This window comes from Nerophis ophidion, linkage group LG09, assembly GCF_033978795.1.
Source record: "Nerophis ophidion isolate RoL-2023_Sa linkage group LG09, RoL_Noph_v1.0, whole genome shotgun sequence".
Classification (NCBI taxonomy): Eukaryota; Metazoa; Chordata; class Actinopteri; order Syngnathiformes; family Syngnathidae; genus Nerophis; species Nerophis ophidion.
Window position 1 is genome coordinate 43,578,613 of NC_084619.1, and position 72,089 is coordinate 43,650,701.

Below are 72,089 nucleotides of genomic sequence, written 5' to 3' on the forward strand. Positions count from 1 at the left end.
GGATTAGAATGTGACTGTGTACATGGACCCTGAACATGATCTTATTACTAGCATTTTCATGCATCACACCTTAAATCAGAATACTTTACTTTGACATGCACAAAACTTAACATTAACAGAAAGGTGTGTTGTTTTTTTATACCATGGTGCCATCCTTTGGACGAGTTTGCTCACTGCAGATGCTAAAGAAGCCTAAGACTTCCACCGTTATCAAACATGGCTTTGAGCGTTCCTGTTTGTCCGACGTTATCACGGTCAGAAAATTCTGAAGGATGTGTTTACAATAAACATATTTATTCCGGTTAGGATTTAAATCCAATTAAATGTGTCCATGTGCACATAGCTATTTATGTTGAGATCTTGGCTATATATCTGTATTGGCTGTCTATGAGTGTTCCACTTTTATTTCTGAATTCGTCCAATCTGTTGTTGAACACATTTTCAGTAATTTTAGAACATTTTGAAAGTAAGGAAACTTGTTTATAGTTCGTAAACTGGTATTTGGCTACAGTTTTATACTGTGAGTTGGTAAAACTACTGCTATGCAAGTGCTGGAATAAAAGTATAATGTACATGAGATAAAGATTATTAATAATAATCTAGTGAATTCCTCCATCCATCCATCCATTTTTCTTTCGCTTATCCAAGGGGAGAAGCCCAGACTTCCCTCTCCCCAGCAACTTCATCCTGCTCTTCTCAGGGGATCTAGAGGTGGTCCCAGCTGAGAGACATGAGCTGTGTCTTAATTCGGGGTCTGCATCCTTCCAAGGACCCAGCCAATGGAGTCGACAAAGTGTGGGTCCTGGCAAGAGTACTCCAGCAGCGGCCGGAGTGGTATTAATTTGGACAGTCTAGCCTACGGGACACTTCTGGTTAAGTCAGTTGTCCCCGCCCTTATATTTATGTCACGTAACTGCTGCTCAGTTTCCCGAGGTTTACTAATGACAAACTTAAGAGAAGAATGTCGAATATTTTTTTTTTTAGTTCTCTTGGTCCTTTACCTTATCCCAGAAGTGGCTATGAGCTCCCGGCACCGCCGGCATCTGATTTCCTTGATCATGGGAGATGGCTGTCAAGGAAATAAGTCACTTGTTGACAAGCGTTCTAAAGCTGTTATTCCTAATTATTAGTTAATGATAGATTTTTATGTTTGTGAATGCTTGTTGGAGTGGGACATGTACCTTTAAAAACATGCAGACATTCCATAAAATGTCCTAGAAAGAGTCCTCACGGTCTATCCCTACCACAATCTCTTATTTAGCAGTTACTTTATTAATGTGATTCAGAATTGATGTCCTTTTCTAATTGTCACATTGCTTTCATTATAGCAAGTAACTGTAAATATTGGAATAGTATTATGTTACTATTATCATATAATTATTTGCAACGAAGGCAGAGGAAATGTATCACAACAACTACAGTTTCAGTACAGAAACTAATTTATGGAGGGACACAGTAAATTGAGAGCTTTACCTTTCGACTTAGCTCATTCTTCACCAGGACGGGTCAATACAGGATTCGTGAGGGATTGGTTGCTGGTGGGGCGGGGGAGTCTCTGGGCCCCTCGAGGCAGGGCGTCCCACCTTTCTGCGTGCGTGGGGTGTGGTCTCTCACTGGCTTGGGGGATGGCTGTCTTCTGCCTCTCTCGTGCCTTGTCCCCTGCCAGGCACCTGTGTCTATTGGCTGCTGCTGGCCCTTCCAGGCGGAAAGGTAAGCCAGGTTCTGGAGTTTGTGGCGCCGGCCAGTCTGGCTGCGTAGGGTCAGTGGTCTCTTGTTCCCTGGGCGCCGCACGTCTTTATGCATTTATGTATTTATTGACTTTTTATTCATTGTAAGCCATGTAAGCTTTGTGAACCACAACAACCTGCTGCTCAAAATGAATTGCCTCTTGAGGGATTAATAAAGTTGTTTGAATTGAATTGTTTTGGGTTGGGTGACTGGGGCTGTACTCTCGTTCCTGCACATACTGTATACATGTATACATATGTGCACACATAGGTACCTACGCTCCCACATACATACACACATACAGTACATACATACACACTTAAAGTTCTTACATACACACACAGATTCACTGTACAGACATATATGCAGTATAATCATACTGCTCATATACAAGCACATATGCACACATAGTCCATCCATCCATTCATTTTCTACTGCTTGTCCCTTTTGGGGTCGTGGGGGGGGGGGGGGGGTGCGCTGGTGCCTATTTTAGCTACAAACGGACGGAAGGCTTGTACACCCTGGACAAGTTGCATACATAGTCCCGCATATAATCATGTTTCATCAAACATAAATTAATGTTGTTCCCCTAGGGGAAACTGGGTATCACACGGCACACTGACAAAGCTTAAGCTATTGGTACTGTAACAATCTACAAGGTTAATACAGTTAATATTTTCTTGCCCTCCATTTATCTACTTTCTTTTGTATTTCAAGTTTTCATTACATACGTATTGTTGCATTTGAAACAATTGTATTGTTGATAATAGAGGTGTGGAAGTTTTTGTAATGTGGGATCCCCCTGGGACCGACAGAATGCCCGTGAGCCCAAGTCCAGTGTTCAATAATTATTTTATTTTCTATCTCTACTGAGTGTCTCGGTCGCGGCCTCCTGCTCGCTCGTGTATGTCCGCTCCTCTCTCCCTCTTATGGCCTCAGATGCTGCTGATAAAGGAGACCAGTGATTAGATAACCAGCCTCAGCTGGGCAATCCACTCACCTGTCAGGTGCTTTGAAGCCAGTCCATACACACGCCCTTCCCGCAGGAGGCGCACCGACAACCCCCCCTCCACATGCCTCCACCGCCAGACTCAGGCCGGGAAGCCGTCCAGCCACAACCACTCCCCCACCCCTCTGTAGAAGAGTGGCAGAGGAAGTCGTCCACGGCCATCTGCGGCCCCGGTCTGTGGATCACACGAAAGTTGTAGGGTTGTAACACGAGATACCAACGGGTGATCCGCGCGTTGGCATCCTTCATGCGGTGGAGCCAGCCACTTGAAGGGTTTGTGGTCCGGGCAGAGGCTGAAAGAGCGCTCCAGCAGGTATACCGGAGGGACCTGACCACCCACCGGATGGCCTGCTCCACCACACCGTGCTGTATCTCGCCTCCCGGTCAGAGAGCTTCAGGCTAATGAACAGTACGGTCAGGTTGATGCCCCTCACATGCTGAGACAACACAGCCCTTTGCCTGTCCTGTCTGCCTGACGCATCCGCCTGTGAACAGTAAGGGATGGACAAGTTAGGCATGTGCAGGACCGGCTCCTCGCAGAGGACCGTTTTCACCTTCTTGAACACCTGCTGGCACTGCTCCCTCCACCGGACCAGATCTGGAGCACCCTTTCAAGTCAGGTCAGTCAGTGGGCTGGTCAGGTCCATAAACCGGGTTATGAACCTCTTGTAATCGCCTGCCAGTCTCAAAATCTGCCTCACCTCTTTTTTCGTCTTCGTGGGTGGGCAAGCCGGTAATGGCTGCTGTCTTGTCTACTTGCGGGCGCACCTGCCCTCTTCCCAAGTGGTACCCCAGATACCGTACTTACCCCCGGTCAACTGCACACTTCCCCGGGTTGGCGGTGAGCCCCGCCTGCCTCGGGGACTGTAGCACCGCCCCCACCCGCTGCATGTGTTCTATCATCCTGATAGGGGGCCGCTTATGCAGCGTGATGGCGCAGCACCCAGTCCATGAGGCGCTGGAAAGTGGCGGGCGTACAGAACAAGCCGAACGGAAGTGTCAAGAATTGGTACACACCTTCCAAAGTGGAAAATGCAATTTTTTCCTTGGACTCTGGCAACAAGGGAATCTGCCAGTTGCCCTTGGTCAAATCCAGTGTCGTGAAAAAACAAGCAGAGCCTAACCAATCCAGGAGCTCGTGGACTCGGGGCATCGGGTTGGCGTCAAAATGTGACACTTAATTCACCTTGCCGTAATCCACACAGAACTGTACAGACCCATCCTTCTTCCCTACTAGAACGATGGGGCTGCACCATGCACTGTGGGATTCTGCTATTACCCTTAACTCAAGCATAGATTTGAATTATTCCTGAACCACTTTGCGTTTGTGTTCGGGCAACCTGTAGGGCCGAGACCGCACTGGTCTCAGTGTGATGTTGGATGACGTTTGTGCGGCAGGGCCGAGGGAAGAACACATCAGACTAGTGCTAATGCAGCCTGGCAACATCTGTTTTCTGTGCTAACGTGAGCTGATTATCACAGAGTAGAAGGAAGGGCTGGGAGGGGCGCGGGATCTCCTGCCCAAACTCCTCTTTCTCCTCGACCACCGTCAACTTGAAAACAGGCTACGCCTCCTTCCATGCTTTTAAGGAGGTTGAGATGGTAAATTTGGGTGTCTCAGCCCCGGTCCGAATGCCGGGCCTCATAATCCACATCACTCACTCGCCGTGTGACCACAAAGGGTCCTTGCCACTTGGCAAGTAATTTGGAGCTGGACGCCGGGTGTAATACAAGCACTATTTCTCCCGGTTAAAATTTCCTTGGCTGCGTCCCCGTTATACAGGCGCTGCTGACATTCCTGGGCCCAGAGCAAATTCTCACGTGATAAGTGAGCCAATGTGTGGAGTTTTGTTCTCAGGTCCATGACAGATTGAATTTCATTTTTGCTGGGGCTTGGACCTTCCTCCCAGCTTTCCTTAACTATGTCCAAATCTCCACGAAGCTTCTTGTCGAACAACAATTCAAAAGGGGTAGCCCACGCACTGCAAACAGCAGTGGATCCAACCATTTATCTCAATTAGGTTTGTTCTCGTGCTTAAACTTATGGATCATGGTTTTCAGCGTCCTATTCAGCTGCTCCAACAGCCATCGGTTTGCGTTTGGTAGATGCTAGTCCGAATAGCCTTAATTCCCAATAGTCCGTATTGTTCCTTTATCGTGCGTGACATAAGTGACGTGCCCTGGTCAGTCAGAATCTCTTTCGGGATTCCGACTCGGGAGATGACCTGGAACAGTGCTTGCGCCAAACTCTTTGCAGAGATGGACCGCAGCGGCACTGCTTTGGGATATCGGGTTGCGTAATCCACCAGAACTAACACAAAACGATATCCCCGGGTGCTCGGGTAGAATGGTCTGATGAGGTCCATGCCAATCCTTTTAAACAGGACCTCCATGAGTGGTAATGGGCGCAAGGGCGCCCTGGGGGTGGCCGCGGAATTGACTAACTGGCAGTCCTGGCAGGCCTGGCACCAACGGCCCACGTCTGCCCGAATGCCCGGCCAATAGAAATGGACCATTACCCGGTGGAGTGTTTTATCATACCCCATGTGGCCAGCCATGGGGTTAAAGTGCGTCGCCTCGAAAACCATTTCCCCACGCCGTTTCGGCACCATAACCAGGCTGATTGTCTCTCCTGTGTGAGTGTCACAACTCACTCTGTACAATCTGTCCCTGATTAATGCGAAGTGAGGGAATACCTGCGCTATTCCCGGGAGCACCAGCTGACCATCAATTGATAACACTTGATCCCAGGCCGAGCATAGAGTCTCATCGACTGCTCAAGAGGAAAGTCCTCCACGGGGTGCCATTGGGGGGCTGGGGAGGGTTCCCCCTCGGCAGCGTCCAATGACCTCGCGTCATCGCTGAGAACAGCAAAGATGCGACCTACCTGTCCTGAAAGCACCCCTGCGCACAGTTTCAGTAAGTCATGACACCTGCCCAATTGGTTGCCAGGATTAAGTGGTGATTGAGGTGTGCGCTTACAGCAACCTCAACACTATATTTTCTTCTGTTACACTGAATTTCTACTCGTGCACAGCCCCATGAACATGTTTAATTTTCACCCGTGCTGCCTGCCTCAAAGCCACGCATCAAAGCAGGTTCTGGTGGATCATGGACTGCTCACAGCCGGAATCCACCATTGTGTACTCCCTTGTGCACTTACGGGGACGCAATACATCTCTCCAGGTCCGGAGGAGGGCGCCGAAGGGCCGACAACCCGGATCACCTGTCCCACCTCGATGAGCGGGCACTCTTGCTGCATTTGACCGGGCTGCCCGGACCTCCCGCACGCCTGCCCAGGTGTTCAAGGGGCCGTCTGCAGTAACCGGAACCTGGGCAAAAGCAGAAGAAAAGTCAGTTGTGCGGCGCCGCCAGTTCTCCTCCCGCTGCATGCATGGTCTGCGTGGGGCTGGCCTCAGTGGTCCTCTCCTCCCTCCGCGCCTCGCGCTGCACCGCTAGGTGGTCTACCGCCAGTGTCACCGCTGCTGCCAGGTCACGTGGGCGGAGGTACCGTATCCCGACTGATGTCCACGCCAGGATGGCCTCCAGGAATTGTTCAAGGACGACGAGTTCCACCACCCGGTTGTCGCCGTCTCTTGGCTGCAGCCAACGTGTCACCGCGTTCCGAGCTGCTGCCCAAGCACGAACGGGCGGGCCTCCTTCCCCAGACGCAGCGCCCGGCACTGGCCTCGGTTGTCCTCGGAGGTGCAACCGGTCCGGTCCAGCACCGCCCTCCTCAGGTCCGGGAAGTGCTCGCGGGAGGCCGTCAGTAGGCTAAGCGCCACTAGCTGGACCTGCGCCGCCAGCTGGACCTCCCCCGCCTGCAGCAGTAGTAGGCGCACCACCCATTCTTCTTCAGGCCACCCGCATGCTACCGTCGTGGCCTCAAAAATGGCAATAAATGTCTGGGGGTCTTCGGTCTCCGCCACCTGTTGCACAGAGACGGCGAATGACGTTGGTGGTGCCGCTCCCACTCGGCCTGTTAGCGCCTGCAAGATTTGGCTCTGCAGGGCCTCTTATTGGCGGACCGCCTCCAGCAGGTGCTGGCTTGCTGCTGCCACATCCGCAACCATTTTCCCCAGTGCCATTTGGTTATTTGATGCCGACACTTCCGGTCCATGGTTTGATTGGGCGCCAGTTGTTGAAGTCTTTGTGATGTGGGTTGCCCTGGGACCGACAGAATGCCCATGAGCCCAAGTCCAGGGTTCAATAATTATTTTATTTTCAATCCCTACAGAGTGTCTCTCACTCATTTCTGTCCGCTCCTCTCTCCCTCTCATGGCCTCAGACGCTGCTGATAAAAGATAACCAGCTTCAGCTGGGTAATCCACTTACCTGTCAGCTGCTTCGAAGCCGATCCATATACACGCCCTTCCCGCAGGAGGCGCGCCGACCACCCCCTCTCCACAAGAGGTAATTATTAATATTCATTTTCAATAGTGCATTTGTATTAGTGTTTGTATTGCTTTGTAGTATAAAAATGTTCATTGTCATTTCTGTTTTATTTTATGATTATGTTCCGTTTATGTTTTATTAATATTTACTTCAACTATCACTTTTACTTTCATATTTGTACATATTGTAGTTGCCGATGTGTTTCTGTTGTTGTTGATGTTAGTGTTGTGTTTGTTGTTGTTGCCTCCTGCTCCGGCCCGTCAAATACAAATGAGGCAACAAGAGAAGTATCCCACACTTCTCTTTCGTAAAGTACATACAGTACCTGTGCAGACTTGCACAGGTACTGTATGTAGATATGGGCATCGACATCAACAATATGATTTGCCCGAGTAGCTGGATAGTACAAAAAACAAAAACAAAAAAAAACAAAAAGAAATTCTGTCCATTAAAGTTATAAACAGAATTGGTGACAAAAGGAAGCCCTGGCGGAGTACAATCCTCACTGGAAACGGGTCCAACTTATTGCCGGCAATGCGGAACAAGCTCGACACTGATCATACAGGGATCGGACTGCCACAATCAGGCGGTCGGATAACCCATACTCTCTGAGCACTCACCACAGGACTTCCCGAGGGACACGGTCAAATGCCTTCTCCAAGTCCACAAAACACCTGCAGACTGGTTGGGCAAACTCCAACTTCAAGGATACTGCCAAGAGCAGTGAGTTGGCCCACAGTTCCACAACCATGATGAGAACCACACTACCCCTCCTGAATCTGAGGATTTGACTATCGGACATAGCCTCCTCTCCAGTACACCTGAACAGACCTTCCGGGGAATGCTGAGTAATGTGATGATGCCACAATCATTTTAATACACCCTCCGGTTCCGGTGAATTATTATAACAACTATAATGACAAGGAAGCAAGATATTTAATTTGATTTGAGTAAATAAGTTAAATTTATTCCCAATCCTTTTGAGATATGAAAAATCTAATCATTTGTTATTGTTTGTTTTATTTACGTGTTATTATGAAGTATTTGTTTTCTATGTCAGTACATATTGTTTTTTTTGTTATTATAATTTCATAAAAAACTAAACTAATCTAAATGGTTGTTGTCTAGTACGGAACATTTATAAATGGCAATGAAGAATCTTCTAAATCATTTAAATGATATCAACTCACCAGTGGAAAGTCAAGATTTTACAAATCGGTGTGAATACCTAAAATGTGTTAGTTTATACAACTGTACAAAACACTGCAAGTCCAATCAAATAAAATGTTCTGTCTGCAATTTTTCATAAAATTGTTGACTAACGACACGTGAGCCGATCCATTAAAGTTTCTCCGGACAATTCTGATAACAAAATGTACTACAGTCAAGGTTAAAGTGCTTCATGTATGCAGCACATGGTGTAGATTTACCCACTATCAGCTGCTTGTTTCCCACGAGCACATGACTAACGGGCAGTTAGTTACACTATTTAAAGGAGTCAAGTCATAGCCTTCTACACATCTTTGCGCCAAACCTCATGGTAAATGCAACCAATTATCGTGTGTGTCTTTTTTAAATGTATTTCTGCGAATGCATAATTTCTTGTCATGTTACTCCAAACAGATGTCACCCATGAAGTATTTAGTCGTGCTCTGCTTACTTGCTGGTGCATCATATGGTGAGTCATCTATGGATTTTAAATGAAGATTAGATTTTGAGTTTTTCTGCTCTAACATCTGCTTTAATGAAATGTGTTTGAAACATGACACATTTTTAAACAGCTCAACAAGCAAAGGACGAACATTATTTAATGACAATTAAAAAAAAAAAGGCCTGTTGTGTGTTGGTTTCTTACCAGATTTTGTAGAAATACTGAATTTGTATTCCTGCTTTAGGAGCACTTGCATTACTTGTTGTAAAAGGTAATGTAATGGTCTTCATATTGCAGCATTACAACAGTTCAACCTTCTCTACTAATTTATAAAAATGAATATTCAGTTCTCTAACCCACCCCCACATTCCTCAACTGATGTATTAGCATTTCTTTATGTGCAATTATCACACAATAACAATACAAAACATATCCGACAAAGCGTGATCGTAACGCAAGACATTTCTATTTTGTTAATGTAGTTAAACCAGATGTAATGCGTTGCACTTTTATTTTGAACCCTGAAAACTGTGTGACTGGTTTGCGAAAGCGTCTTGACATAATTTGATAATGGATCGACTGTTCGCTATAAAAACTGTTTCCTTTCGACTTCCTGCCGACTGTCTTTCATTTCTGTTGAGCATTTATGTATATACACACACACACACATATATATATATATATATATATATATATATATATATATATAAATATATACACACACACATATATATATATATATATATATATATACATATATATATATATATATATATATATATATATTTATATATATATATATATACATATATATACAAACCCCGTTTCCATATGAGTTGGGAAATCGTGTTAGATGTAAATATAAACAGAATACAATGATTTGCAAATCCTTTTCACCCCATATTCAATTGAATACACTATAAAGACAAGATATTTGATGTTCAAACTCATAAACTTTTTTTTTTTTTTTTTTGCAAATAATTAACTTAAAATTTCATGGCTGCAACATGTGCCAAAGTAGTTGGGAAAGGGCATGTTCACCACTGTGTTACAACACCTTTTCTTTTAACAACACTCAATAGATGTTTGGGAACTGAGGAAACTAATCGTTGAAGCTTTGAAAGTGGAATTCTTTCCCATTCTCGTTTTATATAGCGCTTCAGCCGTTCAACAGTCCGGAGTCTCCGAGGTCGTATTTTACGCTTCATAATGCTCCAAACATTTTTGATGGGAGACAGGTCTGGACTGCAGGCAGCCCAGGAAAGTACCTACACTCTGTTTTTACGAACCCACGTTTTTGTAACACGTGCTTAATGTGGCTTGGCATTGTCTTGCTGAAATAAGCAGGGGCGTCCAAAGTTAGATAGATAAATAGATAGATAGATAGATAGATAGATAGATGGATGGATAGATAGATAGATAGATAGATAGATAGATAGATAGATAGATAGATAGATAGATAGATAGATAGATAGATAGATAGATAGATAGATAGATAGATAGATAGATAGATAGATTTACCTTTCAGCATTAATGGTGCCTTCACAGATGTGTAAGTTACCCATGCCTTGGGCGCTAATGCACCCCCATACCATCACAGATGCTGGCTTTTGAACTTTGCGTCGATAACAGTCTTGATGGTTTGCGTCCCCTTTGATGACACAATGTCGAATATTTCCAAAAACAATTTGAAATGTGGACTCGTCAGACCACAGAACACTTTTCCAATTTGTATCAGTCCATCTTAAATTATCTCTGGCCCAGAGAAACCGGCGGCGATTCTGGATGTTGTTGATGAATGGCTTTGCATAGTAGAGCTTTAACTTGCACTTACAGATGTAGCGACAAACTGTATTTAGTGACAGTGGTTTTCTGAAGTGTTCCTGAGCCCATGTGGTGCTATCCTTTAGAGATTGATGTCGGTTTTTGATACAGTGCCGTCTGAGGGATTGAAAGTCCTGTCATTCAATGTTGGTTTCCGGCCATGCCGCTTACGTGGAGTGATTTCTCCACATTCTCTGAACCTTTAGATGATATTATGGACCATAGATGTTCAAATCCCAAAATTTCTTGCAATTGCACTTTGAGAAACGTTGTCGTATCCCCTTAGCAGATAAACAGCCCCAAAGCATGATGTTTCTATCAAACTGGTTTTCTGAAGTGTTCCTGAGCCCATATGGTGATATCTTTTAGAGATTGATGTCGGTTTTTGATACAGTGCCGTCTGAGGGATCAAAGGTCACGGTCATTCAATGTTGGTTTCCGGCCATGCCGCTTACGTGTAGTGATTTCTCCAGATTCTCTGAACATTTTGATATTATTAGGGACTGTAGTTGTTGAAATCCCCAAATTTCTTGCAATTGCACTTTGAGAAACGTTGTTCTTAAACTGTTTGACCATTTGCTCACGCAGTTGTGGACAAAGGGGTGTACCTCGCCCCATCCATTCTTGCGTAAGACTGAGCATTTTTGGGAAGCTGTTTTTATACCCAATCATGGCACCCACCTGTTCCCAATTAGACTGCACACCTGTGGGATGTTCCGAATAAGTGTTTGATGAGCATTCCTCAATTTTATCAGTATTTATTGCCACCTTTCCCGACTTCTTTGTCATGTGTCGCTGGCATCAAATTTTAAAGTTAATGATTATTTACAAAAAAAATAATTATCAGTTTGAACATCAAATATGTTGTCCTTGTAGCATATTCAACAGAATATGGGTTGAAAAGGATTTGCAAATCATTGTATTCCGTTTATATTTACATCCAACACAATTTCCCAACCCATAGGGAAACAGGGTTTTGAATATATATATATATATATATATATATATATATATATATATATATATATATATATATATATATACATATATATATACATTAATACCTATATATATATATATACATACATATATGTATTCTATATACATATATCTATTGTATATATGTACACACAGTATATATCATATGTACAGTATATATAATTATCTCTCTTTCTTTTTAAATGATATATATATATATGTATATATGTTAATAAATACATATATATGTATATATATACAAATAAATATGAGTATATTTATATATATATATATATATATATATATATATGTATAGTACTTTATTGATTCCTTCAGCAGAGTTCATTCAGGAAAAATAAAATACATATATATATATATATATATATATATATATGTATATGTTAATATATACATATATATGTATATATATACATATATATATATATGTGTATATATATCGATATATATATTTATATATATATATATATATGTATATATATATATATATATATATATATATATTATTATTATTATTTATTTTTTCTTTTTTGTCACTCCGCGGTTAGCGATGGTTCCTTGGTTTCTTTTGTCTTGTGAATTGCATGTTTTATTTTGAAAAGTACCTCCTCTTGTTTCAGATCACTTGCCCTTCCTCTTGTGTCATCGGTTTGACATCATCACTGACCCCTGATTTTTCTCACCTGTTTCCCATTACCCTTATGCATTGATAACAAAAAAAGCACCTGAGACAGTAACCCTCTTTCTTACAGCAAATGTTTTCCATGTTTTTAGCTGCTGAGGTCTGTTTAGGGGAGCTTGGCTGCTTTAACGACCTGCCTCCATGGGGGGGCACTTCGCAGAGACCGGCCAGTGTCCTGCCATGGCACGCTGAACAGATGGGCACTCGTTTTCTTCTATTCACCCAGAGGAATCGCTACTACCAGGCAAGAAAGCTCTGTTTTTTGTTTATACAAATACCTTCATGGTGCAGTTTTCTTGGTAAACCCATAGCTGCTTACACCTCCAGGAGCTCAAGATCGACAAAACCATCCACGCTTCTAACTACGCTGGTACGAGAAAGACTCGAGTCGTCATTCCTGGTTATCTGCAAAACGGAGAGGAGGATTGGCCCCAAGAGCTGTGTAAGGTTGGAAACACTATTTATTTCATATTTCAAATAAACGTTAGTGTACTGTAACATTAGAAACAACTAGTTAGTGGTTGTTTGTGGTTACTTTACAAAATTACAATTTTAATTCATGTTTTTGCATTGGAATAATATTTTTTGTGAAGTGAAACTCTTTCATTGACCTGGGGCGACCACATTCACACGATATTTTGAAGGTCATACATGTCACACAAATTGATAGTTGGTAATAAAATAAAACCCTGTTTTGTAGTTAATCGTACGTGCAAGATTTTGTGTGATCATCAGTAAAACAAGACAATTTCATATACATCACCTTCAAGCACTGGTTGCAGGTTGCAGTCAGCATTTTAAGAGTAAGTGCAGGCAAAATTTCCAGTGCTTTTGAATATTTTTGGCAGATGCTCACCGAAAAACTAAGTCCTAGTGTAACACCAGTAACTCTGCCTAATTTCATTAAACCCAACTTGAACCTTATTCTAAACTCTAACCCTGTTCAAAATGGTCCCAAATAATGAAATACATATATATCTAAATGAATAGGGACGCACAATATTTTTTTCTTCAATCCAATAACGTCCTGCTCTTCATGAAACATACAGAGACTGATAACCAATCACTTATTTTATCTATCATTTTTTCAAATGTAGATCTAACTGTAGTTTGTGCGCACCTTTCTTTCCAAACACATTCAGGTGGCTGATAAGGTGTTGAATCACAATGTTGTTCTTTTACACCTCGCAAAATGTTTGCGCAACATGTGGTTCAGATATAACGGAAAAAGCATTCCTCTGAAACAGTAAGAAATGTCACACGATTGACGCCGTGTTTACAATGCTCCCGTCCAAAGGCAAAACCTGGTAACTCCCTTCTAGCTGATTTTGAGAAAACAAAAGAAAACCAATCTATCTTGATGCTGTCTTACAAAGATCTACAAAGTCATCAAACATATAGATGTTTTCATGAGCTTTAATTTTCTTGCCGATTGAGCCATGGATTGAATATGCTCTCATGAACGTGTGCCCTTTCTCCAGATATTTTATCACAATATCGGGTGGGCCCCATTCTGCGTTTGCACATTGGGCAAGAGCCGTGTACAGCGTCCAGTTTTTATTTTGACCTCCACAGTTATCTGCACAAAAGAGTATGCAAGGGGAAGAATCAAGAACAATACATTTAATGAAGGTGCTTGCAACGTCCTGGGCCAATCTTCCAAATATCCCCTCGTGCCATAATATTACATAATCAGGTTGACCGTCGGCCACCATTCGTGCAAATGTCTCATTAAAGACAAAAAAGCGACTGACAAAGAAGCTCCGATTGTTCCCTTGAGATACTAGGTTTTTCTGTTGTATCTACGCTTTTATGTGGTAGTTGCTAGAACCTGCCATGCGCGTAACAGCTTACTTACGGAACAAATTACAATATCGCATACACTAATGTAAAGCATATCACCTAGGAACTCCAAAATTATTATCAGCTCAGTTTTGACCGAAATTGGGTTACTCGGTTTTGCCTTTGGACGGGAGAATGAGTTTAGGCAAGTTTACTGCAAGTCGAAACGAGCGCTTAATTTGCTCACCTGCTGCCACCTACAGCTAGTGTAACTTCATCGGAGCGTTTTCAAACATGTTTTATGAAAATATATATTTTTTAATTCTAGCCGATTTATCGTAATGACGCTATAATTCCTCAGTGCAGTCTGACAATTATCTTAAACCCTTTGTGCACCTCTAGATAGAGATATACAAAATTAATGGTAATCTATACTGTAAGATGATATCATGTATAATGATTTTGGGATGATAGTCCAGGTATGTCATATTGATATCCAGCGCATGTTTGAATTTTTATTCTTTTTTTTTTTCAAGAAAACTTTTTTTTCACAGAAAACACATCTCATGCACTCCAAATGGGTAATAATATATGTGATAAAAGTAAGTACTATGTACCGTATAATAACATCATGACTCGGAATCCATCTGTTTAATTTTCCAACTTTTATTATTTTTAATTAGTGTTTAGAACATATATATTTTATCATTTAAAAAAAGTGCATGTGTGAGGCATATTAAGGGTTAAAACGGAATCATGTTTCAATGCATTTTTCTTAGCTTCCTTCTTTGAGAGTGAACAATGGCAATTAAGAGACCAGGGGTGTTTATGTTAGGGGTGACTTTATCACTTCAAATACAATACCGATATTTGACTATTAAGTACTGCTATTAATCTGATTCAACAATCAGCATGAATAATTTTATTATTTTGCAGTGTGCAGTGTTGAAAGTTTGATCAAGTGGTAGGTATGAAAACCACCAACCTATTTATTACTAACCGTCTGTAATGGACTTATACTTTCTTTAAATTGAAGTAGGGGTGATAGTTCTTTTTTTTGGCAACACTTAGTGATTACAATAATTCATTAAATCAAGCTCATGACCCAGTATGATGTGGACATGTCCGTTACTGGATCCTTTCTAATAAGCTTCTGCCTTGGAGACTTTGTATGTGTAAGTAATATGCAATGTATTATTTGTTACTTTTTTATATTGACAAATATATTTTAGAATGCAAAATTGTTTAACAAATGAAACATTATTACGTATGTACTGTATAGCTTGCATGCTGTTGTGTGCACCTGCTATCTCCTAGTAGCCTATACCCTACCGTGTTTCCATCCATTTTTTTTTCTACACCTTTTGTAAAAGAGTTCACTAAAATAGAAGCAAAGACCAACCTTGTATGCTTATTGAAGGACATGTAGATGCTAATTGGCTGTCCAGCATTGCACAAGTATTTTTTATAAATAAATATAGATTTTCCATTTTACATTCAAGCACATGTAATGTTTTTTTTTTTTTTGATGACATCAGCACAATGGAAGAGGGGTTAGTGCATCTGCCTCACAAGACGAAGGTCCTGAGTAGTCCTGGGTTCAATCCCGGGCTTGGGATCTTTCTGTGTGGAGTTTGCATGTTCTCCCAGTGACTGAGTGGGTTCCCTCCGGGTACTCCGGCTTCCTCCCACCTCCAAAGACATACAGCTGGAGATAGGTTGATTGGCAACACTAAATTGGCCCTAGTGTGTGAATGTGAGCGTGAATGTTGTCTGTCTATCTGTGTTGGCCCCTGCGATGAGGTGGCGAGTTGTCCAGGGTGTACGCCGCCTTCCGTCTGAATGCAGCTGAGATAGGTTCCAGCGACCCCAAAAGGGACAAGAGGTAGAAAATGGATGGATGGATGGACATCAGACCGATGATCCAATCACAATTGGCTCGTGACACCGCTCGTTATTGCGTTACAATTATCAAGAAGGTTTGAGGAGCAGGTTTTCATATCGCATGGAGGTGCCTCAATGCAGCATCGTAGACATATTTAACGACATGTAAATTATTCACTTTGATGGGTGGTCCCGGAACATAATCCTAGTAGCCTGAATATACTGTACTGTGTTATTTATTTCAGTGAGCAACCCTGTATTGTTTAGTAAAGTTGACAATTCCTTTGCTGTTTGCAGGACATGATGAAGTGGGAGAATATCAACTGCATCGCTGTGGAGTGGAAGAAAGGAATAAAGTGTCAGTACGCACAAGCAGCCAATAACGGCAGGGTTTTGGCTGCCCAGGTGGCATCCATGCTGACATTTCTCATGGTAAACAAAACCCGGAACACTCTTCCAGTTCAAGTAAAAAAGAAAAGCAGGTGTACAGGGACAGCATACAGTACATTCTAATGGATGACAAAGTATTCAAATAAATGTTAGTGATATTGATTTTACTTCAAACTTAACAAAGAATACATGTATTAGATATTTCTATTAACCTTTTTATGAAATATTACGATTCAGGTGTCTTTATTGTCCAAGACACAGAAAGAATCAAAATTATATTGTACTCTCTAAGCAGTGTGATTACAATAGTTTATCTTATACTGTGACAATAAGAATATAAGTGTAAATAGTATACATTAGAGATAATTTTATGAAATGTAAAAAAGGAACATAAACGGATAAAGAAGCAACTGTGAAAACACTTTCAAATGTGCTCAGAATATGTGGAAGAAAAATGTGATGTATCAATAACAGCAAAATAATACAATTATTCCCTTTTATTGGATACAATTGTTTGATTCAAATAAAGTTAATAGTAAAAAATAAGTAAAAAAAGAAAAACTATTATTGGCTATTTCACTGGCTTTATACATTAAATAACATTATTACAACAATATCAACAACGAACAACCACAAAATAGATGAGAAAACAAAACAACTGAAAAATGTTGATCCCATCACACTAGTATCAATACGATACAGAAACTACCCATATCAATACAATCGTCCTTCACCACATTGCACTTCAAAAATTCACCACATCATTTTTTTTGGGGTGGAGAGTGTTTGGTGTGTAAGCATTTTTGGCTTCAAATCAAAGAATTTACAAGAAAAAAATGGCTAAATTAATGAAACTATCTATAATACAGTAGTGTTGGCCACTAGATGGGACTTGGCAGATCAGAGCGTGCATTACTGTATTGGATTAAAGAGTGTAAAGGTGACTAAAGGGTGTTATTTTATGTTAAAGGGCTCTCTTTATGTTAAAAATGTTTTTTTATCCTCCAGCAATGGAAATATTTAAGTTATAATTAATCATTTGTAATTTGCCAAAATTAATCTATTGCGGTCATATCCGGATTAATTTACTAGCGATAAATGAGGGATTACTGCAAATTACTGCACTATTTTCCATGAAGACTCATAACATTGCATTGAGTTGTTTAGTACTATTTTGTTTTCATAATAATCATGCAAACAAATCAACAAAGATGCATACGGAAAGACTGAAGGATAGTGTCGTTATCGCAGTGCATTCAAACATACCTGTACCCGTTTGCTGCGCAGGGGAACTACAAGCAGACAGCTGAGAAGTTCTACATCATCGGTCACAGCCTTGGTGCTCACATTGCTGGAGAAATTGGTAGCAAGATCAGCGGCCTTGCTCGTATCACAGGTAAACTTTTCAACTGTTGGTTGACATGTATACTTACATAATTTCACCCAATCACTGGCATCTACATCCCCAGAAAATTTAGACCCATATCTAATAAGTACTAAATACAAACTAGAAAGTATACAATTATGTGTACAATTAGTGGGTGGTATCCTAAGTCTTTGTGTACAATTGATAAGTACAAAAGTGATCGCCATATTTAAATGATTGTGTGTGTACTACTTGCTGTCACCATGGAGACACTTATGACATCAAGCGTATGTGTTGGTTTGTTTTGTTGTTGAACATGCAGCAGACAAAAATAATCTGCAATCTTCCTGTAGTAAAGTGACTTACTCCTAATAATGCTCAACTCGAACTTTTAATGAAGATCAGCACACAGATACATTATACACAGCCATTAGCTCTACTGCTGTCAAAACACTACTCGCCCCGTTGCCTAGGAACCCGCCTGAACCCCCTAGTGGTGGTCCTGGTGCAGCCTGATCAAAAATGGCACATTAACATTACAACATTCCCTCCACCCATAGTCCAGTCAAATATTCATAGTCCCCTCTTAGTGTAATACACAACCCCCAGAAATCCCTGAGTCTGTGTGAAAACATAGTCCTTGAGATATGATGGAGGTTTCCTTTGGCGAGCGGTGCCCCTGACTCCCACTTCTGCATCCTGTGCTTGATCACCTGGTTCAGGCTCATCTGGTTCCTAATCAACTAGTTCCTGATCAACTGGTTCCTGATCAACTGCTCCTGGTGGTGCTGAATGGAAATCCTCTGGAAAACTGTCCTCGGATGTGTCACGAAGAGTTTCATTCTGATCATAACGTGGACGGATCTGATCTTGATGTCTTCTCACCAGCTTGCCATCTTGAGTTTTTGCTGTCCAAGACACTGGACCAGTCCTCTCCACGAGTCTTGCCTGAATCCATTTCTGGCCCGCATATCCTCGTATGTATACGGCTTCACAGTCTGTGAACACTCGGTCCCTGTCCCTTTTGTCATGGTTCTGTTTTTGTTTTTCCTGGTTTGAGCTCACTTTGTCTGACAGTGCTGGCCTGACCATGTCCAGCTGCGTTCGCAATCTCCTGTTCATTAGCAGCTCCGCAGGTGTGGTGCCGGTTGTAGTCTGAGGAGTTGATCTGTATTCAAACAGGAACCTCGACACCTTTGTTTCCACACTTCCCTCCCCCATCTTCCTGATGGCTTCCTTGAAGAGCCGTACAGTGCGAGGACGGGTGGTATGGGGCTGTTGTTACATGTTTTATGCCATTTTTTCTGAGGAAATGTTGAAACTCTGAACTGACCAGACTTGGCCCATTGTCTGTAACCAGACTTGCTGGGATGCCATGAGTGGCAAATATGCTTCTCAATAGTTATTGAAGAGGGTATGGACTGCATTGGGATGATCTCCATCCACTTGGAGTAAGCATCGATGACAATCAGAAACATTTTTCCTAGAATGGGCCCGCAAAAATCCAAATGTAGTCTCATCCATGGCTGATTTGGCCACTCCCAGGGATGTAGCGGCGCGGCCGGAGGTGTGGCCCGGTTAGCTTGACATGTATGGCATCTGCGCACTGCTGCCTCCAACTCCTCATCCATGTTGGGCCGCCACACGTAACTCCGGGCTAAGGATTTCATCCTTGAGACCCCTGGATGAGCTTCATGTAGCTCTTCCGTCATTACCTGCCGACCTGGAGACCACAGAAGGCAGCCATCTTCCACACTCAGCTCATGATGTCTTTTCATATACGGCTTCACTCATGGATCAGTATATACCTTGGGCCAAGAACCATGTAACAGCCATTGTTGCACTCTGGACAAAATTGGATCTCGTCTGGTCCAGTCCCGGATCCGCTTTGCTTGCAATGGTGTGCCATTCATGTGTTCCATCATTATTATTACCTCTTCCTCGCGTGGTGTACTGCTGGGCATGACTGGTAATGGGAGTCGGCTCAAAGCATCAGCGTTGCCATGTTTCGAGCCTTCCTTGTATTCTAAGGTGTATTCATAAGCCGCCAAAAGCAAGGCCCACCTCTGCATTCTGGCTGCCGCCAACTGTGGAATGCTTTTGCTCTCATCCAAAAGACCCAGTAGGGGTTTGTGATCTGTGACAATGGTGCAGTGCTTGCCAAAAAGGTATTGATTAATTTTTTTTAGGCCAAACATGATGGCTAGTGCCTCCTTTTCCAATTGAGAGTAACCCCTCTCAGCCACTGTTAGTGAACGTGACATGTATCCAATGGGCTTCTCTGAACCATCTGGGAAACGGTGAGATAGAACGGATCCCACACTATATGGTGAAGCATCACAGGCCAGATAAAGGAGACACTTTTTTGCTGCCTCGAATGCTCGACTCTGATTTGTCGTCCATTTCCACGCATTTCCCTTTCTCAACAGTTCGTGTAAAGGCTCCAAGATGGTGGATATGTTTGGCAAGAATCTGTGATAGTAATTTAGCATTCCAAGGAACGATTTCAACTGTGTCTGGTTAGTTGGCTGGATGGATGCTGTTGCAGTTGATTTTGTAACCGAGATACACTACCTCGGGTGCCATAAACACACATTTTTGTCGTCGCAAGCGAAGGCCTGCAGCTGCAATTCTCTCAAGCACCGCTCCGAGATTTTTTAAGTGGCTAGCATCATCCTTCCCTGTTACTAAAATGTCATCCACTCTCACCACTACTTGAGGCAGTCCCAGCAATAGACCATCCATGGTGCGCTGGAAAATGCCTGGTGCCGAAGACACCCCATACAGCAATCTTGTGTACTGGTACAGTCCTCGATGTGTGTTTATTGTGGTGAACTTCTTTGAGTCCTCATCTAACCTGAGTTAGATGAGTTAGACATGTCCAGTTTTGTAAAAATGTTTCCACCTCCTAATACTGCTAACAAGTCCTCTGTTTTCGGGATTGGGTAGTTATCTAATTTTGACACTGGGTTTACAGTGACTTATAGTCCCCACAGATTCTAGTTGTTTTGTCCGGTTTTATGATGGGCACAATGGGGGCGGCCCACTCCGAAAAGTTCACAGGTTCAATAATGCCTTCCTTCTCCAGCCTCACTAATTCAGCCTCAACTTTGTCTTTTAGTGCAAATGGCAGTGGTCGAGCTTTGAAATATCTTGGCTTGGCATCTCGCTCAACATAGATTTTTGCTGAGGCCCCGACTAATGTACCCAGTTCCTTCTTAAAAGCATCTTCATGTCTCGTGAGTAGCTCATCTAAGTCCTGCTGTATACTTAACCTTAGGCTAAGACAAAATGAAGAAATGGACTGACCTTGTTGTCTCAATTTGGAATTAAATTTGAATCGTTCCACAATCAAACTGGGTTTTGGCGCGAAGTGATCCGTTAATTTCTGAAGCATCTCCGTCAATGTCATGTCTATATCCGCCGGCTTACCGGCTGGCACAAATCTCGCAACACTGCATATACTTTGGCCCCACACGAACTCAGGAAAATTGCCTTCTTTTGTCCTTCGTCTGTGATTTTGTTAGCCACGAAGTAAAAGTCCAGTCGTTCGCCAATCATCCGTAGCTTGGTCAAACTTTAAATTTCCAAACAACGCCATTGATGTCTTGATTTTTTTTCCCTCGTCGCCAATGTAGTAAAGTGACTTACTCCTTATAATGCTCAACTCAAACTTTTAATGAAGATCAGCACACAGATACATTATACACAGTCATTAGCTCTACTGCTGTCAAAACACTGGGAGGAAGTGGACCCCATTGGCTGCAACTGAGCAGGCTAAAATAGCACAGAGATATTCTGGGACAAGTACAGCAGGGGAGGAGTGGTCTTGGCCTTGGGACCAGTACGCCAGCCTGGAGCAAGGTCACTCCATCTCAGAGACGCAAGCTGGTGGTCCAGGATGTATGTCGGAAAGAGGAAGCAAGTAGGTGCGCACAAGATGTGGCGCAGGCAAAACAAGGGCAGTGGATGACATGGGAAGGATTGGAGAGGAGGAAGATCTTCTGGAAAGAGCCGTAGGAGATGGAGGTATTCAGGGCAAGCTTTACCATCAGGGCTGCCTATGATGTCCTGCCTTCTCCAAAAAACTTCAGCCAGTGGTATGGTAAAGACCACACATGCCCTCAATGTCTGAGTCCAGCAACACTGGAAGCACATCCTGGTGGGCTGCAAGGCCAGCCTCACACAAGGCCGTTACACCTGGCGGCACAACCAGGTGCTAAAGTGTCTTGCAGCAGTGCTGGAAAGTCGACGAACAAGTGTCAATGCCCTTCCTCCCCCGTCATCCTGTTGGCAAGCAACTATATTTGTCAGGGAGGGTGAGGGTCAAGCCAACCTCACCCCCACAAGACAAGACACTGGACAGCTAGGCGGGGCACGGGACTGGAAACTGCTGGCAGACCTGGGCCAGAGGCTCTGCTTCCCAGTTGAGATCGTGTCCACCAACCTCCGGCCAGATCTTGTTCTGTGGTCAGCTTCGCTCAGGCTCGTGTACATCTTAGAGCTCACGGTGCCCTGGGAGAGTGCAATGGAGGAGGCCTACAAGCGCAAGAAGTTGAGGTACACTGAACTTGCAGCTAATGTGCAACAACAAGGCTGGAAGGCGAGGGTACACCCAGTGGAAGTAGGCTGCAGGGTGTCCGTGGCCACCTCAACATCCAGGCTCCTCAGGGAAATGGGAGTGCAAGGGAAGGCCTACAGTAAAAGTAGGCAGTAAAGGACCTCTCCAAAGCCGCTGAAAAGGGGAGTCAGTGGCTGTGGGTCAAGCGAAGGGACTCCACTTGGGCTTTCAAGTGAGTTGATGGCATCTAGGGAGTGATCCTGGGACGCTGGGACTCACTGTTGAACCCTCTGGGGGTGTCGTGGGCCTATCAGCGAAACACTGAGGAAGGGGGGCGCCCACTTGATAACCCAGAGGATGCCTTCACTTACTTGACCATCCCACAAAGTCGCATAGGTGTCTCAAGTATGCAATAGGGGATTGTAACATCTAGTCCTACCCAACAGATCTACCTACGTAATGAATCAAAAAATTACTTTGATTCAATTAAGTGATTCTTTGGCTACCGCTAGATGGAGCGCGCATACCACTAGTGGTACAGGTACAATAGAATCACGGTAGTGGTATATATACACACAGTATAATATATATATATATACTGTATATAGTCTTATACATGTATGTACAGTACATCTTGCATTTCAGGATCGTTGTTGTGTTTTGCTTTGCAGGACTTGACCCAACCGAACCTTATTTCAGTGACACAAATGCGGCCGTCCGTCTGGACACGACTGATGCCACCTTTGTCGACGTCATTCACACTGACGGATCTCCGTTTAACACCAAACTGGGTACACATTTTTATTGCTGATAATATTTCACAGTTTAAATGTGTTTATCAAAACACAAATAATGCAGCAGTATGTTACACCTCTACACGAGTATTTATTAAAAACCTAGCCAAAACATGGCTCGTTAAGATTTTCAATCCGGCCCAGTAGACGTCCATTTTTTTTTTTTTTAAACCATTAACATAGAAACTGTAGCCACCGTTATGATGCGCAATGCTCTTTTAAAATGACCGCAAGTCTTGAACTTTGAAAGAACTTCAATGGTTGGAATTTGCACTTTTGAGTGATACAATTATTACGTCACAGCCACTCCAGGCAGACGTGGCACAAAGAAGCGTGGGCGGGGTCTACACAACAAAATGGCCATCCACATAACCTTTCTGCTCTTTTATAGGGCTTCCCATACTATGTGGAATGCGCCACTGTTGCCCATAGGTTAGCTTACCAACACAATCTACTGTTTCTACACAGCAAAACAGTCGGCCTACAGTCGTGTGTCGTCATAGTGTTAAAATAAAATAATTCAAATATACTGATGCTATCTAACCCTCGTATCTCTCCAACCTAAACTAAGATTAACTACATGGAAAACAAACTAAACCCCTGTGAGTTAGTATGGTCTGATGTGATCTGTGATGACATCATGAACTTCACAACCTGGCGGCTCTGCTCCAAACATCTCTGAAGGTGAGTTGCCAGCACATGTAAGTTTCTCGCAACGGATAGCTTAATACAACTAACTGAAACAAAATGAAACCAGCACTACTAATAATGCCAGCAATCCAAAACCATAATGACGTGAATTAGACTTGTTAAGGCAAGTGATGAGTACCAAATCATCCACTGTGTCACATGATCACATTACATTTACTTGAAAAACTTAAAAAAACATACAACTGTTTTAAATTTCAACATAGAAAAGTTTAACAGATTCATTTAATTAGATCTGCTTCTTTATTAACCTTTGGGACATGTTGAACTGTGCAAATGTAAGGTGATGTTCCTTTATGCATGTTTCAAGTCTGAAACAAAATATTGTGAATAAATAGTTTATGTTTGCACCATTGCAGGTCTTGGTATGTGGCAGCCAATAGGCCACATTGACTTCTACCCCAATGGAGGGACAGTGATGCCTGGCTGCAAGACTAACAAAGGAACAGCAAAAGACCTGGATGCTGTCTGGGAAGGTAACTATTTACACACAAACCTATTTTCATAAAACCTGTTGAATTAGATGATGACATTTTCAACATATTGGCTTACTTATGTAAGAACATTTTAATAATATTCTTTTCCCAAACATCTTTAGTTTATGTTCATATTAATAATTATAATCCCATCACCATTAAGGTTTTGTGCTGCCTTTTCCAATATCGATCATCCATGAGTGAGATTGGTAATGATCTCTTGTATCAAAGCGACTGTTAGCAACCTTTACACAAATGCCTAGAGAGCGCTAACTTTCCAAAGATCCATGATAGACTGAGCGCCCAGGAGGCCGGTTGCTGGTGAAAAACGCAGCGGATGGCAGCCTCCAGATCCTGATTGGTGCGCTCCATCTGACCATTAGTCTGTGGGTGGTACCCAGAAGAAAGGCTGGGTGATGCCCCCAATGAATTGCAGAAAGCCTTCCAAACTGCCGAAGAAAATTGTGGTCCCCTGTCCGAGACTACATCCACCAGGATACCATGCAGCCGGAAAACATGGCGTGTCAGTAAATCTGCAGTCTCGAGTGCCGAGGGCAACTTGGGAAGGAGGACAAAGTCTGCCATCTTCGAAAAGCGGTCCACCAATGTCATTATTACGGTGTTGCCATTAGATGGTGGAAGTCCTGTGACGAAGTCCAAAGCCACGTGGGACTACGAGCGGTAGGGTATGGGAAGTGGCCGTAGAAAGCCAGCTGGTGCCCGATGAGAAGTCTTATTGCGGGTACAGGTGGAACAGGCAGATACGTACTCCGTCACGTCAGTCCTGAGACTAAGCCACCAGAAGCGCTAGGCTAGGATGAAAGCAGTACGAGTAATGCCTGTGTGGCAGGCGATCTTGGAGTTCTGGGCCCAGTTCAAGACCTCCGGACGGAGTTCTGGAATGACAAATAAACGACCCTGAGGACAACGGGTGTCCATGAAAACGTTGCTTGGATGACAACATTTGTTGCTCCAAAACCTGTATGGACCATTCAGCATTAATGGTACCTTCACAGATGTGTAAGTTAGCCATGCCTTGGACACTAATACACCCCCTTACCATCACGGATGCTGGCTTTTGAACTTTGCGCCTACAGTATAACAATCCGGATGGTTATTTTCCACACCACATCCAAAGTTTCCAAATATAATTTGAAATGTGGACTCGTCAGACCACAGAACACTTTTCCACTTTGCATCAGTCCATCTTAGATGAGCTCGGGCCCAGCAAAGCCAGCAGCGTTCCTTGGTGTTGTTGATAAATGGGTTTTGCTTTGCATAGCAGAGTTTTAACTTGCAATTACAGATGTAGCGACCAACTGTAGTTACTGACAGTGGTTTTCTGAAGTGTTCCTGAGCCCATGTGGTGATATCTTTTACACACTAATGTCGGTGTTTGATGCAGTACCGCCTGAGGAATCAGTGGTCCAAAAAATCATCGCTTATGTGCAGTGATTTCTCCTGATTCTCTGAACCTTTTGATGATTTTACGGATCGTTTGTTGTTTAGATTTGTGAGTTTGTTTGTGCACTTCCTGATTTGTTTCTATCACCATGGCGACTTCATCTGCTCCACCGGCACTGCCTTTCTGTCGCACACCTGTTTTTGATTATTGTTTTAGTACTTAAGCCCACCTGCTACCTGAGTTCTGTCTGGATCTTTTGTTTGCTCTATGCAACAGTTGCGTTGCTAATTCTTCTTTGTATGTACTCTGCTAAGTCTCATCTTAGCTTTGCGTGTGCTCTGCACGTTGTTCCCTAGTGGACTTTGAACTCGACTTTTGCTAACTGTTAGCATTTAGCTTCTCGTGCATTGGCAGGTCTTTGCTTTACCTTTTGTCAAGTGTTATTTCGTATTTTGTATATTAAACAAGCTCCTACCTTCTATCCTGCCTTGTCCGAAGTCCTGAAGCATCCGGGGGTGAGAACTCGCGCATCAAAATGCATCCGAAACGCAACAGTAAAATCCCTAAATTCCTTGCAATAGCTCGTTGAGAAATGTTGTTCTAAAACAACATTGACAATTTGCTTACAAATTGGTGACCCTAACTCCATCCTTGTTTGTGAATTACTTAAAATTTCATGGAAGCTTTTATACCCAATCATGGCACCCACCTGTTTCCAATTAGCCTGCACACCTGTGGGATGTTCCAAATAAGTGTTTGATGAGTATTTCTCAACTTTATCAGTATTTATTGCCACCTTTCCCAACTTCTTTGTAACGTGTTGCTGGCATCAAATTCTAAAGTTAATGATTATCTGCAAAAAAAAATAAAAAATGTTTATCAGTTTGAACATCAAATATGTTGTCTTTGTAGCATATTCAACTGAATATGGTTTTAAAATGATCTGCAAATTATTGTATTCCATTTATATTTACATCTAACACAATTTCCCAACTCATATGGAAACGGGTGTTACGAACTGGTGAGGTGGATCCCAAGGATGCAGAGACGTTTTAGTTTGTGGAGAAATGTTATTCCTTTTATTTTGGCGGGGGGTGGACGTAGCCAAAACAAAGACGATGGTGGAAGCACAAAAAACACACCATGAGGAAACTACAATGATTAATTACCAACACTAAACCAAAAGCGCTAGACAAGGCCAGGAATAACACAGTACAAAATGAAAACGCTAGACGAGGCTAGAAAAAAATATTTCATGAAAGAAGTCAAACAGAAAAACTAGATACAAAATAAAGGCGCTAGACAAGGCTAGATAATAGAGGCAAACCGGAGAAGATGCACGAGACGAACTAGAGAGTTCGCTGGTGAGACGAAATGACACATGCGTATGTAGTAAATGATAAATGGGTTGTACTTGTATAGCGCTTTTCTACCTTCAAGGTACTCAAAGCGCTTTGACACTACTTCCACATTTACCCATTCACACACACATTCACACACTGATGGAGGGAGCTGCCATGCACGGCACTAACCAGCCCCCATCAGGAGCAAAGGTGAAGTGTCTTGCTCAGGACACAACGGACGTGACGAGGTTGGTACTAGGTTGGGATTGAACCAGGGACCTCGGGTTGCACACGGCCACTCTTCCACTGCGCCACGCCAGTTGACAAAGTTCCAGCGCTCACAGGCAGTCAGCAGCCAGGTTAAATAGGCTAATCCTAATCAACCTCAGGTGTGTGCTGCTGGCCTGCGCCAGCTGCACTCCATACTGTGGCCTCAAGGTAGTTGGTGCCTGTCGGGGCAGTAATCCTACAACCCGTTGGTGGACACTAGCGGTGAGTGATGTCGTCAAGCTGAAGAAGGAGTCCTATCGGGTTCTTTTGGCTCATAGGACTCCGGAGGCAGTGGGCAGGTACCAACGCGCCAAGCGATGAGCAGCTTCAGCGGTGTTGGAGGAAAAACCTCGGACATGGGAGGAGTTCGGGGAAACCATGGAAAACGACTTACGGATGGCTTCGAAGCGATTCTGGACCACCATCCGCCGCCTCAGGAAGGGGAAGCGGTATACTGTCAACATCGTGTATGGTGCGGATGGTGTTCTGCTGACCTCAACTGCGGATGTTGTGGATAGGTGGAAGGAATACTTCGAAGACCTCCTCAATCCCACCAACACGTCTTCCTATGAGGAAGCAGTGCCTGGGGAATCTGTGGTGGGCTCTCCTATGTCTAGGGCTGAGGTTGCCAAAGTAGTTAAAACGCTCCTAGGTGGCAAGGCCCCAGGGGTGGATGAGATCCGCCCGGAGTTCCTTAAGGCTCTGGATGCTGTGGGGCTGTCTTGGTTGACAAGACTCTGCAGCATCGCGTGGACATCGGGGGCGGTGCCTCTGGATTGGCAGACCGGGGTGGTGGTCCCTCTCTTTAAGAAGGGGGACCGGAGGGTGTGTTCCAACTATCGTGGATCACACTCCTCAGCCTTCTCGGTGAGGTTTATTCAGGTGTACTGGAGAGGGGGCTACGCCAGTTAGTCGAACCTCGGATTCAGGAAGAACAGTGTGGTTTTCGTCCTGGTTGTGGAACTGTGGACCAGCTCTATTCTCTCGGCAGGGTTCTTGAGGGTGCATGGGAGTTTGCCCAACCAGTCTACATGTGCTTTTTGGACTTGGAGAAGGCATTCGACCGTGTCCCTCGGGAAGTCCTGTGGGGAGTGCTCAGAGAGTATGGGGTATCAGACTGTCTGATTGTGGCGGTCCGCTCCCTATATGATCAGTGTCAGAGCTTGGTCCGCATTGCTGGCAGTAAGTCGGACACATTTCCAGTGAAGGTTGGACTGCGCCAAGGCTGTCCTTTGTCACCGATTCTGTTCATAACTTCTATGGACAGAATTTCTAGGCGCAGTCAAGGCGTTGAGGGGTTCCGGTTTGGTGGCCGCGGGATTAGGTCCCTGCTTTTTTCAGATGATGTGGTCCTGATGGTTTCATCTGGCCGGGATCTTCAGCAATCACTAGATCGGTTCGCAGCCGAGTGTGAAGCGACCGGAATGAGAATCAGCACCTCCAAGTCCGAGTCCATGGTTCTCGTCCGGAAAAGAGAGGAGAGCCATCTCCGGGTTGGAGAGGAGACCCTGTCCCAAGTGGAGGAGTTCAAGTACCTAGGAGTCTTGTTCACGGGTGGGGGAAGAGTGGATCGTGAGATCGAAACGCGGGTCGGTGCGGCGTCTTCAGTAATGCGTTCGTTGTACCGATCCTTTGTGGTGAAGAAGGAGCTGAGCCGGAAGGCAAAGCTCTCAATTTACCTGTCAATCTATGTTCCCATCCTTACCTATGGTGATGAGCTTTGGGTCATGACCGGAAGGATATGATCACGGGTACAAGCTGCCTACATGAGTTTCCTCCGCCGTGTCGGACGGGCTATCCCTTAGAGATAGGGTGAGAAGCACTGCCATCCGGGAGGAACTCAAGCTGCTGCTCCTCCACATCGGGAGGAGCCAGATGAGGTGGTTCGGACATCTGGTCAGGATGCCGCCTGAACGCCTCCCTAGAGAGGTGTTTAGGGCACGTCCAACCGGTAGGAGGCCACGGGGAAGACCCAGGACACGTTGGGAAGACTATGTCTCCCGGCTGTCCTGGGAACGCCTCGGGATCCCCCGTGAAGAGCTAAATGAAGTGGCTGTGGAGAGGGAAGTCTGTGCTTCCCTGCTTAGGCTGCTGCCCCCGCGATCCGACCTCGGATGAGCGAAATAAGACGGATGGATTGATGGATGGATTTAGATTGTGTTTTTTAATCTGAAAACAAACTGACTTAACTGTTATGTTTATTTTCAGGACCTTTCCGAGATAAAATGGTTTGTTGGTTAAATAATTGTTCATTAACACCTCACACTTCTCTTCTCTGCAGGTACCAAACCGTACGACGCCTGCAATCATGTCCGTGCCTACCAGTACTACATGGAGAGTGTACTCAAATCCCAGGGTTTTGTTGGATTTCCTTGCTCTGACGCAGACACTTTTGCAGCTGTAAGTCTGACACATTTTTTCATTTTGTCAATCAAACCTATAGTAAAATTTGAAGTTCAAACACACCATGAGAATGAAATCAACAAAGATAGTAAACAATGGAAGTTATTTGACTTTGTTGTGTCGAAAAGTACCAGAGATGTGTGATGCTTACCACAGAACCAATGTTGCTATCACTGTGAGATTGTGTTTTAATCCATCCATCCATCCATTTTTTACCGCTTGTCACTTTTGTGGTCGCTGGAGCCTGTCGCAGATGCATTCGGGCGGTAGGCGGGGTACACCCTGGACAAGTCGCCACCTCATAACAAAAGTATTGTATGTTCACAAATTAGTGATTAGCGCTAATAACCATTAGTTTCTGAAACTCAGATTTAACGTTGCTAAGTTTGTACGGTCGACAGTTGTTTATTATTGCTAATCGGTTCCAGGCCTGACTACACTACAACATAACCTCTGTGTGGAATTATTTCCTGGGTAAGGTTGTCCGATTACCAATATTTTGGTACCGGTACCATTAGCAAAATGTATTTATATACTTTTTGATACTTTTCTCAATTAAGGGGGACCACAAAATATTGCATTATTGTCTTTATTTTAACCAAAAAACCTTAAGGATAGATTAAACATACGTTTCTTACTGCAATTGAAGAACAATTTTGGTCTTAAATAAAACAGTGAACATACAGGACAACATGTCTTTTTCGTAGTAAGTAAGCAAACAAAGGCTTCTAATTTGTCTGCTGACGTATGCAGTAACATATTATGTAATTTTCCATTCTATTATTGTGTCAAAATTTTGAAGGACAAGCGTCAGAAAAAAAATTATTATTCCACTTGTTCGTGTACTATTAATATCTGCTACTTTTCTGTTTCAACATGTTCTAGCTACACTTCTGTTAAAATGTAATTAACACTTATTCTTCTGTTTAGAGGCTTTACATACGCTTTGGATGATACCACAAATTTGGGTATTGATCCGATACCAAGTAATTACAGGATCATATACTGGTCATATATAAAGTTAATGTGTGTCTATTGTGTGTTTATAAACATACGATAATATGAACTTGAAAAAAAGGAAACATTTCCTGATTATAACAATTATCAATGTAATCATTGTAGAATCGACTAGATACGCTCATGTACTTGATATCATTACAGTGGGTGTCAGGCACACTACCTTGTTGTTAGCTGTGAGCTATTGTATATCCTTCTGCGGTTTGTAGTGAAGGATGTTTAGCTATTCCTCATCTTGCAGGGATGATACTTGTAAGCAACTTACTTTGTTGCCATGATTTAGAAGTAGCTAAACCACTGCAGACTGCGGATGGACGTTAGACACTAGCTAGCCATGTTTTAAAGCACCTTTTGAAGAGGGGCGTTTTAGTGTTAGAGCTTCACCTTTATCGTTTCTTTTTAAGCCAAAATGGGTCTGTTCTCCCTTTTTCTGTCTACACACTGTGTCTGCTTGTAAGTACTCCATTATGGTGTGCTGTTGAACATGCTTCTCTGCTCGTAAAACCATTAGTACCGCGGTACTTTACTACTACGGGTATACTGTACAACCATATTCCTGGGTAATTCTTCTAAATTACAACCGAGCTTCCATGTGCTGGTCTGCAGCTACGATCATTAGCCATGTTATTTGCATTCCATATTAGCATTGGGTGTCTGCATTGTCATTCCACATTTCTCACGTCAAAACTATGTCACTGACCTCAGTAGAAGCATTTAAGTCTCACCTTAAAACTCATTTGTATACTCTAGCCTTTAAATAGACTCCCTTTTTAGACCAGTTGATCTGCCGTTTCTTTTCTTTTTCTTCTATGTCCCACTCTCCCTTGTGGAGGGGGTCCGGTCCGATCCGGTGGCCATGTACTGCTTGCCTGTGTATCGGCTGGGGACATCTCTGCGCTGCTGATCCGCCTCCGCTTGGGATGGTTTCCTGCTGGCTCCGCTGTGAACGGGACTCTCGCTGCTGTGTTGGATCCGCTTTGGACTGGACTCTCGCGACTGTGTTGGATCCATTGTGGATTGAACTTTCACAGTATCATGTTAGACCCGCTCGACATCCATTGCTTTCCTCCTCTCCAAGGTTCTCATAGTCATTGTCACCGACGTCCCACTGGGTCATTATTGTCACCGATGTCCCACTGGGTGTGAGTTTTCCTTGCCCTTATGTGTGTGAAGACTCTTCTTCGGCATGGTAATGCCGGTGTAGTTTTCCCGTGGATGCGTCGAAGCAGAACACAGCAAAGGTAAGATATAAGGTATTTATTTAATAACAAAAGGCTATGAACAAAAACACTGGTGTAAAGAGAAAATGTAAACAAAAGACGCTAGCGTGAAAGCTAGGATAAAACACAAGGAAAACTAAAACTTGGTACGAGGACACAAAAGAGTAAACAAAAACATTCAGCATGAAAGCTGGAATATAAAGTGGCTTAGCGTGAGAGCTAGCGAGAAAATACATACGAAGGATGAGAGTCGTCACTGATGCGCGTGGGCAAATTAGGATCCGAGAATGAGTAAACAGAAAAGGTGAGCTTAAATAGGAGGGTGAAAATTAGTAGCAGGTGTGCGGGGCGAGACTAACAGGTGGACTGATGTGTAACCATAGTGATGGACAAAAACAGGAAATAAACGGGTCAGACTGAGAATGAAAAAACAAACACGTGAAGATCTGAGCAGCAGATCGCAACAGTATTCCCCCCAACAAAAGACAGATACCAGATGTCTCAAAAACAAAAATTGCAAAGAAGAACTAGAACCCCCTCCCCACAACAAGAAAAAAAAAAAAAAAAAGTCCACAGGCGAAGGGAGGGCGGAGGGAGGCCATGGTGGAGGGCCGCCTGGTCGCGTGTCCCCGAATCCGTCGAGTGTCCCCGAATCCACCGAGGACACATCCTGTGGCGGCGGCGGGTGGAACGCCGCTGCCGAAAAAGTTTTGGCGGCCGACCTCGAAAAGGCCACATAAGTGGCCACCTTGTAGAATGAGGTGCCTGGCGAGGCGGAGGACCCGGGCACGGCCACATCTGTGGCCGATGCTTCAGCACCGAAGTCCTAGCAGGCTTGGAAGCAGCAGACGAGGGTGCGGGGACTGCAGCCAAAGCAGACGGCGTCCTCGTCACCGTGGAAACATGTGCGGTTTCTGCAGCTGAAGGAGTCGTTGGTGGCTTTGAAACCGCAGTCGTCGTGGGCGGCGTGGAAACTGCAGTCGTCGTGGGCGGCGTGGAAACCGCAGTCGTCGTGGGCGGCGTGGAAACCGCAGTCGTCGTGGGCGGCGTGGAAACCGCAGTCGTCGTGGGCGGCGTGGAAACCGCAGTCGTCGTGAGCGGCGTGACTGGTGTGAGCTCCAGCCTCATCGTCGGCGCCGGTGTGGGCTCCAGCTTCTTCGTCGGCAGTGCATGGCGGCGTGGAGCTGGTACCGGTGCTTGGCGGCGTGGAGCTGGTACCGGCACTTGTCGAGGAGCTGGCACTGGAGTGGGCTCCAGCCCTGTCGACACAGGTGTAGGTTCCAGCCCCGTCGTCGACGTTGGTGTGGGCTCTAGCCCCATTGTCGACGTTGGTGCTGGAGTGGGCTCCAGCTCTGGAGTTGGAGTGGGCTCCAGCTCTGGAGCTGGTACTGGAGTGGGCTCCAGCTCTGGAGCTGGTACTGGAGTCGACTCCAGCTCTGGAGCTGGTACTGGAGTCGACTCCAGCTCTGGAGCTGGTACTGGAGTCGACTCCAGCTCTGGAGCTGGTACTGGAGTCGACTCCAGCTTTGGAGCTGGTACTGGAGTCGACTCCAGCTTTGGAGCTGTTGCTGGAGTGAGATCCAGGCTAAAGTCTGTAATTGGTATGAGAACCAGTTCTGGGTCGGAGGCTGGTGTGAGAACCAGGTGGGAGTCTAGTGCTGGCTTGAGAACCAGGCTAACATCAGTTTCTGGTGCGAGAACCAGACTAGAGTTCAAAACTGGTGTGAGAACCAGGCCCGAAAAGGCTGCTGGTGTGGGAACCAGGCGAGAGTCAAATTCTGGCGTGAAAACCAGGTTAGTGTCATGTGCTGGAGGTGATGACCTCGCGAGTCTGAACACCGGTGGAGGAGGTCTACTTGGCCCTTGAGACTTGGCCGGGGGAAACACAGGTGGAGGAGGTCTACAAGGCCGTTGAGACTTGGCCGGGGGAAAAACAGGTGGAGGAGGTCTACAAGGCCGTTGAGATTTGGCCGGGGGAAACACAGGTGGAGGAGGTCTACTAGGAGAAGCTAAGCGTTTAGCGGGCCGAAAAACAGGTAAAGGTGGCCTACATGGAGGTTTCTGTTTAGCAGTTTTAAGAACAGGTAGCGTCTGCCCTACCTCCGCAACACAGCTATAGGCCATAGCCCCCCCCCTCCAGACGGGAATCCCAGACCCGTTCCCTGTGGTCAGGGACTGACCATAAGGGAGGGTGGTGGGAGGTTTGGAGGCGGGCAGACCCCTCCCCTCTATATTGTCCAGAGTGTCCCTTTGAAAAGGGAGAAAAAACCTTGGACTTGGGCAGAGAATGAGGTTTAAACGGTGGGTTAGAAGAAAAACTAGGTGACTGAGGTTGACTAGAATAATAAGAAAAAATATCCTGATACTTTTGTATATTATTATTAATGTTATTGTCATTTGAAAATGGCTGAGAAAACGAATCTTCCCAAAAAAATTCCTAGTTGATGACGTCATCATCGGAGGACGGGTTTGCGTTACCGGGGGGCGTCGACGAAATGACGTCATCTGCGCGGGACACAAGTTGGGAATTTGCCCAGTCGGTAAAACTGTTAGCAAAGTGTGTTATTGGGTCCCCAAACAATGGTGTAGGGGTTTTGTGTGCTGACTGTAGGTTGCTGTGTTCATGAGGAGGGAGACATGGAGTGGGCAAGTCACTGTCGCCCGACGAAGCCATACTTCGCGGCTTCCGCCTACGCGGACGAGCGCGAGCGCTGCGGGAGGGAAACTCACCGCTCCCGGAAGCATCGATCGGAACCAGTTTTCCCTCCAGGTCCCACATCATGCTTTCGTCTGGATTGCATCGGAGAGTTTCAGCCTCCATCGCTCGGAATACCCTCCATGTGCCTTCGTCGAAGGTCTCCTCGTGGTTGCCAGACGCGGAAAAACTTTTTAATGCTCGGATCCTACTGTGAAGACTCTTCTTTGGCATGGTAATGCCGGTGTAGTTTTCCCGTGGATGCGTCGAAGCAGAACACAGCAAAGGTAAGATATAAGGTATTTATTTAATAACAAAAGGCTATGAACAAAAACACTGGTGTAAAGAGAAAATGTAAACAAAAGACGCTAGCGTGAAAGCTAGGATAAAACACAAGGAAAACTAAAACTTGGTACGAGGACACAAAAGAGTAAACAAAAACATTCAGCATGAAAGCTGGAATATAAAGTGGCTTAGCGTGAGAGCTAGCGAGAAAATACATACGAAGGATGAGAGTCGTCACTGATGCGCGTGGGCAAATTAGGATCCGAGAATGAGTAAACAGAAAAGGTGAGCTTAAATAGGAGGGTGAAAATTAGTAGCAGGTGTGCGGGGCGAGACTAACAGGTGGACTGATGTGTAACCATAGTGATGGACAAAAACAGGAAATAAACGGGTCAGACTGAGAATGAAAAAACAAACACGTGAAGATCTGAGCAGCAGATCGCAACAATGTGGGCCTACCGAGGATGTCGTGGTGGTTTGTGCAGCCCTTTGAGACACTAGTGATTTAGGGCTATATAAGTAAACATTGATTGATTGATTGATGTCAAAGATGAGGTAAATGAACACAGTTCATCCCCACTTAGCATTGCCCGGAAAGCTGTCTATGGCCAATAGCAATCTTGTTAGCATTAAGTGGCAGGCTATCACTGCTACGTTTCATGTCTCGTCATTTGATGTTGCTCACGTTAGAGGCTCACCAATATGGAGATGTGTTATTGACGAGGTAGGAGTTAAAAATGAAGTGCATCATAAAGTTAAACGTTAGAAAAGATGTTCTGTCAAGATTTGATTGTCGTTATGGAGATAGCTTCAAGGGATTGTTAGCATTGTTCGCCTTTAACCCAGAAAGGGAAGTCTCGCCTGGTGAATATCATTATTGATTACCACAACATAATATTATAAAATAAGAAAAATAGGCAGCACATTGGAAGAGGGGTTAGTGCAGCTGCCTGACAATACGAATATCTTGAGTAGTCCTGGGTTCAATCCCGGGCTCGGGTTCTTTCTGTGTGGAGTTTGCATGTTCTCCCCGTGACTGCGTTGGTTCCCTCTGGGTACTCCAGCTTCCTCCCACCTCCAAAAACATGCACCTGGGGATAGGTTGATTGGCAACACTAAATTGGCCCTAGAGTGTGAATGTGAGTGTGAGTGTTGTCTATCTGTGTTGGCCCTGCGATGAGGTGATGACTTGTCCAGGGTGTACCCCGCCTTCCGCCCGAATGCAGCTAGGATAGGCTCCAGCGACCCCCCCACCACCCCTTTAGGGACAAGTGGTAGAAATGGATGGATGGTTGGATGCACTGTAATTAATATAAGGTGTGGATAAAACTTAATTTGACACTTGATTTGAGCCAAAAACATGTAATGTGTGCTTTAAAACAAAAATGTAGTGAAACCACAATATTTGAAATGCAATGTAGAGAGGAATGACTGCATTTAAAAAAAAAAACATTACATTACTTTCACTTTTGTTATCTATGTATGAACTTAAGGCCCTATTACCGCACGTGTTTAAGCAAAGAAAAAAAGCATTCTGACTCTACTACGTTCTCCCCCTCAACCTAAGTCTGTCAATGTGCGGCTTTATCCAAGATGCGCACATTTGGTGTAGCAAGCTTTAAATGTGGGCGTCCCCCTTAAAATTTGTCCATCTAGGCATTTCACCATTGATTTAAATATGGATTGCACTTTTTTGGGGAGGTTTGCACATCATTCACAATCTTTTTTATGTGAAAAAAGTACACACATGGTTTTGTTTTTTTTATTCTTAAAATTGTATATAAACACCAGCAAAAATCAGCTAACAATGAAGCCAATGAGAGTCGCTCTATTCCTTCTCCAAAGTCCTTTAAAAACATCCCAAAGTCTCCATCGTTTTAATAACAGTTATACTGCGCTTTTAGCTTTACCGTTAAATCAATGTTTTTTCGAGGCAGAGTTGATCCCTTTTTTGTAATGGATGTACAATTCATTTCAGTACATTCCATATGAGCATAAATGAGATACTAATTAATTTGACCAAACAGTTACACATATAAACACTTAAAAAGTACATAATGTTCTTTAATTGGCTTTGTCAAAAAGTACATTATAGGATTTTATGGTGAAATCTGACCTGTTATAAACTCATGTCCCGGTACAACTTTTTCCGATACGATACTAATATTGAAGCCTTTAGTATTGGCTGATACCGATATTGAACTAATAGGATATCAGCAGGAATCATACAAACTTGTATTATTTTGTAAAATGGATAGTTAGAAAAGGTTTAATCAAGTGAAATTAGTCAAGCAGAGAACAATGGTAGCTATGAAAAACACAAACATATTTATGATTTAACGTCTGGAATGGACTTATGCTGTATTTAGGTTGAAGTGGAGTGGTAATTGTTATCTTGCCAACACCTGCTGTTCAGAATAATTCATGAACTTAAGTTTGTCACTAGATTTTTAATACTTTCTGCCTAGGAGACTTTGTATGTGTAAATAATGTGCAACTATAATTATTTGATACTTCTTTGAATTGACAAATGTGCTGTTTTATATTGCAATATTATTCACTTTTTATGTATGTCTAGTTTGTGTGCTATTATGTGCTCGCTCTCAGAGCCTATATCCTAGCATGTTTACCGTTTACCTTTTGTAAATGACGACATAAAATACAAGACCAACCTTCTATGCCTTTTGGGGGGCCTTTTAATGTTAACTGTCTGGTTATATCACACATTTTACATACTTTTTTTGGGCTGACATTGAACCTATGTCCGTTAACAATATCTGACGAGGACACCCTTAATAGTTTTAGCACGTGAAGTTTGATTTAAAAGTCTTTGACTTCCGTACCCACTAAAATTCTTCTAGTGTTATTTAAACATCACCTGCACAAGTAATAACAGTGTTATGACGGCCACATGAGTGAATTTCTTTGACATTAATTCCTATGGGTAGAAAAACTGGTTTTAAGTTGAAAGGTAGAACAAAAACGTTGTCCAAGTTGAGAACAGAGAGAGTACCTCGACCATTGTCAACACGTTTATGGCGACACCACCTGTTGCAGCAACAATTGATTTGCTTGATTGGATTTCCGTGGCATCAAATGAAAGATATAAAAAGGGATCTGTCATGTCTTCCATCGGGACAACTTGTATTTGCAGCTGTTGGAGTCTTTATCCTCGCTTTGGACACGTCTTGATCAAAGGCACCACGGGATGTGGTTTGTGTTATTAGATATGACATGAATCCCATCTGCTATCATTTCATTTATTTTGTCTCATCTGCCAGTGTTAGAACTGGACACTTCTTTGGGTTCATTTTGGGTACAGACAGAAAACCAAATCATATTCAGGATTACTGGGTACCAATTGATGTAAAGTCATTTGGTAACAAATTTCAAAATACTTTTGACAAGTTGCAGACATGACACCTTTTCAAAAGCTTAGTGGACTAAGGTGCATAATCGGAGCAGACTGCCTCTAAGTAATGTTGTCATTTTCCATGCCAACAAAGCAAGCATGTCTGATAGAAAGCACTCAAAAGTAAGACTCCACATTTCAAAATGTGCTAGCCTGATTGCTAGGCGACAATTCACAAAAAAGGCAAATATAGTTGCCGAGAGGCTGAATGGGGGGAAAAACTTGTACCTGCCTGACGCGCTGGCTTGTCCAAAAATTATTGCTTCAAAGTTTTGCATTTCAAATATTTATATGTGGTAGAAAACAATAAATGAATAACTTCTCAAACTAAATATGGTCTATCAATACATTCTATCAAAGTAAATGTGTACTTTCAATGCGATCAGCAATGTAAGATGTCCCCTGTGATCCTCTTACTTCCCTACTGAGAATGCCAGGGAAACAGCTGATATCACTTGTGCTGACGCACAACACCCCACGTGACTCACACCCCCGTCAATCACCAATGACAAATTAATCATGCAAAGAAAATACACCATAAATGAACAAATAACCTGGCATGTACACTGATGCTAATCTACATTGGATATGCCATATACTGTACAGTAAATGCTTCTGTTTAGCATTAGCGATGATTTCAACGCCTCCAAATTTGGTAATGAAAACTACAACTAAGATGCAGGTTACAGACAAACAGCTGCTGTGTAATAAGTACCGTACAATACAGAGGGCCTGATCTACTAAAGGTTTGCGTGTAATAAAACATGTGCAAACTTGATGGCACACACAAAGCTGATCAACCAAACTTGTGCGCAGAGGATTGCAATTCTGAGTTAAGCAGAACAAAGAGCACAATCCATTTAGCGTGCATATGCAGGATATTTGCTGATCATCAGAACGCCCACAATACTGGGAGGAGAGGATGCAAGTACAGTTATTTAGGACACACATTGTGTTTTATCAAGACTGTTCTGCCGGCGTTATTGTTATATAGCGCCGATATGAAAAAAAACGTAAACTTTTTTTTTCCGCGTTTGGATCATTCCAGATGGATGAATGCACTTCTTGCAGTGTTGTAATGGTCCACCGCCTCCCTGCAGTGCATCAGTTTCTGTTGTCTATAGATTGCTATTCTATATTGCAAAAAAGGTGTTACATGATGCACAGTAGATATGTGCTGATAGTTCAACTACGTTGCACATGATAACACGAATGTGAAGGCCACATAATGTAGTATATACCATTTAAATAAGGTGTTTTGTACCACTTATCAGTACATGCAGTCGTAGTCAATCTCATGCAACATGCACATGTTTCTAGTTTGCACATGCTGTTTAGCGTGTGGTATTTGGATCTTAGTAAATCAGGCCCTAAATGTGTTGTTACAAGCCAAGAAAGCATGAAAACAGTGCATAGAAAACATAACAGCCCCAACCTCATCAAAACCTTAAAAGTGACATGTTCTTGTCCAACAAGAACATGTTTGGGTGTTTTTCACTTATTATATCTTTGTCTTTGCAGGGAAAATGTTTTCCATGCGCTCAGGACAAATGTCCTCTGATGGGTCGCTACGCTGACAGGATTACTCTGACCAACATCACAAATACCAAATACTTCCTCACCACCGGAAGCTCGGCACCCTTTGGACGTGAGTTCCTTCTTGAAATCTGACGTTCACATTGTAATAACTGTACCAGGAGCACTTTACACTTCCTGTCTGACAAAATAGTTTACCCTGTGCTCTACGTGTCCACTTCACTTTCTGTGGAGTTGTTGATGTTATTTATTCATTTATGCCTTCTTGCACTCCAATGGAAGTAACATCAAACTTTTAGTCCTGAAGATAGAATAAAAATAACTGAAAAAAATCCAACGACGAGACAAAATATCCGTATTTTTGCGCTTATGAAAAGACTCAGAAATTTCACAGTTATGGCTCCCTTCAGAGGATCGCTTGTAACAGTAAATATGAGAATATAAAAGTATAGAGCCTTCTGACATTATTACACAGTTGCCTATGCATTAGAATTTTTATTTTTTTACGTCCAAATTGATGAATAACTTGTTTTGAAATCATAAGTTAAGATGACAAGCAGATATTTAAGCAATACAGTAAGTAAGACTATAATATATGTAGCGTGATCAGAAAATATTCAAATTGAAAAAATATGTAATTTAATGCGTAGATATATTTTCTTCTGTCAAAATGGGAAAAAAACTAATACATTTATTAAGAAAGATTAAGAACTTTGTTGATGCATATTATATTCAGAATTTGACAGCAAACATCAATTGTTGTTATTAAGTTCTTAAACCGATTTGTACAAGAAACACGATTTTTTTCATAAGAAATCATGTAAATCCATATTTTGGAGAGAATAATGGTAGTTTTACATACAAAAAAACAATGTGAAATAAAAGTAAATTATTAATGAAATGAGTAAGTGAATATCTAACATCACTTTTAAACTGTATTCACCACTTTTGTTGACAAAGATGGCAATGAGTGGTAAAGAAGAAATGGAAGGAAGAGTCCTCTCAGTACTCAACAGTACTTATTTCTTGAATTTAATCATGTTTTTCACATTTTTTGAATCAAAACGCTGTTACTCGCAACTTTCTTAGGCCCCATGGTGGAATATTTTTCGGTAATGCCCATTAAAAAAAGTTTTGACACTCATTCTGTGGAATGATAGAAAAGAAAAAGGACTTTCACTCAATAAATGGTAAATGGGCTGTACTTGTATAGCTCTTTTCTACCTTCAAGATACTCAAAGCGCTTTGACACTACTTCCACATTTACCCATTCACACACACATTCACACACTGATGGAGGGAGCTGCCATGCAAGGCGCCAACCAGCACCCATCAGGAGCAAGGTGAAGTGTCTTGCTCAGGACACAACGGACATGACGAGGTTGGTACTAGGTGGGATTTGAACCAGTGACCCTCGGGTTGCGCACGGCCACTCTCCCACTGCGCCACGCCGTCTCAATGTTTGTTAAAATTGAGATGGTATACGAAAACTTTTGTGAACCATTGAAAACCGAATAATACAAAAAGCGAGGATTACTTTTGACCTCTTTCACAATGTAAATCCATAGATATTATTGAAATCGTCATAAAGGGCAGATACTCACAATAAATTATTTTACACTTGATTGAATTTGAACATAAAACGAGAAGAAAAGTAAAAACGAAGATCAAGAGAAATATCAAAGTCAAGCATATTCCATGTAGTTATCGGGCACAAATAGCAGAATTATGAAACAAAACTTCCTTCTTGTAGAGAAAAAAAAGACTTATTTATTTGAGTTTATTAATAATATCATTACTATTTTCAGCAGTTATTGCAGTTTTGGCTTTAACTATGTGTTGGTTGGAGGAGTTTAAGTCATACTTGCCAACCCTCCCAGAATTTCCGGGAGACTCACGAAATTCAGCGCCTCTCCCGAAAACCTCCTGTAAGAAATTTTCTCCCGGAAATGTCCCGAAATTCACGCCCCCTCCAGCTCCATGCGGACATGAGTGGGGACAGCCTGTTTTCATGTCCGCTTTCTTGCTATATAAACAGCTCCCCTGCCCAATCACGTCACAACATCTACGGATTTTTAATAAAAAACTGCACACACAAGGAAATGAAGCAGAAGAACAAGGAAGTTACAGCCATGGCAACGCCGTCTGTAATAGAGTGATTCTATGTTGTCTGTCGCCATCTCCTGGTGAATGTTGGCTATAGCGTTATGGGGTTGCTTTTTGATTGGCCAACGATTTACGTGGTGTTGTGCACCTGACGGCAAGTGACTCTCGCCAGTACGGCACGCAAATGGCAGAACAAATAGTGAAAGGTAAGTGTTGTTGTTTGTTTTTAAATAACCAGCAAGCACAGTACAGTTAGTAGAACAACTGTGTTTTTATTACTGTTTATTTGATAGGTGCCGTCTGAAATTCAACTATTTATTTTATTTATATATATAATAAAATAAATATATAGCTAGAATTCATTGAAAGTCAAGTATTTCAAACATATATATATATATATATATATATATATATATTTATATATATATATATATATATATATATATATATATATATATATATATATATATATATATTTATATATATGTATGTGTGGGAAAAATCACAAGACTAATTCATCTCTACAGAACTGTTTCATTAGGGGTTCCCTCAATCGTCAGGAGATTTTAATGGAAGCATTCACATACAATGGTTTATATAGGGCACAGAGTGGGTAGGTACAGGCAGGCATAGGGGCGTGGTGAGTGGCTCATGTGTTACTTAGGAGGTGTGTCCGTCTGTGACGGCATGCTGATATGATTTCACTGCGCTTGTTGAGGGATGACAGGTCTGAGTGATATATAATAAACAGTTTCTCTTTTAAGCATAGGTTGCATCTTTTATTACCACTGTTGTAAGGTGTGCTGGATGCAAGAATTTGTCTTTTTATTGAATATTCAACATTATTGTCTTTGAGGTTCCAAATGTGCTTGCTGAGTTCTGTAAAATTCCGCAAGGTCTGGTTTCTAAAGAAGGCCTTATGATTATTCCAACTGGCTTTAAACTCTCCTTCGGTTAATCCTACGTACGTGTCGGATGTGTTAATGTCCTTGCGTGCTACCTTTGCTTGGTAAACGACTGATGTTTATAAGCACGCCCCGTTGAGAGGACAATCAGGTTTCCTGCAGCAGTTACATTCCTTATTGGTTTCAGAGTCGTTCAGTCTGGGGGCAGGCAGGCCTTTTGCAATTGCTTTGTTGTGACTTGAAATTAATTGTTGTCTGTTATTCACACAGCTGTAGCTCAATTTAATGTTGTTCTTGTCGAATACTTTTCTTAGGGTGTTGCCTTTGGGGAAGTTTTTGTCGATCAGAGTGAGGACCTTGTGGCCGATATTAGTTGAGACGTTTTTGCTGAATGGGGGGTGGTACCAGATGATGTTGTTTCGTTTTCTGCTCTTTTTTGGTTGGTTTCCTGGCGTGGGTTCATAGGTGAGGGTGAGGTTGTATCCGCTTTCATCAAGTGCTTCCTGGTACGGGGAGGTCTAGATGACAGCATTGATAGCCTTTTATTAATCCCGGTAGGTATTGTTTTTGTGGTGGTGGGTGGGTGGTTGCTGTCATGGTGCACGTATTGGAGTGTTGTGTTGGGTTTTGTGAATGGTTGGTAGCTGTTATTTCTCAGGTTGAAAGGGACGTCGAGGAAGTTGACGGTTTGCTTTTTGACTTCAATCGTGATCCGTGGGCCGTTCTCTTTGAAGATTTGGCATAAGCGCTTCTTGGTATTCTTGCTGCTCCTTGGCTAGGCGCGGCACACTGCCAGTCCGTCATCACGGTAAATACCAAGGTTCTGGTTGAGGCTAGCGAGCTGGGAGAGGAGGAAACTCCCAACTCACACGATTCTGCTCTGTCAAAACTCCTGATAGTAACGTAAAATGTTGAATTGTTCTTTTTTTTGCCATGTGTACTGTTGCGGAGGAGTATGGAGTTCTTTGCGTGGATGATAATGTTTCTTTCGTTGCCTGTGATTGAGTCGTAGTCCGAGGCGAAGTCTAGAGCTTGGGTCAGTAGGTCATATATATATGACCATGCCCCCCCTCTCCCCACCTCCCGAAATCGGAGGTCTTAAGGTTGGCAAGTATGGTTTTATGTACCTCGGAGTCTTGTTCACGAGTGAGGAAAGAGTGGATCGTGAGATTGACAGGCGGATCGGTGCGGCGTCTTCAGTAATGCGGATGCTGTATCGATCCGTTGTGGTGAAGAATGAGCTGAGCCGGAAGGCAAAGCTCTCAATTTTCTGGTCGATCTACGTTCCCATCCTCACCTATGGTCATGAGCTTTGGGTTATAACCGAAAGGACAAGATCACATGTACAAGCGGCCAAACTGAGTTTCCTCCATCGGGTGGCGGGGCTCTCCCTTAGAGATAGGGTGAGAAGCTCTGCCATCCGGGAGGAGCTCAAAGTACAGCCGCTGCTCCTCTACATCGAGAGGAGCCAAATGAGGTGGTTTGGGCATCTGGTCAGGATGCCAACCGAAGGCCTCCCTCGGTAGGTGTTTAGGGCACGTCCGACCGGTAGGAGGCCTCGGGAAAGACCCAGGACGCGTTGGGAAGACTATGTCTCCCGGCTGGCTTTGGAACACCTCGAGATCCCTCGGGAAGAGCTGGATGACGTGGCTGGGGAGAGGGAAGTCTGGACTTCCTTGCTTAGGCTGCTGCCCCCACGACCCGACCTCGGATAAGCGGAAGAAGATGGATAGAAGGATGGATGGGTGGTTGGAAGACAGAGATGACTTGTTACTAAAATTGTTCTTGGGATGTGCTAATATGAAGAGACAACAGCATATGAAAATAATATGACATTAAGAGGATATGATATTAAAATGGTATGATATGAAAATGAAATAATATTTGTTGTTTCCCCAGGATACAGTTACAGTGTTAAAGTCACTTTGGATGGTCCCAGCTGGTCCAATCCAGGATTTATGTACGTGTCTTTAGTAGGAGACGAAGATAGTACTAAAGATTTCCAGCTGCACATGTAAGACCCTTCTCTGTACTTCATGGATTTTATGATTGTTGTACTTCATTACTGTACTTCATTACCATACTTTGACTGTACTTAATTTCTGTACGTTATTACTGTACTTCAGCTGCCATACATGGACAACAAACATGCAGCGATGTCCAAACTAAAATGATCCATAACCTAAACCATCATAAAATCTTGACAGGAGTAAAAAAAAAACCAAAACACTACAGGATGAAAAACAAAAGTTTCAAAAAACATCCAGCAGTAAAACGACGGCATGAGAGGAATACTGCCAGGGATCAGGAAGTTAGCCTGCTTAACATCTTTTCTTTATGTAACATTACAGCATTTCTCTCATGTTTTTGGACTTTGTCTGCACATGATTTTTATCTTTCAGTATTAATGGGACGGCAGTGTTTAAATATACAATATTTTCTCACCTTTGGTGTTTTATGGAGCTTGTTGTTGCGAATCATTTCTGTTTGAAGCTTTTCATTGTGCTTTCTTCCATGACGTCGTTTTGACTGTCATATAGTTTTAAAAACAACACTCCATCTCTTTGCATGGAAGCACAACAAAAATTTGACTAATATGTTTACTATCATATTTGATTGTTTATTTATGTCATTGTTTTCATCATTAAAAGCACCTAGCTATTGCATTGGAGACATTTCATAAGTTCATTCTGCTTCTCTTCAGGGGCACAATGAAGCCAGGTAAGACATATGAAGTTCTGGTTCACGCTGAGGTTGACGTGGGCGATGTGAGCGAGGTCAGATTTTACTGGAACAACCACATCTTCAACCCTTTGAACCCCAAGTATGGTGCTTCCAAGGTGGAGCTACTGAGGGGCAAAGACAAGAAGATGTAAGTTGTCTGAGTCACATTGTTTGTACTTTGGAGGAGTTTCATTTTCACAGGAACACTCAATTTTAGATTTTCCCTGTTTTTGTTACAACTTTGACATGATAATAGCCCGTAAGTCATTTACAAAAGATAAACATGGTTGGTTATAGGCCACCAGTAGCTGGCAGCTACACAGCAACTAAGCACACAGTAGCACACAAGCTAGAAATATGTAATAAGTGTGCTTGATATGAAATATTGCTAAAAATCTAAAACATCACATGTATCAACATACAGTAAACTTGTATCAAATAATTATAGTTGCATATTACTAAGTCTCCAAAGCACACGTGTATGAGAAAGTATCCAGTAACAAACATGTCTGCATCATTCATGAAATAAATTCATCATGTCTTTATTCAATTCCAAAAGTGAATCTGTTATATTCTTTAGAGTCCCTACATGGAGTAAAATATTTAATCAATGTATTTTCAAATTTCTTTTTGACCTTGATGATTATTTATAAAATGCAAATTCACCATCTAAAATTTGAAAAATATAATTAACAAATGAACTGCAGTAACTTCATGGACCTTTAAATGGTCTAAACTCTAACTCTTAAAATGAAATAACTTTTAACTGAATCCTGATTTATTGACGTAAACCTTGTGTATAAGCTAAATACTTTACTGTATGTAATTTTTATTGTCTAAACATGATCTTTGTGTCTGCATTGACATTTCTCTCTCTCTTTGTACTCAACATCCAAAGTCTGGACCTGTAATACACGTACACTATGCACAAAATGTTTATTATAACTAATTACCGAATGAGAATATATATATACTTTTTTATTAAAACAAATGGATTTTAGCAATAGAACACAGATGCATGCAGTAAAATCAAATGTTCACAATGTTCTGCATTTGAAAAAAAAACACTTATTCAGTCCACTAGAGGACAGCAATGTCTAACGTTCAAGAGTGAAAAAGAAAATATATTCTACTGAAGCAAACTGACAAACCAAACTTACTTGTGTGTGTGTGTGTGTGTGTGTGTGTGTGTGTGTGTGTGTGTGTGTGTGTGTGTGTGTGTGTGTGTGCGTGCGTGTGTGTGTGTGTGTGTGTGTGTGTATATACAGTATATATACAAATATATATATAATGTGTGTATATATATATATATATATATATATATATATATATATATATATATATATATATATATATATAAATTTAAAAATACTAATATAAAATGACATTTCACTAAATCACTTTGTTTGTTCTTTCTGTGACAGAATACACTTCTGTGGGAAGGAAAACGTGGCAGAGAAAGTGATCCAAACTATTCTTCCATGCCAACCTGAACAAGCACAGTGATGCAAGTCCATTAACAAAGATTGAAATACATCTTTAATAAACGTGTCTTCAGTACTTTACCATTATTGATTAAATTCATGTAATAAATACATAAATACACAATTATGTTTATTTTTTAACCCCATCTAGTGCAGCTAATTGTTTTTTTCCATCCCATCACCCTCTCTACTTCTTGAATTAAAAGGATACTGTGTAGTTTAAATATAAAACATATTAAGTCAGCAAAAAATATTTACAATTGTGTCAGAAATCTCAATTATTATTAGGCAACATCAGATTGTAGTTTTTGTGTACAACAACAAAACCATGGTGCAAAAATGTATGACAAATAACCAAAAATAGATTTTCAAAAAAAAATGTTCAAAGTAAATTTGTTCAACCAAAACATATAAAAAAGACCACCACCAGCTAGCATGTTACCATTAGTGCTTTACCAGAACATCTTTTATTTAAAATGTCTATAAATAATATTTATAATAAAAAAAATTAAAAAATTACTTGATGGCCATGGTATTCATACTTGTCACTCAACACTGTCCTGTACACACGGACACACAAAAACATTACCGGAGAAACAACTAACTAGAATATGATAACAATAATGTATTCATGTAATGTTGATATACTTTTTGGTGATTATTTAATTGCCTAAAAAGTCTGAATTCGCTGCAGTTTTATCAGAAAGTTGCAGCAAAAGTTTTTCTTTTTTTAATAACATTGACTTGTGGTGGAGGGTTTGACACTTAAACAGCAAACAAAGTGGTTTTAGTACAAAAGTTTTATTTACCCATAATCAAAAAGTACAACATTTGATTGGATTGCCCATGCAAACACACAACGTCCTCTGGAGAGACATGGATGATGGAAATCAAGCAAAATCACACACAGGCCTGGTCTACTTGCCCATTTATATGTTTCCCTCTTGTGTCAAGGTCCTGTTGTTTTGGATCTGTTTGTTCTGTAACATCCTTGAATCCCTTAGTCATGGTAGGCAATCAAAGCATTTTGTAGCATGGTTAAACTGACCACAAATTCAACTTTCACCTACATATGATCCTTCAATGGTTCCCAATAGGAAAAGAAACAAGCGGACATTCTTTTACTTCCGTGTACTTCTTATTGCTTTTCGACCTCGCTCTCTTTCCAGACTTTGATAGACACAAAATATGGTACAAAAGGTCAGAAATTCCACTACATACCCCCTTCCAGGGTTCTAGAAACCTGGACCATACCGATTTCTGACCTAGGCCTTAAAGGCCTACTGAAACCCACTACTACCGACCAAGCAGTCTGATAGTTAATATATTAATCATGAAATCTTAACATTCTAATTTAGTTTAGTTTACTAAATTACAATTTTAAATTTCCCGCAGAGTTTCTTGTTGAAAACGTCGCGGAATGATGACGCGTGTGCGTGACGTCCCGGGTTGCAAGGGACATAATAGCGCAGCACCATTTGCGGCTAAAAGTTGTCTCTTTTCATGGTGCACCTACACAGTATTCTGGACATCTGTGTTGCTGAATCTTTTGCAATTTGTTCAATTAATAATGGAGAAGTTAAAGTAGAAAGATGGAGGTGGGACTCTTTAGCCTTTAGCCACACAAACACGGTGTTTTATTGTTTAAAATTCCCGGAGGTGAAGCTTTATTATGGATCAGAGCGGTCAAACGATCACGGATCCCGACCACTTGTAAACCGGCAGGTTTCGGTGAGAAAATTGTGGTAAAAAGTCGCTTCTTACCGGAGATCAGCTGAGCTTGCGCCGTCCATGCAGCTGCCATTGACTTCCCTCAAAGATTGGTGTCAAGACACCCGTTGACAAACCCCTCCGACTATCAGGTACTATTTAATCTCACTAAAACACTAGCAACACAATAGAAAGATAAGGGATTTCCCAGAATTATCCTAGTGAATGTGTCTAAAAACATCGGAATCCGTCCCAATGCAATAGGCTTCTTTTTTTTTTAACTTTATTTATTTATTTATTTTTTCCCCTAGTCCTTCGCTATCAATATCACCATCCACGAATCTTTCATCCATCCATCCATCATCTTGCGCTTATCCGAGGTCGGGTCGCTGGGGCAACAGCCTAAGCAGGGAAACCCAGATTCCCTCTCCCCAGCCACTTCGTCTAGCTCTTCCCGGGGGATCCCGAGGCATTCCCAGGCCAGCCGGGAGACATAGTCTTCCCAACGTGTCCTGGGTCTTCCCCGTGGCCTCCTACCGGTTGGACGTGCCCTAAACACCTCCCTAGGGAGGTGTTCGGGTGGCATCCTGACCAGATGCCCGAACCACCTCATCTGGCTCCTCTCGATGTGAAGGAGCAGCGGCTTTACTTTGAGTTCCTCCCGGATGGCAGAGCTTCTCACCCTATCTCTAAGGGAGAGCCCCGCCACACGGCGGAGGAAACTCATTTCGGCCGCTTGTACCCGTGATCTTATCCTTTCGCTCAAATTAATGGGGAAATTGTCGTTTTCTCGGTCCGAATAGCTCTTGCTGCTAGAGGCTCCCATTAAAAACAATGTGAGGACGTGAGGAGCCCTCCCCCTTGTGACGTCATCGCCTGCGACTTCCGGTAATGGCAAGGCTTTTTTATTAGCGACCAAAAGTTGCGAACTTTATCGTCGATGTTCTCTACTAAGTCCTTTCAGCAGAAATATGGCAATATCGCGAAATGATCAAGTATGACACATAGAATGGAGCTGCTATCCCCGTTTGAATAAGAAAATCTCATTTCAGTAGGCCTTTAAAATCTCTACAACAGATAGAGGCGAAAACCCCAATGTTGTTATGCGGGGCAAAAATTCCTCTATGACCCTCACTGAGCGATCGCTGTTATCAGCCTTCAGTAAAACCATCTCACAGAACACAATTAGATTTAGTAAAATGGAATAACAGAATACTTCGATCATGAACATCATTAAACATCCATTTTCTACCGCTTATTCCCTTTCGGGGTCGCGGGGGGCGCTGGCGCCTATCTCAGCTACATCGGGCGGAAGGCGGGGTACACCCTGGACAAGTCGCCACCTCATCGCAGGGCCAACACAGATAGACAGACAACATTCACACTCACATTCACACACTAGGGCCAATTTTAGTGTTGCCAATCAACCTATCCCCAGGTGCATGTTTTTTGGAGGTGGGAGGAAGCCGGAGTACCCGGAGAGAACCCACGCATTCACGGGGAGAACATGCAAACTCCACACAGAAAGATCCTCAGCCTGGAATTGAACCCAGGACTGCAGGACCTTCGTATTGTGAGGCAGACGCACTAACCCCTCTGCCACCGTGAAGCCCTATCATTAAACATAATTAGTTTAATATATATATATATATATATATATATATATATATATATATATATATATATATATATATATATATATATATATATATATATATATATATATATATATATATATGCTTATTCAGATGTATTTCACATTAATGATCAATCAAACAAAATCTGTTTAAAAATGAATATAGACTTATGACTGTAAGCTGTAGCAGAATCTTTTTCTCCAGCATTTGCAATGAATGTAGTTACCAATATGATTGATTACCAATTGATTTTGAACACAAAACTTAATTTTGTATGAGTCCATGCTCGATTAGCGCTCGTGTAGATTCCTCGGTGGTGCTGCAGGCTGGTGGCCTGCCAACACTTCGTTGGGCTTTTGGCTGCCCCGGTGGAGAAGGAGATCCACTTAAATAGTCCGGCTCTGTCTCTCTTTGGGGTGTGTGGCTCTTTCCATTGGGTAGACTGTGCAGTGGCATGTGCGCGCTGGCCGCTATGGGGAGGGCTGAGGTGGAGTTGGAACTGTTGGTGCTCAAATCCAGGTCCTCGGCTTGCTTCAAGGCCTCCTCGCTGTTTGGTACTCCCGACACCTCCTTCCACAGCTGCTGGAGGTCCGACGGACACATCGTGGCTGGCAACCTTAGTCGTTCTCGTCATCGCTTGCAAGGTGTTTTCTCTTCTCTGAGGTTCCTCCCAGTCAGGTCTCGGGAACAGGTCTGGGATCCGAGTGGCGTCCTGTCATCCTCGAATCTGCACAGAGGAACCGACACAAATTCTGCATCTTTTTTATTTTATAATTACCTTTTTGGTCTCACGCTGATTCCTCCTTCCGTTGACACTTATGTCCTGGGAAGGGATCTTTATGTAGCTTACAGGGTGAACAATTCAAAAGGGCAGAAACAGTTGTATTTAGGGATATTCAAATGATCATTAACGCTAATGGAAACTTGTCAATCAAATTGAATTTGGTCTGTGCACAGATTTTAGCCAATTTGTTTTGATGTTCTGGTTCATCCTTTTCAACATTACCTTGGGACTGAGAATGAACCTATTTTCTACACCAAGAGCCTTTTCGACCAAGGCTTAATGAGTTTTTATTTATAAATGGTTGCCGTTGTTTAACCTAATCTTTTTGGAGAAACCATGACAGGGTATTAGATTAATTACAAAACATTTAATTACTGAATTGTCATCCTCCTTTGAGGTTGGGGTTGCTTCCGCCAACCACTGTAATTATTTAAGTAAAAACCTTGACGTGCTCAAACTTGACACAGTCCAAACTCACATCCTCCCCCCTCTGTCCCTGAAAAAGGGACAGTGTCAGTCGTAATAGTAGTAGTAGTAGTAGTAGTAGTAGTAGTAGCAGTTTCAGAAACATCCAAGAAAAAGAAAAGGCAGCTGATAGTCAAGCGCAGCAAAAGCAGAGGCGGAGGACAGGTCATGTTTGAGGTCAATGTTTGCTTTTGCAATAGTAATTTGATATTTTACAACACATAGTGAATTATTGTTGCCTCAATAATTCACTAAGTAGTTTATTTGAATTAGTCTTCATATGATTGGACAATTTACAGAAACATTGTTCAAAAACAGATATGTTCTGTACCAGATTATATCTAAATAGCTACTTTCCATCAGCAGTTCCTGACTACGTAAATTAAAGGAATACAAAAATCATGCAATAAAATGACACTAATTCATCATAATTAATCATGTATATATTTAAATAATAATTATTAATTAATCAATAAATAATCGTAGTATAGCATGTAAAAAAAATTAAGAAAAGTCATAAAATGCCCTTTCATTGACACATAATTCAATTTGATAAGGTGTGGTTGTATTGGATATTAAGTAATATCCAATACAACCACACCTTATTTACATCATCACACAAAGACAATACATGCTCTTGTTCACATCTGTCATCATTTGTAAAAACAACCATAATTTTAACAGCCATACCTCACAGTTTACAACAAAAATGCTCTCATGTATAAATATAATACACATTAAGTTGATGTGTCAAACATAATGCCCACCTTAGTGACCGTGTGAGCAGTTTTGATTGCTCCAAAGCCACTTTTTAACTTAAATGTTTTTCTATTCCTTTTGATATAACAGGGAGAAGGCTAATTGGTCTGTATTTGTTGATGTCTTGTTTATTTCCTGCTTTATGGATTGGGATGATAGTATCAGTTTTCAACGTGATAGGGAAAGTGTTTTCTGTTTTTGATTTATTTGTCAATGTTGATATAGGAGCAGGAAGACTATCTTTATACGTTTTTAGGAAAGAAATGTCCTGACCGTACATATCTCGAAATCGTGAGTTTGATAATGCAGGGAGGATTTTGTTTACCTTTGTTTCATTTGTTAATTCTAAACTTAGTCCATCCTGAATAAATGGCAATTCTTTGCACTGATTTTGAGGGACTTTTTATTCAGGGTTTTTACAGACTGGATGAAATGTTCATTAAAATGATTACTTATGTCCAGACTGTCTGTGATAGTACCGCCATTGATATTTCCAACTCAGATGGACTGGACTGGCCATGTAGTCCGCATGCCTGACTCTCGCCTCCCAAAACAAGTCCTTTATTCCCAGCTTCTTGAAGGGAAACGGGCTCCGGGAGGTCAAAAGAAGAGATTTAAGGATAACATCAAGGCAAACTTGACAAAGTGTCGCATAGACCTTAAGTCTTGGGAAGTCAAGGCAACAGACAGGGCGATGTGGAGAAACCTTGTCCGTGAGGGTGCCGCGCAATATAATGACGACCTCCGCCATGCTGCAGAAGACAAGCGCAGACTAAGAAAGGAGAGAGCATCCACCAAACAGGCCCAACCCAAACCCACCACCACTACGTTCCCTTGTCCACATTGCCCCAGAATAATTGGGTCCAGAATCGGCCTCCGCGCCCACCTGAAGACCCACAAGGACCAGGAAGGAGGACAATCATACTCGACCACGAGTGACCGCCGATGATGATGGTGATGATTGATATTTGATGTTAAAGTGTTGTTTCTTGTTTGCTCTCTTCCAGTGAGTTTGTCAATGGTTTTCCAAAACTGTCTAATGTTACCTTTTACAGCTTTGAGTAATTCTAAGTGAAAGTCAGCCCTAGACTTCTGCATAAGCATTGTAACTTTGTTCCTCAAACTTTAAAAAAATCATACGATCCGTATTTCGACCTGTTTTATTTGCTCTTTTGAGAGCTGAGTCCCGATTTTTCATTAGAATCCAATTTGTTTCATTAATCCAAGGTTGTGACGGACTTCCTACCGTCCATCAATCATCAATCAATGTTTACTTATATAGCCCTAAATCACTAGTGTCTCAAAGGGCTGCACAAACCACTACGACATCCTCGGTAGGCCCACATAAGGGCAAGGAAAAATTCAAACCCAGTGGGACGTCGGTGACAATGATGACTATGAGAACCTTGGAGAGGAGGAAAGCAATGGATGTCAAGCGGGTCTAACATGATACTGTGAAAGTTCAATCCATAATGGATCCAACACAGTCGCAAGAGCTCAGTCCAAAGCGGATCCAACACAGCAGCGAGAGTCCCGTGCACAGCGGAGCCAGCAGGAAAACATCCCAAGCGGAGGCGGATCCATGTGTGGGTTGTAGTGACGATGGATACAGGACGCATAATAGCAGGTTTGACTTTCATTTATTATTTCAATATTTGTTAAGTCTTGCCTGGTTGTCGCGGCACTTTGCAGTGCGCGGGCGTTTCCTGCTTCTGTCTGCGGTGCACCTTGCGGTGTCCGGGGTTTGCGTCTGTTGCGGGGGCGCATCATCTATCCGGTCTGATCGTTCTTTCGTGGTCGTGGTCGGTCTACTCCAGTGGGTTCCTTCTCCTACCCTTTTCTCTCTGTTCCTCCTTCCCCCCGTTTATGCTGGAGGAGCAGATGACGTGGTTGCGCGCAGCTGTGTGGTGTGCGCTGATTGTTGCTCCCGTCCGGCTCTGATTGAGTCACGCCTCCTCTCTCCGCCGCACGCCCCGCCTCCTCGCCTCCATCTCGGCTAGGGATGCTGCTTTCCTCCGCCCGCTGTCGGCTCGTCGGCTCCATCTCTCCACATACCTCCACTGCCAGTTCGAAGCCGGGCTTCAGTTCGGCTGAGCTTACTCCCCCCCACCTTTTCTTCAAGGAGCGGAAAAAAAACTGCTGCGGCCCTCTGACTTCTTTGCCTTTATCTTTGTCTTCCCGAACTTCAATTTCTTTGCCTTTCTCCTTGTCCTCTTCAATCAATCAGTCAATCAATGTTTATTTATATAGCCCCAAATCACAAATGTCTCAAAGGACTGCACAAATCATTACGACTACAACATCCTCGGAAGAACCCACAAAAGGGCAAGGAAAACTCACACCCAGTGGGCAGGGAGAATTCACATCCAGTGGGACGCCAGTGACAATGCTGACTATGAGAAACCTTGGAGAAGACCTCAGATGTGGGCAACCCCCCCCCCTCTAGGGGACGAAAGCAATGGATGTCGAGCGGGTCTAACATGATGCTGCGAAAGTTCAAACCATAGTGGCTCCAACACAGCCGCGAGAGTTCAGTCCAAAGCGGATCCAAGACAGCAGCGAGAGTCCCGTCCACAGGAGACCATCTCAAGCGGAGGCGGATCAGCAGTGTAGAGATGTCCCCAATCGATACAGGCGAGCGGTCCATCCTGGGTCCCGACGAGCGGTCCATCCTGGGTCTCGACTCTGGACAGCCAGTACTTCATCCATGGTCATCAGACCGGACCCCCTCCACAAGGGAGGGGGGGACATAGGAGAAAGAAAAGAAGCGGCAGATCAACTGGTCTAAAAAGGAGGTCTATTTAAAGGCTAGAGTATACGGATGAGTTTTAAGGTGAGACTTAAATGTTTCTACTGAGGTAGCATCTCGAACTGTTACCGGGAGGGCATTCCAGAGTACTGGAGCCCGAACGGAAAACGCTCTATAGCCCGCAGACTTTTTTGGGGCTCTAGGAATCACTAATAAGCCGGAGTCTTTTGAACGCAGATTTCTTGCCGGGACATATGGTACAATACAATCGGCAAGATAGGCTGGAGCTAGACCGTGTAGTATTTTATACGTAATTAGTAAAACCTTAAAGTCACATCTTAAGTGCACAGGAAGCCAGTGCAGGTGAGCCAGTACAGGCGTAATATGATCAAACTTTCTTGTTCTTGTCAAAAGTCTAGCAGCCGCATTTTGTACCAACTGTAATCTTTTAATGCTAGACATGGGGAGACCCGAAAATAATACGTTACAGTAATCGAGACGAGACGTAACAAACGCATGGATAATGATCTCGGCGTCTTTAGTGGACAAAATGGAGCGAATTTTTGCGATATTACGGAAATGAAAGAAGGCCGTTTTAGTAACGCTTTTAATGTGTGACTCAAAGGAGAGAGTTGGGTCGAAGATAATACCCAGATTTTTTACCGAGTCACCTTGTTTTATCATTTGGTTGTCAAATGTTAAAGTTGTATTATTAAATAGAGGTCGGTGTCTAGCAGGACCGATAATCAGCATTTCCGTTTTTTTGGCGTTAAGTTGCAAAAAGTTAGCGGACATCCATTGTTTAATTTCATTAAGACACGCTTCCAACTGACTACAGTCCGGCGAGTTGGGTGTCATCAGCATAGCAGTGAAAGCTAATACCGTATTTGCGTATGACGTCACCTAGCGGCAGCATGTAGATGCTGAAGAGTACAGGGCCAAGGACCGAACCCTGGGGAACTCCACACGTTACCGTAATGTAGTCCGAGGTCACACTGTTATGGGAGACGCACTGCATCCTATCAGTAAGATAAGAGTTAAACCAAGACAGGGCTGAGTCTGACATACCAATTTGTGTTTTGATACGCTCTAATAAAATATTATGATCGACGGTATCGAAAGCAGCGCTAAGATCGAGGAGCAGCAACATAGATGACGCATCAGAGTCCATCGTTAGCAATAGATCATTAGTCAATTTTGCGTGGGCTGTCTCAGTCGAGTGATTTGCCCTGAAACCGGATTGAAAGGTTTCACATAGATTGTTAAACGCTAAGTGTTCATTTTGCTGCTCTGCAACAATTCTTTTGAGGATTTTCGAAATAAAGGGAAGGTGAGACACCGGTCGGTAGTTTACCATGAGGTCAGGATCAAGGTTAGGTCTTTTAAGGAGAGGATGAATAACAGCTTTTTTGAATGCTAGGGGAACAGTGCCCGAGGAAAGTGATAAGTTTATAATATTTAGCACTGATGGACCTAATAATACAAAAAGCTCCTTGATAAGTTTCCCAGGAAGTGGGTAAAGTAAACATGTTGTTTGTTTTATTCCATTTACACGTTGTAACAATTCCTCTAGTGTTATTTCATTAAAACGAGAGAAACTATTTTGGATATTGGCAGTATCCGCCGTATATACAGTCGTATCTGTGTTACTATAACCCAGTTGTAGCTGGGACGCATTGTCTTTAATCTCCTTTCTAATAAGTTCAATTTTCTTATTAAAGAACTTCATAAAGTCATCTGCCGAATGGGTGGAGCTATTGGAAGGAGTCCCTTGTTGGGTTAGCGATGCTACTGTACTAAACAAAAATTTTGGATCGTTTTTATTAATGCGGATGAGATTTGAGTAATAATTAGTTTTAGCTAAGGTAAGCATGCGTTTATAAGTTATTAAACTATCACTCCATGCTTGATGGTGCACCTCAAGTTTAGTCGTGCGCCATTTGCGTTCCAGCTTTCTACATAATAATTTCTGAGCTCTAGTTTCTTCAGTAAACCATGGCGTACGCCTTTTTGGAGCCTTTTTTAACTTCAGCGGTGCTATACTATCAATGGTTTCCCGCAGGGCGTTGTTAAAGTTGTTAGTGAGGTTATCAATAGAGCCCACATACTTTGGGAACGGTGCCATTACCGAGGGCAGTAGGTCAGCAAGAGTTGTCGTTGTGGCAGCATTAATATTGCGGCTGCTATAGCAGTTTTTATTATTATTAGCTTGCCGAACAAGAGTCTGAACTTCGAATTTTATAAGGTAATGATCGGACATTACTTTAGTATACGGGAGTATCATAACTTTGGAAACGGTGATACCTCTGACAAGCACTAGGTCTATCGTATTACCGCTGCGATGCGTCGGTTAATTTATTATTTGTGTAAGACCACAGCTATCAATTATAGTCCGGAGCGCCACGCACGGTGGGTCCAATGGGGTATTCATATGGATATTAAAGTCCCCCATTATAATTATATTATCGGCGTGTGTCACTAGATCAGCAACAAACTCTAAGAATTCACTAATAAAGTCCGAATAGGGCCCTGGGGGGCGGTAGATAACGGCCAGGCATAGAGGCAGAGGTGTGGCAGACTTCATAGAAAGCACCTCAAACGATTTATATTTATTATTTAAGTTAGGACTAAAGTTAAAGTTTTCGTTGTATATTAGTGCGACCCCCCTCCCCTTTTAAGGGGACGGGCAATATGCGCATTCGTATAGTTAGGAGGGGATGCCTCATTTATCGCAAAAAATTCGTCTGGTTTAAGCCAGGTTTCGCTAAGACCGATGACGTTAAGGTTGTTGTCTCTAATGACCTCATTAACTAATAGCGTTTTGGGAGACAAAGATCTGATGTTTAGAAAGCCCATATTATAGGTAGTGGGCTGTTTTAAGGAGTTGTTGATAAAATTATCCGTAGTAGCAATATTAATAATGTTGTGTTTATTATGCGCAGTGTACTTAAAATAATTACGACCATATCTAGGAATTGATATGACGGGGAATTTTCAGATTGTCTACTTGGTGCTGCGATAAACTGAACGCATCATAATTTGCCACCTCAGTAGAACGCATGTCTAACTCTGACGTAGTCATAGTCATAGCAGAAAAAACATTTTGTGAGTTGTCTGTTATTCTACGAAAATTGCTATGTGTACAGGGATCATCCAGCCTGGCGCTGGCTAGTTCTAACTTAACTGACTCCATACCCAGGCTAGCAGGCTCTGTAATTGCCTGTGACCGGGCTTGCTCTAGTGCAGTTAGTCAAATTAAACAAGTTAGTCAAAGTTCTGTCCACTAAAGACGCTGAGATCATTATCCATGGGTTTGTAACGTCTCGCCTCGATTACTGTAACGTATTATTTTCGGGTCTTCCCATGTCTAGCATTAAAAGATTACAGTTGGTACAAAATGCGGCTGCTAGACTTTTGACAAGAACAAGAAAGTTTGATCACATTACGCCTGTACTGGCTCACCTGCACTGGCTTCCTGTGCACTTAAGATGTGACTTTAAGGTTTTACTACTTACGTATAAAATACTACACGGTCTAGCTCCATCCTATCTTGCCGATTGTATTGTACCATATGTCCCGGCAAGAAATCTGCGTTCAAAGGACTCCGGCTTATTAGTGATTCCCAAAGCCCAAAAAAAGTCTGCGGGCTATAGAGCTTTTTCATTTCGGGCTCCAGTACTCTGGAATGCCCTCCCGGTAACAGTTCGAGATGCCACCTCAGTAGAAGCATTTAAATCTCACCTTAAAACTCATTTGTATACTCTAGCCTTTAAATAGACTCCCTTTTTAGACCAGTTGATCTGCCGTTTCTTTTCTTTTTCTTCTATGTCCCACTCTCCTTTGTGGAGGGGGTCCGGTCTGATCCGGTGGCCATTTACTGCTTGCCTGTGTATCGGCTGGGGACATCTCTGCGCTGCTGATCCGCCTCCGCTTGGGATGGTTTCCTGCTGGCTCCGCTGTGAACGGGACTCTCGCTGCTGTGTTGGATCCACTTTGGACTGGACTCTCGCGACTGTGTTGGATCCATTATGGATTGAACTTTCACAGTATCATGTTAGACCCGCTCGACATCAATTGCTTTCCTCCTCTCCAAGGTTATCATAGTCATCATTGTCACCGACGTCCCACTGGGTCATTATTGTCACCGATGTCCCACTGGGTGTGAGTTTTCCTTGCCCTTATGTGGGCCTACCGAGGATGTCGTAGGGGTTTGTGCAGCCCTTTGAGACACTAGTGATTTAGGGCTATATAAGTAAACATTGATTGATTGATTGAAATGTGGCTCAATGCGAAATCTATGTTCAGAGACAAATCTATGTTTCTTCAAGTTTTTCCTTGTCCCCTTCGTCATCATCATCATCATCATCATCACCACCTTCCTTTTCATCATCATCATGTTCCTCTTCATCCTCATCATCACCATGGTCTTCCTCGTCATCATCATCAGTATGCTCCTCTTCATCATCATCACCATCAACCGGGTCTTCCTCGCCATCATCATCACCATGTTTTTCTTCTTTTTCTTTATCCTGACCGGGAAATTTGGACCTTTCGACCCCCCTCCCCATCGCGGGGCGAGATGACGGCGGGGTGCTGACGTGGGTCTTGTGGTCGTCTTCAGTGTTGCCTCCCTCTCTTTCGCTTTTCCCTTGTCTTTATCATTTCCTTGAATTCTGTCAGGCCTTTCCTCCCTCTCAATTTCTTGAGTCTTTTCGACTTTTTTTTGGTCCTCTTTTATTACTTTGTCCTTTCCTGGCATTTCTCCAAGCACTTCTTTTTCTTGAGATTTTTCAACTTCCTCTTCATCTTCATCTTCAACATCTTCATCATTTTCCTGCATTTCTCCAGGTATTTCTTCTTTTTCCTCACTTTTTTGAGATTCAATTTCTTCTTCTTTAACTTCTTCTTTGTCTTCTTCATTGTCCTGCATTTCTCCAGGTCCTTTGTCTTCTTTCTCACCTTCGTGAGATCCTTTTATTTTTTCTTCCACCTTGACTTCCTCTTTTTCTTGAAATTTTCCAACTTCATCTTCACCTTCTTCATCTTCAACTTCTTCCTCTTCATCATTTTCTTCATTTAATTCATCTTCTTCAACTTTTCCAGCTGCCCGCTCCACTGGTCGTGTATCTGTGTCTCCAGCAGAGGGCGCCTCCTTTGCTCCACAGTCTTCATCATCGTCATCACCATTTAGACAGGCGAACTCGTCCTCCCTCTCCTTGGCCAACAGCTCGCCCTGGTGGCCTACTGGTGCCGCTGCTGCCACTGCCACTGCCGCCTGCCCAGCTCCGCCCCACATGTGGAGGTTCTCTGCTGTGTTCCCACCGGCGTTTTCCTCGGGAATATCCTCGCCGCTTCCTCCCACCTGTTTCATCAGCGCCTGCAGCCTTTGGGTCTCTTGACGCTGTTCCTTGAGCAGCGTTTTGTAGCTCGCGACCAAAGCCCAGATGAAGTCATCGCCTTCCGCTTCCGGTCGTCTCTTCCACGTTGGCGCCACTGTGACGGACTTCCTACCGTCCATGTGTGGGTTGTAGTGACGATGGATACAGGACGCATCATAGCAGGTTTGACTTTCATTTATTATTTCAATCTTTTTTAAGTCTTGCCTGGTTGTCGCGGCACTTTGCAGTGCGCGGGCGTTTCCTGCTTCTGTCTGCGGTGCACCTTGCGGTGTCCGGGGTTTGCGTCTGTTTCGGGGGCGCATTGTCTCTCCGGTCTGATCGTTCTTTCGTGGTCGTGGTCGATCTACTCCAGTGGGTTCCTTCTCCTACCCTCTTCTCTCTGTTCCTCCTTCCCCCCGTTTATGCTGGAGGAGCAGATGACGTGATTGCGCGCAGCTGTGTGGTGTGCGCTGATTGTTTCTCCCGTCCGGCTCTGATTGAGTCACGCCTCCTCTCTCCGCCGCACGCCCCGCCTCCTCGCCTCCATCTCGGCTAGGGATGCTGCTTTCCTCCGCCTGCTGTCGGCTCGTCGGCCTCGTCTCTCCACAAAGGTATTTTTATTTTAGCACTTTTCGTAAGGGGTTTTGTTTTAGTGTATTTACAGATAATCTCTTTAATTTTTGTATCCAATGTAATTCTAGTAGGGCTGCTTATCATTTGTGTCATGTAGAAGCCGTTCATAATATCCTTAAATTTCTTTCTACGTGAGTTATTTAACCAGTCCAGATTAACGTCCCCCATAACGTTCAATTCTTTCATACTGTGCTGTTTGAGGATGCCTTGAGAAAAATGTCTTTAGCTGTGGGTAGTCGGTATGCTACAATTACCTTGAAATACATTTCTGAGGAAAATGTGATTTTAATTTCAACACTCTCAAGATGATCTACTGGGAAGGTTATTTGTTCACTTTTAATGTTTTCCCTTACATAAATCATAACTCCTCCCTCCTTTGTCACTTGATCTGTTTTTCTGTAATCTTGTACCCCGGGACAATCATTAGAACAAAAGGTGTTGCAGGTTTTACCCATGTCTCCGATAGACAAAGGTACCCCAGATTAGAGACTGACAGTAACTGCTGGATTTGTTCAGTATGGTTCCTGTTGTAGAAAGTTAAAAGATGCGGACACGTTTGTTACTGAATACTTTCTATCTTATACCATGTTAGTTGTTGCAAATATATGTCAACATGAGCAGCCACACCCTGAGTTCCAACATATATATATATATATATATATATATATATATATATATATATACATATACATATAAAGGAGTCAAAGGCCTCCTGGTATGAGTTGTCTACCTGGTGATCATAACATATGGCGGATCGGGCGGTCGTACACACGGAAACAGCTCAGCCATTCTGGGTTTTCACTGATAGAACACCTGCAGCAGGAGTTGGGGTACTCAGCAGGTGTCAGCCAATTCTGGTGCTCCAAGCTGTAGTATGAGCTCATGCTCATGGATGAGCCTTGGTAGTGGTGTCGCAGCTTGGTGGTTGTACCGTCAGGTAACACCAGGAAGGTCCCTTCTGTGCGATATTGAATGTCAGAGTACAGTTTGTAATGCAGGTCATTACCAAGCAGGCACGGTGTGTGCAGGTCGACCACGAGGGGGTGCTTCAGTGTGTGTCCAGCAATTTGAACCAGAAGTGGCCCGGTGACAGGTAACATTCTTGTGACCTCAGCGAAGCTTTCGACTTTCAAAAGGGAAGCACACAGTTTCTTTGGTACCTCTGCATTCAGAGATGAGTGGGTGGCACCAGTGTCAATCACAAACTGATAACATTGTCCGTTGACACTTATGTCCAGCATGGGTCTGTTTGTATCTCCTGCTGGGCGTCCAGCTGTGGGCGTCCTTTGCCACGCTTCGTGTTTGTCTGGCGGCATGACGGGACCTTTCCCGTTCAGAAATGTTTAGACAGTCTTGAACACAGTGACCAGGTTGGTCACAGGCAAAACAGTTTCCACCCCGGACTGGCCTTGAACACCGCGTCGTCCACCACCCAAGTCCATCTATCTGGTCTCACATCTGTTGAGGATTATCTTTTCTACTTGCTGGAGCTCAAAAGGAAGGTCACCCACAGCTGATTATGCTTTAGCTGATTTTTGATCTTTCGGTTCTTTTGACATTTTTGCTTCAGTGATTTTCGAATTAAGGAGTTTTTTCCTTGTTACTCTATCACAGCCTTTTCGTTGTCCTCTTGCTTAGTCCAATTCTGCAAATCATGTTTAAAATCACAGCATTATTGTCCCATCCATCCATCCATTTTCTACCGCTTATTCCCTTTCGGGGTCGCGGGGGGTGCTGGCCCATTAAATATTAAATAAATGTTAAATCAAATAAAGATTATCTATAAGTTAGTGAGACCATCAAAAGTCTATAGCTAACTGTTGAGATTTGGTGTGCCTTCTTATTATGCCATTATCCTATCTAACCTCACCACTTAGATGCATGGTGTAATGCATTGTCTGAATAAAAAATAAAATACTCCAACCTAAAAAACGTTGGACTAAACTTGAAAGTTAAATGACTTAAAACTTACTTTTATTATATTCATTTTCAAATTCACCCCCACCTCAGCAGACATTTTCCTCACAATCCTATCTCAATACCCCATAAATTGTAAAACTATGGCATAAGAGGTGTTTCACAACAGTGGTTAAATAGTTATTTAAGTAATAGTTCTCAATATGTGGAAATTAATAAGACTAAATCACAGCCAAGAAGAGTAACTTGTGGGGTTCCACAAGCCTTGTTATTGGGACCTAAGTTATTTATACTTAATTTAAATGATATTTGTTCAGTATCTAATAAATTAGAATGTATTACATTTGCAGATGATACAAATGTATATTGTTCAGGAGAAGACTTGAAACTGCATATTGAATATATTAAGGGAAAAATATCCAAAGCCATTGCTATTCTTTATAAAGTGAGACACATGCTGAATAAGAAATGTCTGCATATGTTATATTATTTTTTTATTTTTTCCATATTTAACATATTGTTTTTGGGGGAATGTTTATGGAACAAATATAGACCCAATACTTAAACTTAAAAACAAATATGGAGAGACGGAGCCAACGAGCTGACAGCGGGCTAGGGAAAATGGCTGTCCTACCCAAGATGGAGGCCAGGAGGCGGATCATGCAGCAGAGAGGAGAGGTGTGGCGCACTCAGAGCGATGCTGCAGCAAGCCGAGTCACATGCGTAAGCGACACACCTGCTCGCAATCTCTGCATCTCCTGTTGCAGAATGAAAGGGGAGAAGGAGGAGCGATCGAGGCAGAAGTAGTAGGAGACAACTGGACAGAAGATCAGACGAGCGAACAGACAAGCGAGAACCACGGAGAGCCTCGGAGCGACCGAGACGAGCACAGGAAGATGGGCGACTGAAAAGAAGCATGGCGCGAGCAGAGAAGGAGGTACTGAAAGAGCGACCGACTTACTGCAAGCGACTTTTATTTGAAACAATAAAGAGTCAAACCTGTGCAAAGCGATGTCGTCCGTTGATGATCCATGCAACCCACATGATTGCGGAAGGGAGCCGTTCACAACAAATAATTAAAATGATACACAAAGCGTGCTACTATGAACATACCAATCCATTATTTATCAGTTCTAATATGCTAAAATGTTCAGATATTTTGTTTTTTAAAAACAATGGAAATTATGTTTCGAGTAAAGACCAACAGCCCTTCCAGCTTGTATTCTTAGCTTATTTGCATTAAGAGGAGAAACTATAATGTACGGGGGATATTGATTTCTGAAATAGGTAAAGTAAGAACAACTATGAAATACAAATGTATTTCAGCTTTCGGAGTTAACAACCAACCAACCAAACAAACAAACTTGCAGCGAACCACCACCAACTGCATACGCTGTCACATGAATACCATTTACGAATACCTTCATTTGTCACTTTCTTATCTTTTCTTCAACTTGCTTTTTGCTTTACAAACCACATCCTGTATCCATCCTTTCCTCACACTTCACACAGTGTTTCTATTTCTATTCTCCTCTCCTAGAAACCATTCACTCAAGGTTATAACCATCCTTTTTCTCTTCCTTTTTCCAAATAATTCTCTTAGTGAAGTGAATTATATTTATATAGCGCTTTTCTCAAGTGATTCAAAGCGCTTTACATAGTGAAACCCAATATCTAAGTTACATTTAAACCAGTGTGGGTGGCACTGGGAGCAGGTGGGTAAAGTGTCTTGCCCAAGGACACAACGGCAGTAACTAGGATGGCACAAGCGGGAATCGAACCTGCAACCCTCAAGTTGCTGGCACGGCCACTCTACCAAACCTCTCCTGCTCTCTCTCTCTCTCTCTCTCTCTCTCTCTCTCTCTCTCTCTCTCTCTCTCTCTCTCTCTCACAATAAAAACTTACATGTAATACATCCATTTTTCAATTTATCTCCTTAAAAACACATCAATCCAAAATAAATCAGTCTTATAATATACAACAGGGTCAACAACAATCCAAACACAGAGATCTATAGTGGGAGAAAATAAGTATAAGAAATATAAAAACAAGCTAATTGGTATACTACGAACATCTAAGAGGGACTACTACAGACAATTGTTAAACAAGAACAGAAACAACATGAGAGCAACATTGGGCATTCTAAACAGCATCATTAAAAATAGTGCTAAGAAAGATTACTCCCAGTACTTTCTAGTTGAAAATGCAAAAAATGACGATATGAACCAAATACTTGAACGTTTTAATGATTACTTAGTTAATATCGGAAAAAATATGGAGCAAAGAATTCCAAATGCAAATGATGGGTCAGTTTCATTACTTCCACAATTTTCCAAAATCATGGACGGTTAAATGAATTTATCAACAAAAGTTGGATGCTCGTGGAGAACCAATTTGGATTCAGATCAAATATCGCAACATCAAAAGCATTAATCAAAATAACAGAGGAAATTACCAATGCAATAGTTGGTAAAGAATGTGCGGCCGCATTGTTCATGGTTTTAACAAAAGCATTTGACACAATTAATCATGATATTTTAAAGGCCTACTGAAATGAGATTTTCTTATTTAAACGGGGATAGCAGGCCCATTCTATGTGTCATACTTGATCATTTCGCGATATTGCCATATTTTTGCTGAAAGGATTTAGTAGAGAACATCCACGATAAAGTTCGCAATTGGAGAAAAGCCCTGCCTCTACCGGAAGTCGCAGACGATGACGTCACATGTTGAGGGCTCCTCATATATTCACATTAATTTTAATGGGAGCCTCCAACAGAAACAGCTATTCAGACCGAGAAAACGACAATTTCCCCATTAATTTGAGCGAGGATGAAAGATTTGTGTTTGAGGATTTTGATAGCGACGGACTAGAAAAAAAAAAATACGCGATTGCAATCGCGTTGCATTGAGGCGGATTCATATGTTTTTAGAGACATTTACTAGGATAATTCTGGGAAGTCCCTTATCTTTCTATTGTGTTGCTAGTGTTTTTGTGAGTTTAACAGTACCTGATAGTCGGAAGTTTACGTCCACGGCTGGATGTTGACGCGCAGTGTCTCGGGGAAATCGACGGCAGCTGTATGGACGGCACAAGCTCAGCTGATATCCGGTAAGAGGTCACTTTTTAAACACAATTTTCTCACCGAAACCTGCTGGTTGACATGTACTCGTGATCCATGTCCGCTGTGATCTATACTAAAGTTTCACCTCCGTGAATTTTAAACAAGGAATCACCGTGTGTTTGTGTGGCTAAAGGCTAAAGCTTCCCAACTCCGTCTTTTTACTTTGACTTCTCCATTATTAATTGAATGAATTGCAAAAGATTCAGCAACACAGATGTCCAAAAAACTGTGTAGTTATGCCGTTAAAGCAGACGACTTTTAGCTGTGTGTGTACGCAGCCTGTATAACAGCCTTTGACGTCACGCGTACAGGTCATCATTACGCGACGTTTTCAAGAAAAAAGTCCCGGGGAATTTAAAATTGCAATTTAGTAAACTAAAAAGGCCGTATCGGCATGCGTTGCAATGTTAATATTTCATCATTGATATATAAACTATCAGACTGCGTGGTGGGTAGTAGTGGGTTTCAGTAGGCCTTTAATACAAAAAGTAGAACGATGTAGATCAGAGGTTTAGCCCTGAACTGGGTAAGAAGCTATTTAACTAACAGGAAGCAATATGTGAAGATAGGTGAAAATATGTCAACACGGCTAGATATACTTCCAAAGACATGGACCTGGGGATAGGTTGATTGGCAACACTAAATTTGGCCCTAGTGTTTGAATGTGAGTGTGAATGTTGTCTGTCTATCTGTGTTGGCCCTGTGATGAGGTGGCGACTTGTCCAGGGTGTACCCCGCCTTCTGCCCGATTGTAGCTGAGATAGGCGCCAGCACCCCCCGCCACCCCAAAAGGGAATAAGCGGTAGAAAATGGATGGATGGATGGATGGCTAGATATATCTTGTTGTGTACCCCAGGGATCAATACTGGGACCAAGACTGTTTAATCTTTATACAAACGACATTTGTAAAATTACAAAGGACCCGGAGTCAGTTCTATTTGCAGATGACACAATCGTTCTCTGTTCAGGAGAGAACACACAGAAGATAATACAAACAGTAACGGAAGATATGAACAAACCAAAAATGGTTGGACAAAAACAGCTTATCTTTGAATCTCGGTAAAACTAAAATAATGCTATTTGGTAACAGTAGAAAAGAGCACCAGACACGAACACAAATAGACGGAGTAGATACCGAAAGGGCAAAAGAAACCAGACTCTTGGGCGTACCAATAGATGACAAAATGAACTGGAAATCCCATATACAAAACATACAACACAAGGTGGCAAAAAAACATTTCAATAATGAATAAAGCAGGATACGTCCTGGGCGAAAAATCACTTTATATTCTCTACTGCTCGCTAGTGTTACCATATCTGAGTTAATTTGCAGAAATATGGGGAAACAACTACAAATGTGCCCTACATTCGTCAACTGTGTTACAAAAAAGATCAATTAGACAAATACATAATGTTTGATATAGAGAACATACAAACCCTTATTTATTGAGTCAAAAATATTAAAGTTCGGTGATTTGGTAAAATTGCAAACAGCTAAATTTATGTACAAAGCAAATTATAACCTGCTACCAAAGAATGTACAACAATTTTTCTCAACAAAAGAAGAGAAATATAACCTTAAAGACATATCTAATTTAAAACATTTGTATGCACGTACAACACCCAAAACCTTTAGCATATCAGTATGTGGAATCAAATTATGGAATGGATTAAGTAAAGAAGTTAAACATTGTACTGATATGATCCACTTTAAGAGGCCGTTAAAATTAATAGTGCTTCCAAAGGAAAAAGAAGAAGGATTATGAGAAACACTTTCAACCCTATTGAAAATAAGATATTCTTCATCTCAGTATGTTAATAATGACTGAATTAATTAATTACATATTACAAAACTGCTGTATTACTCATTAACGGATGCCATTCTTCTATAATACTATAAAAAAGGTCAGTGAATTAAAGGCCTACTGAAACCCACTACTACCCACCACGCAGTCTGATAGTTTATATATCAATGATAAAATATTAACATTGCAACATATGTTAATACGGCCTTTTTAGTTTACTAAATTACAATTTTAAATTTCCCGGGAGTTTCGTCTTCAAAACGTTGTGTAATGATGACGTGTACGCAAGACGTCATGGGCTTTTAGGAAGTATGAGCGCTGCGCACACACACAGCTAAAAGTCGTCTGCTTTAACGGCATAATTACACAGTATTTTGGAGATCTGTGTTGCTGAATCTTTTGCAATTTGTTCAATTAATATTGGAGAAGTCACAGTAGAAAGATGGAGTAGGGAAGCTTTAGCCTTTAGCCACACAAACACACGGTCATTCCTTGTTTAAAATTCCTGGAGGTGAAACTTTACTATGGATTCACGACGGAATGTCAAACAGCAGGTTTCGGTGAGAAAATTGTGGTAAAAAGTCGCTTCGTACCGGAGAAAAACTGAGATTGTGCCGTCCACAAAGTTGCTGTCGACTCCCCTGAGACATTGCCGTCAAGACACCCGTGGACGTACACCTCTGACTATCAGGTAATATTTAACTCACTAAAACAGTAGCAACACAATAGAAAGATAAGGGATTTCCCAGAATTATCCTGGTAAATGTCTCTAAAAACATCGGAATCCGTCCCAATGCAATCGCGTTTTTTTTTTTTTACTTTTTTTACTTTTTTTTTTTTTTTTTTCTAGTTCGTCGCTATCAATATCCTCAAACACAAATCTTTCATCCTCGATCAAATTAATGGGGAAATTGTCGCACTTTTTGTTGCAGGCTCCCATTAAAATCAATGTGAATATGTGAGGAACCCCCACACGTGTGACGTCATTGTCTGCGATTTCCGGCAGAGGCAGGGCATTACTCTTGTCACCGAAAGTTGCGAACGTTATCGTGGATGTTCTCTACTAAATCCTTTCAGCAAAAATATGGCAGTATTGCGAAATGATCAAGTATGACACATAAAATGGACCTGCTATCCTCATTTAAATAAGAAAATCTAATTTCAGTAGGCCTTTAATGTATATATTTGTAAACGCTCTAACCTGGGAAAAGGGTAGGATTTGTTTCTTCCTACTCCTTTTCGGACATGATGTAATGTGAAATTATATGAAATTGTCTGATGTATTGTTGTAAGTAAACCTGTGACTCAGACTCACACAGGTGTAGCCACAATAAACGTCGACAATATTTTGATTAAACCCGGTTACACAGATAAAAGTTAAAAATATTTTAGAATATAAATTTAAATTTCCTTCTATTGTGATTATTCTTAAAATAATTAAAATGTCAAAATATTGAAATAATCAATATACCTTAATCAAAATTAAATTCAAGTTTATTGAACTTACTTATTTAACTTTATTTAATGTATTTGCTTTATAAACATTTATTCAAAACTACCCAAATGTATTTATTGATATTTAAATGTTCATTTAAAGACTGGTCGGCACAGTGCTGCCGGGAATGTCCCTTCGTGGATGCGTAGACATGAACACGGCAAGAGGTAAGAAATAATGAATTTATTCTAAGTAATAAAAGGGAGCTAAATAACAAAAACACTGGAGCTAATAAAAGGCAAACCAAAAACGCTAGTATGAATACTAGGAAGTACAAATAGACAAACTAAAAGGGCACGTAGGCACAAAAAGAACAAATAAATCATCAGTATGTAAACTGAAAAAACACAAAAGCTTAGCGTGAGAAGCTAGCGAGAATATAAATATCCTTGCGTGAAAGCAAACGATCAAAAATCCAGACGTACAGTTGCGTGAGAGGAAACTATGAACCCAGAAAGAAATGAACAAAGAGGCTGGCTTAAATAGGAGGGTGATTAGACAAACAGGTGTGTGTGGACCGGGAGTAGCAGGTGGACTGATGAGTACCATGGTGACGGACTAAACAGGAAGTAAGTGGTTCAGAAAGAGAATGAAACAAAGATGGAAAAATAAACAACATGTGAAGATCCGAGTCACGGATCGCAACAATACCTTTTATTTTACTGGAATTAGCAAGCACAAACTACCTGTACACTCTACAGACTGAGAACAGCTGTTCAAACACACTTAGTAATGCCAAGCTAAATGCTAACCTGGCCTTACTAGGCCTCAGTAAGCTAATTGTTGCTAACATAGCTCAATGCTAAACTAATCCTATGCTAATGTAATTTATGCTAAAATATGCTATGCTATGCTAACAGTGACACACCTCTCCGGCCCTCGTCTAACGTGTAACACGTCACACAGCCTCGTCACACGCCTTTATTTCCAAGAAACATCTCTTATCTCAAATGTCTCCTAACAGAGGCTCCTCTCGTATTTCATTCACACCGTGTGCTATTTTAAACTTTGAACTTGCATACAACAAAAATATATTAGGGAAGGAATGGAGGGTAATAGTTAAACAGCTATGTCTTATCTCTCACAACACCTCTTTTTATTACTGCGTCATACGCTCACAACACAACATTTTAACAAAGAGAGAGATCCTTTTTCTGAAGTCAATATATCAGACCCTTCTTAAAAAACAATAATATCGCACAGTCATAATCACACCCACATAGTTAACCGAGCGGAATCACCAACACAGTTAAAAACAACCTCAACAGTCACCATTTTTCTCACCCAGAAGCACACCTGTATTATATCAGACCTTAATAATAATAAACAACATTTATCATTCACTCTGAGCTGGACGAAATGGCTCGGGAGACGGAAGTCTTGGCTTCTCTACTTAGGCTGCTGCCCCCGCGACCCGACCTCCGATAAGCGGAAAATGATAAATGGATGGATGGATCATTCACTCATATGCTTTCTGAACATAAACTTTGTCTATCTTCTCATAAACACACACAATTTGGAGAATTTCCCAACTTTTAAAGATTAGCAGGGATGTGAGAAAAGCGTAATCTGCTCGCAGCGCCCAGAGGGGGGGGGGGGTACACACACACCTTTCAAGCGAGGGAAATAAAACAGATCAGACCCGCAAATGCATACACAATTGTTATTAAAATACGCATATATATAAATGTACCAACAAAAAACTCAACATTCACCAATATATAAACAATTATGCACGCGTGCTTTTTGTGGAACGGCCGTCTCATAACACCAACACAGGTCCCTTCTTACACATAAAACGGCGATTAACCCGTCCAGCAGAGCAGACCCTGTGACAACAAACTGACCAATCACAGAAAACACACCTCAAATTTAAGGCACCGTAGAGTCACTGGTAATCACGCGATTTTCTACAGTCATCATGTTTGGTCAGTTCTATACAGCTTCACCAAGTTTCACCAAAGCCCTACCGTATGGAGCCTGATCTCCATTTGTCTAACTGCAGCCCACTAATCAGAATGTTGTAACAAACATCAGCTCAGTCAATCTCCTTTACCGGAGTCACTGAGAAGGTCACTAAAAATGAGGCTTTTCTACCGCTGCAGCCCAACAAAGACAGATGTGTCGCACGTAACAAATTTTTTATAATCAAATGTACCGCCAGCTAGTTAAAAATGCCTTTACTTTAGCTGCACCCAAATTGTGCTAAACTGGAGTACTTGCAGAAGAAGACCCCCCTTTGCCGTTTGACAGAGGGGGAGAGGTAAAATTTTTATTTGTCTCGAATCGTTTGTGCAAAACACTCCTGAACCACCACAATTCTATTAACAATTCCCCTTATTGTTAAAACCAAAAATCACAAGTTTTCAGACAAACACACAGACAATATAATCACATATAAAACAACCCAATCCAATCATTATATACCCCATTCCAGGTTGTTTTTGGAGAACCAGCTAGACCTAGATTTTTTATCAAAAACCAGGTTCAGCAATTAGTCTTACCAATCCCGATCATCTCCAGACAGACAGCTTTTACACTTTAAGCAAAATTGCTTACCTTTAGATGCGCGCCTGCAAAC

At 42.3% G+C, this 72,089-nt stretch overlaps 1 protein-coding gene across 1 annotated transcript; it reads left to right on the forward strand.

The window, feature by feature from the left end:
* The first annotated feature begins 8,583 nt into the window (after positions 1–8,583).
* Positions 8,584–47,175, forward strand: LOC133559344 (inactive pancreatic lipase-related protein 1-like). The gene is made up of 13 exons (XM_061911031.1): positions 8,584–8,672; positions 8,756–8,810; positions 12,378–12,529; positions 12,613–12,732; positions 16,249–16,383; positions 17,629–17,737; positions 22,940–23,059; positions 24,130–24,246; positions 29,546–29,664; positions 39,818–39,944; positions 44,743–44,857; positions 45,548–45,715; positions 46,992–47,175. Exons 1-13 carry the CDS (start codon positions 8,670–8,672, stop codon positions 47,071–47,073), a joined length of 1,422 nt encoding a protein of 473 aa, XP_061767015.1. The 5' UTR covers positions 8,584–8,669; the 3' UTR covers positions 47,074–47,175.
* Positions 47,176–72,089: the final 24,914 nt, after the last annotated feature.

Bases quoted from the DNA above. Each gene is read 5' to 3' on its own strand.
- LOC133559344 (XM_061911031.1), top strand. The intron at 8,811-12,377 runs GTGAGTCATCTA...CCATGTTTTTAG, and splicing joins ACTTGCTGGTGCATCATATG to CTGCTGAGGTCTGTTTAGGG. The intron at 17,738-22,939 runs GTAAACTTTTCA...TTTGCTTTGCAG, and splicing joins CGGCCTTGCTCGTATCACAG to GACTTGACCCAACCGAACCT.